At 39.5% G+C, this 72,089-nt stretch overlaps 4 protein-coding genes across 4 annotated transcripts; 2 read left to right on the top strand and 2 right to left on the bottom strand.

Moving 5' to 3' along the window:
* Positions 1-19,069: 19,069 nt before the first annotated feature.
* LOC109171505 (uncharacterized mitochondrial protein AtMg00810-like) lies at positions 19,070-20,038 on the top strand. The gene is made up of 2 exons (XM_019320535.1): positions 19,070-19,343; positions 19,533-20,038. The coding sequence occupies exons 1-2, from the start codon at positions 19,070-19,072 to the stop codon at positions 20,036-20,038; spliced, it is 780 nt and encodes a 259-aa protein (XP_019176080.1).
* A 3,498-nt stretch (positions 20,039-23,536) lies between these two features.
* LOC109171503 (putative multidrug resistance protein) lies at positions 23,537-32,446 on the top strand. Its single transcript, XM_019320534.1, has 7 exons — positions 23,537-23,710; positions 24,088-24,142; positions 25,498-25,682; positions 27,583-28,040; positions 29,362-29,902; positions 30,000-31,990; positions 32,065-32,446. The coding sequence occupies exons 1-7, from the start codon at positions 23,537-23,539 to the stop codon at positions 32,444-32,446; spliced, it is 3,786 nt and encodes a 1,261-aa protein (XP_019176079.1).
* Positions 32,447-33,464: 1,018 nt separating this feature from the next.
* Positions 33,465-37,188, bottom strand: LOC109171502 (protein SIEVE ELEMENT OCCLUSION C). The gene is made up of 7 exons (XM_019320533.1): positions 36,845-37,188; positions 35,730-35,825; positions 35,178-35,623; positions 34,896-35,008; positions 34,133-34,257; positions 33,548-34,036; positions 33,465-33,485 (listed from the first exon to the last, which is right to left on the bottom strand). The coding sequence occupies exons 1-7, from the start codon at positions 37,001-37,003 to the stop codon at positions 33,465-33,467; spliced, it is 1,449 nt and encodes a 482-aa protein (XP_019176078.1). The 5' UTR covers positions 37,004-37,188.
* Positions 37,189-52,030: 14,842 nt separating this feature from the next.
* LOC109171485 (putative multidrug resistance protein) lies at positions 52,031-65,126 on the bottom strand. Its single transcript, XM_019320515.1, has 7 exons — positions 64,953-65,126; positions 64,485-64,539; positions 58,763-58,947; positions 57,599-58,056; positions 54,706-55,246; positions 52,627-54,608; positions 52,031-52,552 (listed from the first exon to the last, which is right to left on the bottom strand). The coding sequence occupies exons 1-7, from the start codon at positions 65,124-65,126 to the stop codon at positions 52,171-52,173; spliced, it is 3,777 nt and encodes a 1,258-aa protein (XP_019176060.1). The 3' UTR covers positions 52,031-52,170.
* Between the last annotated feature and the right edge of the window lie 6,963 nt (positions 65,127-72,089).

Genomic DNA, 72,089 nt, shown 5'->3' with positions numbered 1-72,089 from the left:
TTTTAATATCCCTTTCACGCACTGATGCAGCGTGTACCCTCGGGGTCTATTTTGACTTGGTCTTCTTCGGTATTCGCCCTAAAAATTCGGTTCTTGTATCGTGTCTGAATCCCTGTTGAAGTTAGTCTCGGAGATAATTTTATTTCAATAATTTGAAATAGAAATTAACAAGGAATTTTAAATTGCAAATAAAAGTAAAAACAAAAATTAAAAACTTGGGTTGCCTCTCAAGAAACGCCCTACTTTAACGTCTTAGGCTAGACGAGCATGTGTTATGCGCCAAAACATACTAGGATGGGAACCGCACCATGCGTCCCATCCACTTTACTTTGGTGGTATACCCTTACATGTCGGGCATCCACAAATTCATTCAGACGGTTATACCCCTCTTTATCCTCATGAGATCGTTCAAGCCTTGGTTGGAGAAGTGTGGTATCTTCTTCCCTCACTCCTTCTTTGTTGTTTAAACTGGTCCCCCCTTCCTCATTCGTACACACAACATCATCTTCATTTTCTTTTTCCAGTTCTTCTTTCTCAAGCAACTCTTCGTCTCCCAGAATTATGAAATATTCCCCATGAATGATCTGTTAATCCTTATAAACTCATTCAAGTCCTTTACATATTGTGGCATTTGTTTCGGGCATTCAAAAGGTATGTGTGACACCCCGTAAATCTGAATTCCATTTAAGAATTAATTAAGTAATTAATCCTAGCTTAATTGATAGTTTAATTCTTAAAATCCTAAAAATTCAATAGTCGGGGACTAGTAATTGACTAGTCAACCCAAGTCAATGAGTTGTACTCTAAGCTTTGTGAATAGTTTCCTTGTTCCCTTACGCTTTTCCATCTTAGTAAGGGTAATGATTGTATCCCAAGCTAACCTAGAGTTACCTTTCATTCTTTCCCTCACACTCTCAAAACAAAAGCTCCTCCATCTCTCTAGAATTTAGCTAGCTTCCCCTTCAAGCTAAGTTTGGGCATTCCAAGATCTTCAAAGTTGGTCTCCAAGATTCCACCGTTCTTACTCTTGAGCATATAGGAGGGTAAGATCTTTGGTCCTTTAGTGTTTTTAGTGCTTTCTAAGGTGTCTTTTTCTAAAGATGAAATCTTTGTTGCCTTTGGTGTGTATGTGGAGTAGAAGTTGAAGGAGAACCTTGTTAGAAGCTTGTAAAGGTGTGAAAAGTGAAGTTGTAGGCTACAAGTGGTAACCCATGCTTTACAAAATCGTGCTAAGTGTTCAACTTTGTGATTCGTTGAACCATGATGAGTCTTGTATGTTCTTCGGAACTATGTTTGATTTACCCTGTTCGATAAGCATGCTGGTGTGTATGGTTTGTTCTTTCCTCTTGTGGATGATAACTTGTGTTTATCATCGTTGGAGTCGGATTGTGATCCTTTCCTTGATTGAGTATGGTTTCATATCTTTGTTGTGATCCATTGATTGATTCCTGTGATGAATGTGTGTGTTAGCTGTACCTGGATTGCAAGATTAATGGTATGGCACATTAATCACTAAGATACAGATGTGGTCCTCACGGTGGCCATGAAATGATATTATGGAGTTGTAAACTGGGCTTCAGGCTCATGTGATTTGGGTTTCAGGCTCATGAGATTGGTGGTTGTGGGATTGATATGTTCGGTGCCTTCGTGTACTTTGAGATCGGTGGTTTTGACTTGGTGGATGTTGGAGGGGAAACGACGGTTCCCGGAGGTATAAGGTTGGACTTGGAAGTACATGGTGGCACTCGGAGGTAAAGGTTGGAACTAGTAATAAGGTTGGGGGTAGCCATAAGGTTGGAACCGGGCATAAGGATGGCATATTGAACCTGGAATGTGTAATATGTGGCATGTAGTGTCACCGTGGCACGGGTTGCTAATGTGTGTGGTTGTTTATCCTCTTCTGTTGAGCATGTCGAGTGGTATTCTACTTTGTGATCAGTAAAATACACCTCGAGTTGTACTTGTTGTTGTTGTTGTCTTTGCCTTGATGTTTTCTGCTTTGTGATCAGTAGATTACATCTTGGGCGGTGTTGAGTTGTTTTATTGTGTCTTGTCTTGATGTTTTGGGATGTGATTCCCTTATTCTTTGAGAGTGGAATAGAGTCTATATTGTTGACTTCTCTCCTTATGGTTTTGAACTGATATATACGGTATCCCGTTTCGAAAATGATTTTGTATTAAACTATCTATATATATGCTATTGACGCGTATTGGTGGGTTACCAGCATTATTCGCTGACCGGGCATCGTCCCATTTCTTTATGTGGTTTACAGGTGCTGAGTAGTCGGCGAGCGCGTTAGAGATGGATAGATTAGATCCCGTGGACTGTTTTAGTTGTGTTATTGGCCTGTGTGCCCCTTATGTTGAACAACACGTTAGATTGTTGATGATGGTTTTTGCCTGTGCGTTCACAATGGTGTGAGCGTGGCATAGCACTCCCTTTTTCTGGCTTTATATATATAGACTTCCGTTGTGTTTTGCTTATGTTTGTGGTTAGATTATCTTGCATATTTAAGTTTAAAATGTCATGAAAATCTTGGGTGTTACAATTGGTATTAGAGCCTAGGTTTGAGCCTAGGATGTTAGAGTCTAGACTTTTAAGAAGTTAAGTGTGTTTGAGACCCTAAGCGACCTTAAGTATCTAAGTGATTAGGACTTAGGAATCTTAGGACGCGCGGTGAGCTGTGTGTTGTTTATAGTTTGCTTGCTTGCTTGTTGTTTTGTTTTGTAACAGTGTTGTTGTTGTAGAAGCTTTGCTATGGAACCTCCACGTCATCGTCCTCGCACACCAGAGACCCCGACAAACGAACTGTGACACCCCATAATCCAAATTCAATTATGGGATTAATTAAGTAATTAATCCTAAACCAATTGGTATTTTAATTCCTTAAATTCTTGAAAATTCAATAGTCGAGGACTAGTAATTGACTAGTCAACCCCAAAGTCAAGGTTGTACCTTAAGCTTTGTAAGGAGTTCCCTTGTTCCCTTACACCTCTTTATGTTAGTTAGGGTATTCATGACTTTTCACCTTGTGTTAGTAATGCAAGCTAACCTAGTAGACAATCCTCATTTCTCTCCTTACACTTTCCAAACTTTAGCTCTACCTTCTCTCTAAAAAGGTAGATAGCTTTTCTTCCAAGCCAAGTTGAAGCTTTGTCAAAACTTCAAGAGTTGTCTCCAAGATTCTACCTTTCATAGATTTGGGTATCTAGGAGGGTAAGATCTATGTTCATCTTGTGTTTTTAGTGTTGTCTTAGGTGTCTTTTCTTAAAGATAGAATCTTTATGATCTTTTGGTGTGTTCTTGAAGTGGGTTTGGAAGGTGAGCCTTATTAGGAGTTTGGTGAAGTGTTAAGTGAAGATTTTTGTCTACAAGAGGTAACTCATGCTCTACAAAATCTATTTTGCTTACCTATATGATGATTTCTTGGATTCTACATGTGTTTTGCTATGAAATGATGAGTGTTTATGCATTGTCTTGTGAAAATGCATATCTAGAGCTTGTTATTAGGGTTCATGTATGCCATTGCTTGGATATTCCTTTGATTCAAGTCATTTTGTTGTATTTGGTGAGATTTGGCATGTTTTGGACTTGAATTTGAGCTTGGTGTTGAAAATCCCCGAAGGGATTAGTTGGTGTACAGGTACGTACCCGCGGGCGGAACAGCGGGTAGGCGTCTACCCGCCGCCCACCCGCGGGGTACAAGTTGGACGTGGGTATGTACCCGCGGGCGGAACCACGGGTAGGGGCCTACCCGTGGGTCCACCCGCGGGGAACAATATGTGGTTGGTTGGAGATTTGTTCCCCGTGATTCTTTTGACTCGGTATTTGGTCTTTTGACTTCCCGATGTTCTTTTGTGGAACTATTTGAGCGTCTTCTTGATGTTTCGTATGTCTAGAACTATATGGTAGGAATCCATGTAGGTTTAGGTGTCTTGAATCGTGCTAAGTGTTCAACATTGTGTTTCGTTGAACCGTGATGAGTCTTGTGTGTTCTTCGGAACTACATATGGTTTACCCGTTTGATAAGCATGCTAGTTCGGTGTTTAAATGCTAGCATGTGTGTTGTTTGTACCTTCCTATCGTTGGTGATGAATTGTGTTATTCATCGTTGTTGTTGTTGGACTGTGATCCACTTCTTGATTGAGTATGGTTTCATATCTTCGTTGTGATCCGTTGATTGATTCCTGTTGTGGTGTGATGTATGTGTGGCTTTACCTGGATTGCACAATTAGTGGTATGCGACACTAGTCACCAAGGTATTGCAGTGGTCCTCGTGGTGGTCATGACGTGATTATGGAGTTTGTGACCTTTTTGTAAGGTTCACGTATTTCTTGGGGTGGCATGTTTTGCCGTGTGTGTGATCGGTACCCTCGTGTACTATGAAATCGGTGGTTCTGTTGGAGATCTGTCGGAGAGGGGACGACGGTCCTCGGAGGGAAAAGGTTGGACTTGGTGTACAGGGGTCCTGGAGGTAAAGGTTGGTACTAGACATAAGGCTGGGGGTAGCCATAAGGTTGGAACCAGGCATAAGGAAGGCATATCAATTCGTGATGGGTGATGTCACGAAGGCTTGTGTAGCTGTTGTGGTGAGTTCTCTTCTTGTGACGTGTGTTGTCACAAAGGCATGTGTTGCCTAGGCATGTGTTTCCATTGGTCGTGTCCATGTTCTTTTTTGTTATGCATGTCAGGTGTTAATCTATTGTGTGATGATAGATTATACCTTGAGCCGTCCTTGTGAGTTGTTGTTGTCCTTTGTGGTCTTGGGATGTGTTCCCTTATCTTGTTGTGAGTGCTTTGAGTCTTGTGTTGACCTTTGCTCTTGGTTTTGAACTTATATATATGTATTCCGTTTCGCAAATGACCTTACAAACGTATATCTTATCTATGTATGATATTTCACATGTATTGGTGGGTTACCAGCATTATTCGCTGACCGGGCGTCGTCCCATCTTTTATGTGTTTCTTTCAGGTGATGTGTTAGGCGAGAGTGCGGTTTAGTGCCAGCTAGTGTAGCTCCTTTCATGTGTTTTGTGGCCTGTGAGCCCAGTTTAGACTTAGTACTTGAACATGTATAGTTTTAGATGTTGAATTATGCAGATGTTAGCCTGTGTGTTCATCTCTGGATGAGCGTGGCATAGCACCCCTTTTACTCCCACCAGTTTATATATATTCCTCTTTCAGTCTTCCGCTGTGTTTGATGTTTTGTTTAGATATCTGCATATTTAAGGCTTTAATTAGCTTGGAAAATTAGGGGGTGTTACACGAACAGCTTGCCCAGAATCTGCAACAGCTCACGCAGACTATGCAGACTCTCAGCGAAGCGTTGTTGCACAACAACCACCCTGCCCCGCCACCTCAGCATGCTGGGCATAGAGATGTTGGACGCCTTGTGTCGGGCCATAGGCCTCCGACGTTCGCCAGTGAGGAAGACCCCGTTGTTCTTGAAGAGTGGGTTCGGACGTTCGACAAGATCTTCTCGGTCGTTGGGTACCCCGAGGAGCGCCGAGTGGAGCTAGCATGGTTCTACTTCAGCCATGAAGCCGATTTGTGGTGGGTGCATGAGGGACCAGCTTGCCTTGAGGAGCCTGACTTCGACTGGATGGCCTTGAAGGACCGGATGCGAGAGCGGTTCTATCCGGCGCATGTTCGAGTTGCGATGTATGAGGAGTTTCTGCACCTCCAACAAGGTTCTTCATCGGTGGTTGAGTACCACAAGAAGTTTCTAGAGCTCGCTCGCTTCGCCAGGATGCTTGTCCCCACCGAGCTTGCAAAAGTTGAGAAGTTCGTAGCAGGTTTGAACTACGAGGCTCGCAAGGCTCTAACCGTGAGCAAGCCAAGGTCTTTGAAGGAGGCTTACCTGAGTGCTGCGGACTTGTATCAGGTGCAGCAGTTGCAACGTGGATCTTTTGAGCTCGCGAGAAGGAGGACCGAGAGTGGTGGATCTTCCAACTTCAAGAAGCCAAGGCAGGATTTCTGAGCCAAGACTGCACCATCCCCACCTCATGGACCAACTCGAGTGGAGCCCGGGAGTCAAGCTAAGATGTTCGCGTGCCGAAAGTGTGAAAAAGAGCATGCGGGAAAGGATTGCCGAGGTCAAGCTCTTCGATGTTTCAGATGCGGGGAGAGAGGGCACAAGGTTGCTGTATGCCCTCAACCAGCTAATCAAAGGGCGTTGCTGCCTAGTTTGGGACCCGGGGGAGCATCGGGAGGGAGTTCAAGTCGAAGAGCAGCTGGAGCTAGACCTTCGGGTCGTGTGTTCGTGATGGGGCGATCTCAGGTTGAATCGGAGGGATTGGTTGAGGACGAGATGGCAGGTAACCCTTTTTCTAAGCCTACCCTTATCTTAAGAGGGTATCTTTTTCCTTTTTGCGTAATTCTTTTGGTTATAAGTGAGAGTCTCGTGTGTTCGTGATGGGGCGATCTCAGGTTGAATCGGAAGGGGGCGATCTCAGGCTGAATCGGAGGGGGGCGATCTCAGGCTGAATCAGAGGGATTGGTTGAGGACGAGATGACAGGATTGGTTGAGGACGAGATGGCAGAAATGGGTCGTGCTTGTGTTAATTCTTGTGGGTCACCTAAATTTAATTAAGTGTCCTTTAAATTTAGAATAGACCACCCATAGAAATTCCTTCTTGTATAGTCTAATAAGACTAAATTTAGAATAGACCACCCATAGAAATTCCTTCTTGTATAGTCTAATAAGACCAAGGAAACCTTAATTTGTAATCACCAAGATTCAAACACTGGTGTGCAAGTTACCAACCCAACCCTAAAACCACTTGAGCTAGTTATGTTTTGTGAACATTATTTCATTAAATTCCACTTAACCTATAATTTTCCCACTTTACCCAAAATCCCCAAATTAAAATCTCCCTTTTCCAAAATTTTTCCCAAAACCCTCAATTTCTTTCTTCCTACCCGTGAGCTCAGCCGAGACCAACCCCCCCATCGCCCGTTGCCTCATCGCCGGTCGCCTGAATTCCCGTCGCAGCCAAGCGCAACCGCCGACGCCGCCACCTGCTCGTAGTCACTGCCGACCGGAGCTCCGTCGCCCTGCCGTGAAGCCAGATCAGCGAGAGAGAGAGAGAGAGCAGCGAGAGAGAGAGAGAAGCAGCGAGAAAGAAGAAGAAAAAGGAAAAGAAAAACCTTGGGTCTTTTCGTTGAGCTTTGGGTCATCTTGCAACCATGCCTAGGAGAACAAGTTTGGCAAGGAAAGTGGAATGGGTGGATGCCCATTATCTCGTTTTGGAAGGTAAAGCTTTTGACCCGGAATCTTTTTCTAGTTCATTGCTAGATATGTTAAGATATCAAGGCTTGTTGGAGGGGTTTCTCATCATAAGGGTTGAGACATACCCGAGTTTGGTTAAGGAGTTTTATCGTCACATGGTTGTGACTAAAGATGGTGGGAAGCTAGAAGTTACCTCTAAAGTGAGGGGTGTAAAGGTTGTTTTATCTTAAAAGAGGCTGGCTCAGCTCTTGAGTCTGACCGCTACGGGAGTTTCACAGTACAGTGGTAACTCTTAGATTAGTACGGATACCATGGGGTACCGGGACTATTTGAGTTATCTGTTGGGTCCGACTAGTGGTTTCACTCAAGCCTCGAGACCGGAGAAGAAATGGTTGTCTGCCGAGCAAAGAATCTTGGTGATGCCTTGTGTCGGATTGTTTGTTGCCCAATAACAACAAAAGTCAGTTGTTGGGAAAGCTTGAATGTACCTTTGCCTTCTGTTTAAAGAACATGGTAAAGTTTAATCTGCCGGCCTTGATGTTGCAACACATGGTCTTTTGTCGAGACCACAATCGGAAGAGCCAACCGTACGGAATGGTTTTGAGTTGGATCTTTGCCAGGAAAGGCGTGAGCGTTGAAGGTTGTTGTAACACCCCGTGTTACGAGCCCTAAAACCAATTAATTAATTAATTAATAGCCCAAGAGAAAAGAATAAATTATAATGATTAATTAGGGAAAAAGGCCCACCGTAGCCCATGGGCCCTCCTATATAAACCCAACCCCTAATCCCAATAGGATTAGACCCTAAATAAGATCCCTAGATCTATAAATAGGGAACTTAGGAAGCACCTAGAACTCCTCCCACAAGAATAAACGCCCCACCACCCCAAAAGAGCTCCAAGAATCCCCTTAGGAGAAATCAAGAAAGTAAGGAAGCTTAAAGAAAGATCCTTCGTAGCCAAGGAATTAATTAAGGCTAAGAGGTAACCCATGTCTCAACAAAACCTATTTTCATAGTTATAATTCCCCCTTAGGGTTTCCCCATATTATTGTATATTGGCGAGTTATGATGATTATTATTGGTAATTGATGTGATGATCCCATGGGGGATCTTGATGATCTTGATATTGGGAGATTCTTGATAACTATGGTGTTCTTGATAATTATATGGAGTTCTTGATGATTATGTGTCGTTCTTGATAATTGTGTGATGCTCTTGATGTTTATGTGTTATTCTTACCGAATCTTGCAATTAGAAGACGAACCGTATTCTTGTTGATATAAAAGTGATCAGAACCCTAGGTTGTATCGTATGATCTTATTCTTGGATTATCGGGTGGGGAAATCGCATGTTTGGGTGTTGATTATATTTAGAAAAGCATGATAGGTTATGTGCCGTTCGTTTCTTGTATTTGATTCGTTAATTGTCTACGTGTTGTCGTTAATTGCGTTGTAAAGTGTCTAAGCATGGCTTCGGCTTCCACAACGGTTCCCGGGGCATAAAGTGTGTGAAAAGAGTCAGTGGGGGGTAGGTGGGGGGTAGGGGACCCGCCACCTACCCACGGCCGTGAAACACCGCCCGGCAGCGGGTGGCCGGCGGGCGGCCAGCTGCCCGCCGGCGACCCGCTGCCCGGAACAGTATTCTCCGGCGGGTGGCCCCCACCCACCGGCTACCCGCTGGAAATTCATCCCACCCGGGATCCCGGCTTCCCGGTTTGATGTTCCCCGTTCCCCGTGGTGTCCCAACGGACTCCGTTTATCGTGCCTATGTCTAGTTTGATGTTTCGGGTACCGTTCGTAGGTTTATGAGTCTATTATATTGCATGCTAGTTGAATTGGTATCCCGTTGACCTAGGTGGAAGAAGTATGAACCCCTTAGGACTATTCTTAGTAAGTGATGGATCACGCATAGGTTTTGTTATACGTTTTCCCCCCTTCCTAATGTGTAATGTGGGTTGCATGTGCTTGCTATGTGTTATGTGTGTGTTACCCCAATTCGGTTGCGATCGGATTGGTTATCCTGAGCTGCGGTTCAGAAGCTGGCTGCGGTCAGGTTGATACTCTTGGGCTGCGGTCCACCGTTTGGTTGCGATCAAACGTTTCTATACGAGCTGCGGTTCGTCCTTTTTCCTGGCTGCGATCAGATGACATTCTCTTGGGCTACGGTCCACTGTTTGGTTGCGATCAAACACTATGATGAGCTGCGGTTCATCGGTCGGTTGCGATCGACCCCTCCGTGTTGCGATACGGGGCAGGGTGCTGCGGGGCCGTGTCAGAGCTATATGCGCTGACCCTCATGTATGGGCATGCGATTGGTCCTGTGGCGCCAACAAAGTGTGTTATGTGTTGTGACCTGAACGAGTTGTGATTACGAGTGTCTTGGGGGATGTGACTATGGGATTTATATTGGGGATTGCTCATGTTGGGTTATGATCATTGTTTATGCTTTGCCTTATCTGCCTTATCTGTTGTGAACTGCATATGCTCGTTATAACTGTGCTTGTGTCTAGCCTTATCTGTCGAGTCATTCCCGGTTTTAAAGCTAGTGTTCGTAGGATATATCTTCATGCTCAAAATGGTTTTCGTATATCTATATATATCTCTATATGTATTGTATTTCAACACGTTGGAGTGGGTTACCAGCATCTCTCGCTGAACAGATATATTTGGCTTTCAGGCACAGAAGATTAAGTCACTGGAGTGCGCTAGAACTTAGAAGTAGATAGTTTCCCTTTTGGCCTGCGTGCCACGTTTACGTATTTACGCTTTGAGGATATTAGTTAGTTAGCCTGTGCACTTGGGTTCTCTAGCCCAGGTGTGGCATAGCACCCCGAATGCTTGTATTTATATCTTGGGATTTAATAAAATTCTACCTTTATTATAAGTTTTAAATGTCTTGAAAATCTGGGGTGTTACAGTTGTGTGCCGAAGCCCGTAGGAAAAATGGTGTTGGATTCCACCAATTTGCGAAGCTACAACCTGTTTCAGTTGGATGACGGTGAGTACATCACGCATGAGGAAGTTGCCAAGAAAACCCCCGATAAGAGAGATGAGTTGGTGGATGAGCATGAGATTCCTGTTGGGAAGTTGAACCTCGCCGTTCAGAGTTTGGGAGGTGATGTGGGAGATGATGAAGAAGAAGACCAAGAGGAGAATGCTGAGTTAGGAGAAGTTTCCAAAGGTTGAAGAGAGTGACTCGGAGAGTGAAGAGAACCAGAGGAGGAGAGAAGCCCGAACCAAGAGAGAGCACGATGCTATGACGCAGGAGGAGCGTGTGGTCACCCTTCTACGCCAGCAAAATTAGATGATAGAAGAGGGTTTCGCCTTTATGAAGACGCAGTTCGTTGTTGTTCATCAGAGGTTAGATCAGATAGAGGCCAGCTCGAGCCGAAGAGGAGATGACGAGGGATCCGATGAAGACACCGAGGAGTCGGAGAGCGAGTCTTTCTAGCGTGGAGTCGTGGTAAACCTGTTTCCCTTTCCCTCGTTGTTGCTGCAGTGTGCTAGTTGCTTTGTTGTTTGCCTTGTGAGTTCGTTCTTGTTTGCTTGTTGTGTTGAGTAGTTAGCTTTGTGGGTTGTACTAGGAGCTAGTTGTTTGGATCTTTGATGTTGGTTAGAAGTTTGGTGGTTGTGTTTGGCTTTAGTGTTTGTTATGCTCAAAGAACTCCGTTGGTTACTTATTTTCAACCTTTCAAAGCTGTGACCTCTCAATCATTTTTGTACCTTTTGAATCCTTTAAAGTTTTGATCAAAAGTATGTTTGACTCTCTTGTCACATTGTTGTTCCATGTTGTCGCTTTGTTTGAATTCGTCGTACCCAAGCTTCGGGGACGAAGCTTCTTTTAAGGGGGAAAGGATGTGACACCCCGTAAATCCGAATTCCATTTAAGGATTAATTAGGTAATTAATCCTAGCTTAATTGATAGTTTAATTCCTAAAATCCTAAAAATTCAATAGTCGGGGACTAGTAATTGACTAGTCAACCCAAGTCAATGAGTTGTACTCTAAACTTTGTGAACCCTTGTTCCCTTACACTTTTCCATCTTAGTAAGGGTAATGAAGACATTTCACCTCATGATTGTATCCCAAGCTAACCTAGAGTTACCTTTCATTCTTTCCCTAACACTCTCAAAACAAAAGCTCCTCCTTCTCTCTAGAATTTAGCTAGTTTCCCCTTCAAGCTAAGTTTGGGCATTCCAAGATCTTCAAAGTTGGTCTCCAAGATTCCACCTTTCTTACTCTTGAGCATATAGGAGGGTAAGATCTTTGGTCCTTTAGTGTTTTTAGTGCTTTCTAAGGTGTGTTTTTCTAAAGATGAATTCTTTGTTGCCTTTGGTGTGTTTGTAGAGTAGAAGTTAAAGGAGAACCTTGTTAGAAGCTTGTAAAGGTGTGAAAAGTGAAGTTGTAGGCTACAAGAGGTAACCCATGCTTTACAAAATCTATTTTCTTACCTATATGATGACTTCTTGACTTCTACATGTGATTTTTGCTATGAAATGTGAGTGTTGATGCATTGTCTTGTGAAAATGCATATCTAGAGCTTGTTATTAGGGTTCTTGTATGTCATTGCTTGGCTATTCCTTTGATTCAAGTCATATTGTTGTATTTTGTGAGATTTTGGGTGTTTTGGACTTGAATTTGAGCTTGGTGTTGAAAATCCCCGAAGGGATTATTTTTGGTACATGCATGTACCCACGGGCGGAACGGTGGGTAGGGGTCCACCCGCCGCCCCACCCGCGGGGTACAGGTGTTGGGAAAGGTGGTTCTCGCGGGCAGAACCACAGGTGGGTGTCCACCCGTGGCCCCACCCGCAGGGTACATAATGTTGGTTGTTGGGGATTTGTTCCCCGTGATTTTTTTGACTCAGTAATTGATGTTTTGACTTCCCGGTGTTCTTTTGTTGGACTATTTGAGTGTCTTCTTGATGTTTCGTATGTCTATAACGGTATGTTAGGAATCCATGTAGGATTTGGTGTCTTGAACCGTGCTAAGTGTTCAACTTTGTGATTCGTTGAACCATGATGAGTCTTGTATGTTCTTCGGAACTATGTTTGGTTTACCCGTTTGATAAGCATTCTAGTTTGATGTTGAAATGCTAGTGTGTGTGGTTTGTTCTTTCCTCTTGTGGATGATAACTGGTGTTGATCATCGTTGGATTCGGATTGTGATCATTTCATTGATTGAATATGGTTTCATATCTTTGTTGTGATCCATTGATTGATTCCTATGATGAATGTGTGTGTTGGCTGTACCTGGATTGCACGATTAATGGTATGAGACATTAGTCACCAAGGTACAGATGTGGTCTTTGTGGTGGCCATGAAATGATATTATGGAGTTGTAAACTGGGCTTCAGGCTCATGTGATTTAGGCTTCAGGCTCATGAGATTGGTGGTTTTGTGATTGATATGTTCGGTGCCCTCGTGTACTTTGAGATTGGTGGTTTTTACTTGGTGGATGTTGGAGGGGGAATGACAGTTCCCGGAGGTATAAGGTTGGACTTGGAAGTACATGGTGGCACTCGGAGGTAAAGGTTGGAACTAGTAATAAGGTTGGGGGTAGCCATAAGGTTGGAACCGGGCATAAGGATGGCATATTGAACCTGGAATGTGTAATATGTGGCATGTAGTGTCACCGTGGCACGGGTTGCTAATGTGTGTGGTTGTTTATCCTCTTCTGTTGAGCATGTCGAGTGGTATTCTACTTTGTGATCAGTAAAATACACCTCGAGTTGTACTTGTTGTTGTTGTTGTCTTTGCCTTGATGTTTTCTGCTTTGTGATCAGTAGATTACATCTTGGGCGGTGTTGAGTTGTTTTATTGTGTCTTGTCTTGATGTTTTGGGATGTGATTCCCTTATTCTTTGAGAGTGGAATAGAGTCAGTATTGTTGACTTATCTCCTTATGGTTTTGAACGGATATATACGGTATCCAGTTTCGAAAATGATTTTGTATTAAACTATCTATATATATGCTATTGACGCGTATTGATTGGTTACCAGCATTATTCGCTGACCGGGCGTCGTCCCATTTCTTTATGTGCTTTACATGTGCTGAGTAGTCGGCGAGCGCGTTAGAGATGGATAGATTAGATCCCGTGGACTGTTTTAGTTGTGTTTTGGGCCTGTGTGCCCCTTATGTTGAACAATACGTTAGATTGTTGATGATGGTTTTTGCATGTGCGTTCACAATGGTGTGAGCGTGGCATAGCACTCCCTTTTTCTGGCTTTATATATATAGACTTCCGCTGTGTTTTGCTTATGTTTGTGGTTAGATTATCTTGCATATTTAAGTTTAAAATGGCATGAAAATCGGGGGTGTTACAGTATGTTGAGGTACCATTGTTTCACGGATTGGGAGAACACGTCCCTCGATATACATCCTTTCTTTCCCATTTGGTACTTAAAGAATTGGGGTCGAGGTTCGGATGTTGGTTTATTAAGTTGCACCTTGGCTCGAGTTCCAACCATTCCGACCTCGTTAGTTTGTGATACATCCTCCACATAATTATCTGAACTGGCCTCATTAATTGTCATCGGAAAAATTCTCGTTTTCCAACGTGACGGCTTGCGCATCCATTTGATTCCTCCTTGTGACTTCTTCGATAAGATTGGCTAGTGTAGCTTCCATCCTTTTAAATGGTTCAAGAGTTTCTTCTCGAAAGGTAGCCAGTTCTTCCTTCATTTCTTTTCTAATAGAATTTCCAAGGTATTCCATATCTCGCTTAGCTTCGTGTATCAACTCGTCAATTCTTCTATTGAAGCCATCATACTCTTCTTGATTCACAAATGACAGTTGCATGACAAATCTTGTTTCATGCCACCCATAATCATTTGGTGGGCTATAGCCTTGGTGCTCATATAAGTATGAAGGTGGTGGGGTGTATTGATAATCTTGATAATAGTAATCATAGGAAAAATTGCTTTGGGGATATGTTTGAGAAGGTGGTGGGGTGTATTGATGTGAAAAGGGTACATTGTAAGCTTGGTAGGAGTAATGGGAAAGATATTCAAAATTGTGATATTGAGAGTTCATCGTTTCAAGTCTCCTGAAATCACAAGATTGGGAAAAGCTTTTGGTGGACACAAGATAAACAATTGATATTAAAACAATAAAACAAAAGAAGACTCAGCTCAAGATTCAAAATATCAAATTTCCTTACTATATTAGAAACTCAACAAGACACCCGTTTACCACTCCCCGGCAACGGCGCCATTTTGACTGAGATGCTTTTCGTTTACGGTTCTCATTTAGAAGCGTCGTCAAAAGATTAGATGATATGGGGGTTGTGTAAGGGGCATGAGATGTAAAGAGTTAAAACGAGGTGAGTAAGAACCACCCCGAGTGTCGTACTCAATGAGTGATAACTTGGAAGTGTTGAGAGAGTGTTATGGTAAGGGTATTTGAGCTTGAGGTCCTGGGTTAAGGGATTGCTTTAACAGGTTGTGGTAGAAGAATCGCACGATGTGAAAGAGAAACAAAAGAGGTAAAATAGATGAAAGGAAAACGGGTTCGAATTGTGCTTCGATTGCATTTCGTGGTTGGCCATACCGAAGGTTAAGTGATTCAAACGTGTTGAAACTCTAATCAAGAGGGATGGCAATGCTAATGCGTAGCCGATTCGGTCTAAACGCCACTTGAAGGAACTCTTGTTCTCTAAGAGGCTAACAAACATCTCGCCTACATCCCTTTCCGGACCTTATCCTCTCGGATCTGAGGGCGGGAAATGCAAGTGATAAGCCTAGAGTGCATCACAATCTCTTGCCAATGCACTGATGCACTCATCCTAGATCTAATGGGCGAGTTGCGCACCTCACACACTAGTCTATATGAAAACTCACTTCCAACAAGACAAATAAGCCAACAACAATCAAGAATCACAAATCGCAATACAAATCAATCAAATGCAATCTCAACAACAATCTAAGCCCCTAGAACTTTAGCCAAACATGATAATGAGCAAGATCTAGAACCTATGAAATGGATGAACAAGATTTAAACAATAAATATCAAAGATTAGATTTCACCCAATATGAGGCTAGATCCCTTCCGATGTTCGCAGAAGATGAAGATCCAAGCTTCGAGCTCTCCAATTCTTCAAGCTTCCTTGCCAAACATCTAGATCTTGACTAAAATCCTAGAAGAGAAAATAAAATCTAACCCTAATCTAGAGCTTCTCTCTAAAAATGTGAACTCTAAGTTTAAAATTGTCTCTCCCCCTTCCAAATGCTGAATTTCCCCTTTAAATATTCGCCACCCTATTCACGCACGACCCCACACCGTGAGGCCGGCGTGAATAGGGTATAACCCTTCAATTTTTGCCGCTTCGCTTGGCCTCCCGTTCACGCGGCCCTCACGCCGTGAGGAGGGGCGTGAATGGGAAATACTTCCCATTCCGTCCTTCTTCTCGTGCGTAGTCCCGGTGTGTTCGGTCCTCGTTCGCGCGTTTGTCTCAGCCTTGACCTTTTTGCCGTGCTTTCTGTCCAAAAATACCTGAAAACAAATAAAATGTAAGCGAGAAGGTATTTATGTGCTAAGCTGTTCTTTTAGGATATTTTGCTCTAAAAACATGACTTCTAAGCCAAAACTAGTGCACAACTCATTAGAAAAACTACTGGAAACTTAGTATATTTTGAGGCTTATCATGTCTTAATGGCATCATCAACTTGGTCATCCATCAAATAAAACATTGCATCTTATTTTAATGTTCCTATTAACATGTCATTGTTAAAACAGTTTCACTGTTCATCTTGCAGCATACACAAAAGTCACACATTGTCTTTTTAAAAAATACTCATGTTAGTATTTAGTAATAAGCCACTGCAATTGCTTTATACTGACGTATGGGGCACGTCGGACAAATCTGTTAATGGGTGTCTCTACTATGTTATTTTCGTTGACCACTTTACAAAATATATTTAGTTGTATTCATTAAAACAGAAATCCGATGTGTTTACAATTTTTTCCTCAATTTAAACGCTTGGTTGAGAAATACTTTGGTCACACTATTGTTTCTTTCTACTCAGATAGCAGCGGTGAGTTCATTAAACTCATTCCGTTGTTCAATGCTCATGTTATTTCCCACTTTATTACCCCGCCTCACACATCAGAACATAATGGCACTGCCGAGCGACGACACAGACATATTGTCGAAACTAGGTTGTCATTACTTCATAATACATTGAGTTTAGAACATTATTCATCATTTTGTATCAGCCTATAAATAGTCCTATGGCCAATCAAAATGACCTTACCCTTCCAACAGCTGCCGATAGCACTCCAGTCGACTCCTCCAATAGGTCGACCGCCGTTGTTCCTCAATCCGACCACCGGACCTCCACCATGTTACAGCAAGCACATCATTATGTGCTGATTAAGCTGACAGCCACGAACGATTTGTTCTAGAGAGCGCAGCTAGTACCATTTTTGCGAGGCCAGAACCTGTACGGTTTTGTGGACGGCACCATTGCACCAATGCCTGTCCGCCGGAGTTCCTTGATTCCTCGACATCTTCGACATCCCCGATAGCCAACCATGGGGTCTGCCTCTCGTTCACGGACGTAGAGTCGTTTGATGCAGTTGCAGAGTTTTCGCCAAGGGGACACCTCTCCGTCTGAATACCTCGGCCGCGCCCAAATTCTTGTGGAGCAGCTTGCCTAGGTTGAACGGCCAATAAGGCTAGATGAGCAAAATCTTCATGTCTTCAGAGGGCTAAGGCCGGAGTACCTTTCATTGGTGGCGTCTCTAACGACCAAAAGCGCACCACTGACAATCCTCGAGGTGGCAGACCTCCTCAATACTCATCATTATCGATTCCCAGAAGAGACTGCACTGACTATCCATCCTCCACCGGTTGCCCTGGTAGCACACCAGGCTCTGTTGCAGCCCAGGAACCATCAAGATAGAGGGCGTGGACGCGGTCGAAACCATAGAGGACAGCGTGAGAGAGGTCAGTGAGGGCTCGGCGGTATTCGGTGCTAGATCTGCGATATACCCGGACACACAGCCCTAACATGCTACCGACGATTTGATGATATCGGCAGCCAACGACTTGCTTCTTCGCAATCTGGAGTCCATGTTGCCAACCCACCTCAAGCACAAGTCGCGTTTCAACCATATCAAAATGACCACAATACCGCGCCTTTCTCCAACATGTGGCTTCTTGACACAGGCGCCGACGCCCACGCAACTCTTAATATTGATGGCTTGACTAGGGTAGAACCGTACTCGGGCAGTGAGGCGTTACAAGTCGGGGATGGCTCAGGTTTGGTTATACAAAACATCGGTACTGTTTCTTTAAATTCTAAGTCCCGGTCTCTGTTTTTAAATCGAGTCTTACATGTTCCAAAATTACGTGCATTTCTTTTATTTGTACAAAAATTTACGCAAGACAATGACGTATATTTTGAATTTCACCCAAATTACTTTGTTGTGAAGGATCGTGCCACCAAGCAAACTCTACTTAGAGGTCCTAGCACGGGCGAGATGTACTCGTTAAATTTTTCCAATCCAATTGCTTTTCTATCAGCTAGAACTTCTCCAAAAATTTGGCATGAACGTCTTGGTCACCCGCATTCCCGTGTTCTACATCAGGTTTTGCTGTCCGGTCGTAGGATTGTTAAATTCTTTAAATAATTTATGTACTGCGTGTCAGATGGGCTAGTTTGCGTGCTTCCCATTGGAACGAATTAAAAATTGAGTCAATCACTATTAGATTTAATTTTTTCAGAAATTTGGGGACCCTGTCATGTCCTGTCAATTGATGGACATAAATATTTTGTGCTATTCGTTGACGATTTCTCTAGGTTTATGTGGATTTGCCCAATGAAACTAAAGTCTGATATTCATTCCATATTTACCAGGTTTCATACGTTAGTGGAAAAATAATTTTTCCATCCGATTAAGAGTATTCAGTCGGACATGGGGGGGCGAGTACCTAAAATTAAAATCGGTTTTTGCCGCCACAGGTATATTACACAGACGATCCTTCCCCCACACGCACGAACAAAATAGTCATGTGGAGCGCAGGAACCGTCACGTGGTCAAAACTGATTTATCCTTATTAGCCCATAGTCAAGTTCCAAAGAAATATTGGTCCTATGCTTTTGAGTCAGCAGTTCATCTAATAAACCGCATGCCTTCGTCCGTTTCTGAGGGTACTAGTCCATATTTTCGTATCTTTAATAAACACCCCTACTATAAAATGTTGCGTGTTTTTGGGTGTGAGTGTTTTCCCTATCTACGACCTTACAACACTCACAAGATGGACTACCGCTCCATGTCGTGTGTCTTTCTTGGATATCCGGATTCATTTTGTAGCTATAGTTGTTTAGGCAGGAATTTTGGCCGTATCTACATTGCACGCCATGTCCGCTTAAATGAGTCAGTATTCCCATTTTCAAAGTCGGCCACTTCTTCTACAGTTACTCAGACAACTTGGCTGCCTTGGGCGTATTCCCAAATTCGACCACCCGTTGCTGCACCATTGCCCCAAAGTTTCGCGCACTCCCCTAGTGGCCATCAAAATACACAAGCCATACACACATCATCGTCTACGGCAGGTGCGGCGTCATCTTCATTTCAACCGTCAACCTCCTCTAAGACGAAAACCCGATGGCGACGCCAGCGTCCCACCGTGCGCACACATACTATGCGACTGCGTGTCACCATAGATGCTCAGCGTCGACAACTGAAGACCATGGTTTCATCCGTGGATGATGATGAGCCAACATGCCACTCACAGGTAATCTGATTGCCACATTGGCGTAATGCCATGAACGTCGAATTCAACGCTTTACTACACAACCAAACTTGGCGACTTGTTCCACCCCGGCCTAAAATGAACATCATTGGTTGCAAGTGGGTATTCCGCATCAAAAGGAAGTCTGACGGCACCGTTGAATGTTTTAAAGCCCGTCTGGTCGCCAAAGGGTTCAACCAGATTCTAGGCGAGGACTACCTTGAAACATACAGCCCTGTGGTCAAACCGACAACCATTCGGCTCCTGTTAGCGTTTGCAGTTTCCAACGGCTGGACTATGCGCCAACTTGACGTGCACAACGCCTTTCTGAATGGGCGTGTCAGTGAAGACATCTACATGCGTCAGCCTCCGGGTTATATTAACCCGAATTATCCAAATCATGTGTGCAAGCTCCAACGGCCGTTGTATGGCCTAAAGTAGGCCCCACGAGCCTGGTTCACGAGGTTGCATGATTTTTTGGTTCAAATTGGGTTTCGTCCGTCCAAAACGGATGTTTCTTTATTTATTTATGATTCCGGTGACATTCATGCTTATTTACTAGTATATGTCAACGATATTCTCCTGATTGGTAAAAAACCAGATATGATCCAGGATATAATCTCGAAACTATCCACAGTGTTTCGAATTCGTGATCTCGGCAAGCCTCGTTTCTTTTTAGGTATTGAGGCTATTGATGTTACAGGCTCTATGGTGTTGTCCCAGAAAAGGTACATGACTGAGCTTCTTCGTAAGGCAGGTATGGAGTCATGCAAGTCATTATCCACACCTATTGTTGCAAATACCAACCTCGCACATAGTGATTCGGCTCAACTAGATGATCCAACACCGTATCGCCAGCTTGTTGGCTCATTAATGTACCTGTTGATCACTCGTCCGGGCTTAGCCTTTGCTGTTAACAAGCTGTGTCAATTTATGCACTCCCCGACACAGGATCACTGGGCAGCACTCAAAAGGGTGCTACGGTATGTCAAAGGCAGGTTAGACCTCGATCTCCGCCTTGCACCGACTTCTACTCCGGTGCTCTATGCATTCTCTGACTCTGACTGAGCCGGTTGCTCTGTTGACAAGAGGTCAACAGGTGGTTATGCGGTCTTTCTAGGTCCCAATCTGCTTTCTTGGGTTTCTAGATAATAACACACTGTGGCTTGGTCCTCCACTGAAGCCGAGTATAAAGCATTGGCAGACGTGGCTGCAGAGGTTACTTGGATACATTCGCTTCTACGAGAGCTTGGATTATTACCATCAACTGTGTCGGTGCTGTGGTGCGACAACCTGTGGGCCACCTGTTTATGCTCTAATCTTGTATTTCACGCACGGACGAAACATGTCGAAGTGGACTATCACTTTGTCCGCGACAAGTTCGCGTCTGGTGCTCTCAAAGTAAACTTCGTCTCAACACACGACCAATTGGTGGACATCTTCACTAAACCACTTTCCGTTGTTCGCTTCAACGAACTTCGCTTCAAGCTGGGCGTTGTCCCTCGTCCCTTGTCAGCTTGAGGGGAAGTATTGGAGTAGTTAGATGATATAGGTTTGTTAGAGTCTCTAGCCTAGTCTTTACTACTCTAGCTATTATTGTGTAGAGCTTTAGTATATAAACCACTGTAATCATTTCCATAATACATTGAGTTCATAACATTATTTCATCATTTACGGAGGCTGAGTATCGTGCATTGGCGAATGCAGCGGCAGAGGTTCTATGGGTTAAACATTTGTTACACGAACTGCGTTTGAGTTTACCTCAACCACCACTATTGTTCTGCGACAATCTCAGTGCTACATATGTATGTAAGAACCCAGTGTTCCACTCCCGCATGAAATACCTGGCTTTGGATTACTTCTTCATCCGAGATTTGGTGTCCAATGGTTAGTTGGTTGTGCGTTATATTCCATCTTCAGGGCAACTAGCCGACTTACTTACAAAGCCACTTGGGCGTCACCTATTCCTCCTCTTTCGGTCTAAGATTGGCGTCTCTGACAGATCCTCCATCCTGCGGGGGCATGTCAAGCCTATATGCACTAGTTAACATATTCTAATGTCTATTTCCTATTTGTATTCTTGTAGCTTAGGATTGTTGTAACTCACTGCTACTTCCTCCCATCTATACTCTATTTAATTTATACTTGGTTCATTTCATTCATCAATATATGAGCTTTGTATTATCATAATAGAATGTTCAGTGGGAGATGTCGAGACGATGTCCCTAAGAGCAGGGTTTAGCTTTTTGCTACAAAACTGGTTGTATCCCAATGTGTCGCCGCTGGCTTTCTTCACCTCCACAACCAGAAACGAAGGAGTCGTCATGAAAATGTCTGCGGAGATTTCCAGTTTCCATTTTCTTCTGCTCTCTTGTCCCTGCAATCTCACACTGGAATCGCTCTTCTTCACGCTGAAATTATTTAATAGAACACAATTCATTGCAACCAGGCAAAAAGACTAATCTTTGTCTCCATGTCCGGAAACAGAGACGGGGAGCTGAAGCTTTTTATTATTTTATTTTAAATAATTATTTTTAAATAATATTTTAAATTCGAAGTGACATGTTAGAAACATAAAAATCATGCAAATTGGACTAATTACATTAAATTTGTTAGTTTAGGGATTCAATTGTAATTTTTTTTTTAAAGTTCAGTGGCCTAATTGCATTATCGTGTGCTGTTCGATGGCCTATTTGACCCTTATTCACATATATGTATATATGTTCAGGTGAGAACCTACCTTATTTTTTGAATTTGAGAACCTGTGCACACACTTGATGTTGCATCATCCAATGGCCCAAAACATGGTGCACGGGAAAAGTCAACCTAGGAAGCGATGCGCAACGTGTGTGCATTGTGTTTGCAGTGCATTACGTGTGTGAATTGTGTTATAGATGACATGCACCGTCTACTAATATAGATAAATGGCCCAGATTGGTTCTCAGGTTCACATTATATATAGGTTAACATATGAACTCCTATGCACCGTTATATTTGAAATTGGACGACCGAGATATAAGGAGTGGTGCAGTGGTGCACTCGGTGGAGTTGTGCAATGGTGTAGTGATGTGGTGTAGTGGTGCAATGTTTGTATATTTACCAGGTCAAAATCATTATAAACCACAAAATTGAGCAAGATCAACGATACACTACAATGGTACACATGTTCACATGTTAACAAGAGGTTCTCATTTCAACCTTTTATATATATATATATATATATATATATATATATATATATATATATATATATATGAATTTGGATTAGTTGATACTTTGCTTATGTTATAGATAGATTTGTGCTTTTATATTTGTAGTGTTGTTATTGTATTGTTTTTGTATATTTTCTTATAGGTTTATTATTATAGGTATTGAATTGGTAATGCTATTTTTTATTTATAATTTTAAAGATTTTAAAATTTAGCTAAAAAGCTTTGGTTAATCGGTTAACCGATCGATTAACCAAATAAAATTCGATTCGGTTAATTCAGTAATAAAAAATTATTTTGTTAATGATTAAAACTTTAAAAATTTTGATTAATTTAGTTCGATTAACCGGATGCACACCCCTAATCCCTCATGTCTAGGGGTGAACTTTTTTTTTTGTTAGCACAGTCTAAGGGTGAACATTAATGTCACTATTATTGTCTCTATATATATATATATATATATATATATATATATATATATATATATATTGGCCCTGTTTGGTAAAAAATTGGCCTATAGGTCAATTTTGCCTTATTTGACCACTATTAATTGTTTGGTTTAGTTAAAATATTAATATAAATGTTTGGTTAATTAGCTTTTTGCAACTCCAAAAGGCTAAAATTCAAAAAGCTACTCCAAGCAACTTTTTCAATTTAGCTTTTTGAGTAAAGAAATTATACCAAACAACTATCAGCTAACAGCTAATTTACCAAACACTTTTCTACAATCAGCTAATGTTATCAATTATTTATACCCTCTAATTAACACAATCAGCTAACAACTAACAGCTATCAGCTAACAACTAACAGCTATCAGCTAACAACCATTTTACCAAACAGGACCATTATCTTTAACTTTGATCTGCAGTTGCTTATGTAGGGTGATTAAGACCTTCTACAAGAGTCCAATTGAAGAGTGCATGTATATAATACACGCATGAAGTGATTTGATTCTTTGTTTTCTTTGTTCTCTCACACCCAGAAACCATAGTATCCTAACATACAGATTGACATTGAAAAATACCATGAGGAATCCTGACTTCTTCAGCAGCTGGATGGTAGCAAATGGTTGTATTTAATTTGTCCAATGTATGTTATTGTTTTTTATGTAATCAAAGATTCCAACAAAAGTGTCCCACTAGCCGGCTTGGAATATATATATATATATATATGAGAGGTAGCTATCCTAGCAACTAGCAAGAGACAAATAAATGACCTGTTTAGCTAAGGTTTACATGAATGCTTAAATTTGAGCATATATATATAGTATATATCTATAATTTATCAACTTAGAGAAATCTTGTACTATTAAGTAGAAAAGTAGGAGTTGGGAGAGTTTAACATTAAGGGGCACTAAATGGGGGGTATTTTTAGGTATGCAGACAACATAGACAAGTTGGTGATGTTTGTTGGTAGTTTAGGATGCATTGGAGATGGGCTGATGATTCCTCTCAACATGTACATACTTAGTGGAATCATTGATGACTTTGGTTCTGCAGGCATTTCTATCTCCAATCAAGTTGTTGACAAGGTATGTATCTATGTATTTTAGAGTTAATACCATATGGGGTCCTACGAGTATAGTTGTTTAGTCCTATGATCCTTCAACTATTAAATTTTAATCACCCATAGTTCTTCCAGGAGGACCCCGATGGGTTAAATTTTTAAAAGTGAAGAATCATGAGTGGTTAACTTGAACCACGGATAGTAGCAATTTGAAAATCGAAAGATCACGAGTGATCAATTTAAAAGTTCAAAATTAAACACGATAAAATCATTATATTCGGAGGATCTCAAATGACATTAACTCATATATTTACTATTTCTAGACTAGAAGATTGATTTATGTGACAACATAGAAAACAGTAACTAACTAGATTATGTCTGTTCTGTGTATGTTATAAACAGTACTCACTCAAGCTTCTCTATGTTGCAATTGGAGTTGGAGTTTCTGCTTTCATCGGTATGCATTCACGTTTACCATATATATATATATATATATATATATATATATATATATCTTAAAACACCTTTGCTGTTTGATTATCTTGTTTGTTTGAAAATAGCCTTGGCCCATTTGTTGGGTAGAGACCGGTAAGGCAAATTATGTTGTGCATCTGTGTGTACCATGCATGGTGCACAGGGTCTAAATTCATAATTTCTATACGGTAAATTCATCATTTTTATACGGTAAATTCATAAAATCTATACTGTAGATTCATAATTTTATAAATATATGTTCATAATTATAGAGCTATATGTTCATAATTTTTGTTGTTCATATTTCCAATTGTTGAACTCTGTATTCACAAATTACATAACTATATGTTCAGAATTTCATAACTATACAGTTTAGAAATTATGAATCTACAGTACAGATATTATGAATCTGCAGTATAGAAATTATGAATCTACTGTATTTAAATTATGAATCTACGGTTTAGAAATTATGAATTTACAGTATAGAGTTTATGAATCTACAGTATAAAAATTATGAATCTAGACCCGTGTGCACCATGCATGGTGCACACAGTTGCACAGCATAACAATCTGACCGGCATGGTGCACACGATTGCACAACATAACAATCTGACCGGTAAAGGGTCAAGTCTATCAATTGGGACAAATAATATACTATAGACCAAGGTCTACCATGCATTGTGGACCCTAATCAAAAAATAAGTTTCAGGAATTATGTACTTGCAGTTGACACATTGTGTACCTGCAATTAACTGTTTTTGTACATGTAAACAAATTGAAGGCATATCACATGATATTACAAATACAAAACATGATAACTACAAATACATAAACCGTTAACTACAGTCTGTAGGTGATGAATATGTTAACTGCAGACGCATCATGTTAACCCACAATCTTATGTGTATGTAGTTAACATATTTTATACCTACAGTTAACAATTCGTGTCTGTAGTTATCATTATGTGTCTGTAATTACCATGTTATGCGCCTTCAATTTGTTTACAAGTACAGAAATTGTTAACTGCATGTACAAAATTAACTATAAGCTAGCACATAATTTTTGAACTAGGGTTCACAATGTAATATAAACCCTGATCCACGTTATACAATTGATTAATTGGTGGCTAAGAGAATTGTTGTGCGGAAAATCGTGAATGGCCAAGTCCAATATATTGCCTCTCGATAATGTGATGATGGTCTATAAAGAAATAAAATTGCGCCTTCGCTATACCCAGGTCACTAGTTCAAGTCGCAGTAAAAACAAAATTTGTGCAGTTTAACCGGTGGCTAGGCCAGGGCGCTTGATCTTAACACCATTTATTTCTTGCTTTCGTAGAGGGAGTTTGTTGGACAATAACTGCAGAGAGACAAACATCTCGTATGAGGAAAGAATACTTAAAATCAGTTATGAGACAAGAAGTCAGCTTCTTTGACAACCAAGATGCATCATGTTCTACTTTCCAAGTTGTCTCAACTATTTCAGCTGATGCCCATGTAATCCAAGATGTTATTGCAGAGAAGGTGATACTTTGTATTATTATTATTATTATTATTATTAGGAATAAGGTTCAAATTGACCACTGAACATAACCTGAAAATACAATTAGGCCATTGGACGGAAAAAAAAAAAAAGTGCAATTAGGCCACTGAACAATACAAATGTATGCAATTTCACCTAATAGCAGGTTACCATCAATTTTAACAGGTTACCTGCTTATGTGGCAGCTGAGTTAACATTTTAAATAAATTTTAATAATAAATTTTTTTAAAAAAAAAAAACTACGGGTGGCCGCCGGCCACCCCCTCTTCCTTGACGAAGGAGGGGGGAAGGGGGTTGCCGGCGCCCACCCCGTCATTTTATTTTTTTTTTTTTATTTTTTTCAATTTTTTAAAAAATTTATTATTAAAATTAATTAAAAATTATTTAAAAACTATTAAAAATGCAAACTCAGCTCCCACGTAAGTAGGTAACCTACTAAAATTGATGATAACCTGCTATCCGGTGAAATTGCTAAAATTTGATGATAACCTGCTATCCGGTCAACCGATTAACCGAACTTTTTTAAACTAAAGTTTAAAATCCTAAAAATAATACCTATAATAATAAATCTAATTAAAATCATAAATATAATAATAAATCCATAAGAAAATATACAAAAACAATATCATAACAACATTACAAAATTATAGGTGTTTTTCATATTAGATTATATATTTATTTCCGTTAACCGAAATTTAAAAAATCTTTAACCATTAACTGAACCGAAAAAGTTCAGTTAAAAACGGTTAACCGAACTTTGTCGGTTCGATAGGTTAACCGAAAATTTACCGAAGTTTGCACATCCCTAGGTTGTTCTAAAGTCATTTCAAACCCAAAACACCAAATTATACACCAAATTTTATCTCAAAATAAATATTCCCAGCATATTCTTACAACAATTTTTTTCATCACCAATCCAAATTTTATTTCATCTCTAATCCATTTACACCAAATTATATTCATACACTAAAATAATTTGTATTCTTATAATTTAAAACTTTAATTTTGTTTACTTTAATTACTTTAATAGAAAATATAATTTTGATATAAATAATAATATTTAAAATGAAATTTATGTTTTTATGTATTTTAATTTTTATTTATTATTTTATAGTCAATATTGATCTCATTTTAAACGTCTCTATGAGATCTTTAAATATTTATAATTTATTTTTAATAACACAAATTTTTAAAACGAAACAATTGGCAAGAAGATTTTTAAAAGTTATACACCAAAATGGTGTAAATGAATAGTGTTATACCATATTTGGTGACTTGATGTAACACTATTCATTTTCACCATTTTGGTATAGAATGGGGATGGCAATTTGCCCCGCCCTCGACGGAGATGAGTATTGAAAAATTTTTCGAGGAACGGGAACGGAGACGGGATACCCATCCCCGAAAAATTATTATAATTAATTAATTAATTAATATATATATATATATATATATATATATATATATATATATATATATATATATAATTTTAAATTAAAATTTAAGTTTTTAATTTTTAAAATTAAAAAATTACAATAATTTAAGATTTTCACTAAAAGTTGATCGGGGACGGAGATTCCCAGTCATTACCAAATTCCCCGCGGGACTAGGGATGGGGACTATTTTCGATTCTCCGTTGAGGATGGGGATGGAGTCGGGGTTTCGGGGACGAGGACAGGGAGTATACTTCCCGCCCCGTTGTCATCCCTAGTGTAGAATTTGGTGTTTTTTTTGGAGGAATGTTGCACTAATTTTTTACACTAAAATGGTGTTTTGGTGTCTTCATTTTAAAATGTCTAAAGGCACCTATCGCTTAAAAGGTGTCTAGGCTGATTTTTATAATACTGATATCTTCATTTGTGTTTCTCTCTATTTTTTCAGATCCCGAATACCTTGGCAAACCTTTGTACATTCATATCATGCATCATAGTGGCTGCCATCCTTTCTTGGAGACTAGCAGTGGCTGCTATCCCATTCCAGCTTGGGTTTATGGTTCCAGGCGTGGCATTTGGGAAGCTACTAATGAAATCCGGGATGAAGATGAGTGGTGCATATGGAGTTGCGGGTAGTATAGCAGAACAGACAATCTCATCGATAAGAACAGTTTATTCATATGTAGCAGAGATCCAGACAGTAAAGAGATTCAGCAGTGCTCTTGAAGAGAGCAAGAATCTTGGAATAAAGCAAGGGTTTATGAAGGGGAACCTGATAGGAAGTATGGGAATGGTTTTTGTGGCTTGGGGGTTTGAATCTTGGGTTGGGAGTGTGCTTGTAGCTGATAAAGGAGAGAGTGGTGGCCGTGTTTTCATATCAGCTGTTTCTATCAATCTTGGAGGCTTGTAAGTCACTCACTTCACTCTCTCAATCCATTATTGTCATCTTGAGAAAAAACAAAATCATAGATTTTCTTCTTCTTTTTTTTTTTTAAAAAAAAAGGGAAAAATGGTCAAATAAATTTCTAAATTTTATTCAAAAAGTTAATTAGACTTTTAAATTTTTAAAAGTTACAATTAAATACATACACGTGTTATTTTAGAGCATTGAAACTCAAAAACCGATTGACCTGTAATAACAGGTCATTAGGGTTCCCGTGATTCTCCGGTGAACTTCGACAATCCTCTAACACCTTCGACCAAGCTCCGAAATTTTTTTGATGAGATTCCAGGCCTAGCGACCGATGACCATCAAACGATGTCGTGTTTGGAGAAGGCGACATATTGGTCTGCCTTCTTCAATTAACTGGAGAAGGTGATCAACTTGGTCGCCTTCTCCAAACGCGACCGGCGACCGTTGGCCATTATTGTTTATCCCGGAATCTCGCCAAAAATTCGTCATAGGCTGGCCGAAGTCGCTGGAACCCTAGTGACCTGCAATCAATGTTACAAAAATCCTTCCTAGGCACTAGGCGTTGGTCGGACGCCTAGCGTATCACCATAATCGGTGGTCTAGGCAATCGCCTAGGTGCTGACAGCCTAGGCCGCCTAGGCACCAACTAGGTTGCCTAGTCGGCCGAGTAGCTATTGTTCCTTTCTTTTAATTTTTAAATAAGTTACAGAGTATTTCATTCAAAACGACATCGTTTTGAGCAAAATAACCCTAAATTGTTCAAGCTTTACATGTTTTTAGGTTAATATTTAATATTTTAGTATTAACTATTAAAGGATTAAATATTTTATAATTATCAAGTCTTAAAAATTAAAAAAAAAAAAAAACAAACAAACAAAAAACACACGGCGCCTTATGCACTAGGCGCCCCCCGAGCGCCCGGAAGGCCTAACGATTTTTTCAACATGGTTGTAATTGTATCAATTATTATTGTGTGGACCATACTATCAAATAATGTACATTCAGGACAAAAATAATATACTTTTAGTATATTAAAAATGTACATTGAAACTACATTATTCTATAATGTATATTCAGAACACGACTTTTAATATATTAAAAATGTACTTTTTGTTATGGTCCACACAACACTGTGTGGACCAGGATCCATACAATAGTTTGCCCAATGACAGGTCATCAACTGATTTTTGGACTTATATGGGACTATGCTCCAAAATAATATGTTTATGGATTTAATTACAACTCTTAAAAATTTAAAGGCCTAATTGACTTTTCAAATAAAGTTTAGTATCTTTTTCCTTTTTGTTATTATAGATCATGCATGGGTGTATTGCCTAATTTCTCATTCATCACTGAGGCAAGAGTTGCTGCTGTCAAGATTTTTGAGCTGATAAACCGCGTTCCTGAGATAGACTCCGAGGATGGGAAAGGGAAAGCTCTATCATATGTAAGAGGGGAGATTGAATTCAGAGATGTGAGTTTTAGGTACCCATCAAGGCCAGATATCACAGTTCTTCAAAACTTCAGTCTGAGAGTAAAAGCTGGGAAGACAATGGGCGTGGTGGGAGGGAGTGGTTCTGGGAAATCCACACTCGTCTCTTTGCTCGAAAGGTTTTATGATCCAACTGGAGGCGATATCTTGCTCGATGGCTACAAAATAAAACGACTCAAGCTTAAGTGGTTGAGATCTCAGATAGGCCTTGTGAATCAAGAACCAGTTCTCTTTGCAACTTCAATAAAAGAAAATATACTGTTTGGTAATGAAAGGGCTTCAATGGAGGATGTGATTGATGCTGCTAAGGCTGCAAATGCACATAGTTTCATTGAAAAGTTACCCCAAGGATATGAAACTCATGTAAGAGATTATTATGAAATCAGATTTACCTGTTTTTCTAAAACAATTGGAATATCTCTGATAAGGCTTCTTCTGTTACATTTGGACCTTATTACAGGTTGGGCAGTTTGGTTTTCAGCTGTCTGGAGGCCAAAAACAAAGGATTGCAATAGCGAGGGCGTTGTTGAAAGACCCGAAAATCCTGTTGCTTGATGAAGCTACAAGTGCTCTAGATGCGCAATCTGAGAGAGTAGTGCAAGAGGCATTAGACCAGGCTTCAGAAGGAAGGACAACCATTGTCATTGCGCATCGCCTCACCACGATTCGCAAGGCTGACAAAATCATTGTCCTCCAGTCGGGGAGAATAGTCGAGTCGGGGTCTCATCATCAGCTGATGCAAATGAATGAAGAAGGTGGTGGTCCTGGTGGAGTGTACTTCAAGATGGTACAACTGCAACAATCAGTAGAAGAAACAGAAACCGAAGCCCCTTCACGTTCTTATTATCACCTGAATGATTCAAGGAACTCGAGAAGAGGGATCCATATGAATACCCCAAACTCGGCTTATAGTGCAAGATCAAGCGGGTTAAACACCCCTACTTCTCCCTTTGTCAGCCCCTCGATAATAAGTCCTAGCATTGTCCCTTCGGTCCACTTGTACTCTTACTGTGACAGTGACGACACTGATAAGGACATTTCTGAGAAGTTGTATCAGAAGAGTCCTTCGATATGGCGTTTGCTCAAACTAAACGGACCAGAGTGGAAGAGAGCATTGTTGGGATGCCTTGGAGCTTTCGCTTTTGGTGCAGTTCAACCAGTTCAGGCCTATTGCTTGGGAACCGTCGTCTCATTGTATGTATCAAATTCTTCAAAGATAAAATCAGAGACCAAGGATTACAGCATTGCTTTTCTGTGCTTTGGTGTCATTACCTATTTTAGCAGCATAATACAACATTACAACTTTGCAATCATGGGAGAGATGTTAACTAAGAGAGTGAGGGAAAAAATGCTTCAAAGCTTGCTTACATTCGAAGTGGGATGGTACGATGAGGACGAGAACACGAGTGCAGCAATCTGTGCAAGGCTAGCCTCAGAAGCAAACATGGTTAGAGCTCTGGTTGGGGACCGAATCTCGTTGCTGCTTCAAATCTTCGCCAGTGCTTCTCTCGCTTTCCTCTTGGGATTGATCGTCACTTGGAAAGTCGCAAGTGTGATGATTGCCATACAGCCTTTAGCCGTTATGAGCTTCTACTCGAGAAGTGTTTTGATGAAGAGCATGTCCAAAAGAGCTAAAAAGGCACAAAGCGAAGGAAGCCAGCTAGCAAGCGAAGCGGTAATCAATCACAGGACTATCACTGCCTTCTCATCTCAGCAAAGAATCATGAAGCTCTTCATGGAAACACAGAGAGGCCCCAGGAAAGAGAGCCTTAGACAGTCATGGGTTTCTGGGGCAGGCCTTTTTTGTTCTCAGTTTATCACCACAGGAAATGTGGCCATAACGTTTTGGTATGGCGGGAGGCTAATGAACAAAGGGGAAGTGTCTGCAAAACATCTGTTCCAAGCTTTCTTCATTTTATTGAGTACTGGTAAGAACATTGCTGATGCTGGAAGCATGACTTCCGATTTAGCCCGAGGTAGTAGTGCTGTTGCATCTGTTCTTGCAATTCTGGACAGGAAATCGGAAATCGAGCCTGATGATAATCTGCAAGGACTTGAAGTTAAAAATCCACTACGAGGAAAGATAGAACTCAAAAATGTTTTCTTCTCCTACCCATCCCGGCCTGATCAGATGGTTTTTCAAGGCATGAACCTCAAGATTGAACCGGGAAGAACCATGGCGCTCGTTGGACAAAGTGGCTCGGGAAAATCCACCATCATTGGACTGATCAAAAGATTCTATGATCCCGCGAGAGGATCAGTACTGATAGATGACAGAGACATCAAAGCATACAACCTAAGGAGCCTCAGATCACACATAGCTCTGGTGAGTCAAGAACCCACATTTTTTGCAGGCACAATTCAAGAAAACATTACTTATGGCAAAGAAAACGCTACCCGATCTGAAATCAAGAAAGCTGCAATTCTCGCTAATGCACACGAATTCATAAGGTACAACACGCTACAACCATCTAACTTATATATTATATATATATGCTGAACTTAGCTAGTTTAAATGCTTGCAGCTCGATGAAAGATGGGTACGAAACATATTGTGGAGAGCGAGGAGTGCAGCTTTCAGGAGGGCAGAGGCAACGAATAGCGCTTGCTCGAGCCATACTAAAGAATCCAGCTATCCTGCTCTTGGATGAGGCCACAAGTGCACTTGACAGCATCTCGGAAAACTTGGTTCAGGAAGCACTGGAGAAGATGATGAAGGGAAGAACATGTGTAATCGTCGCCCACAGGCTCTCCACAATACAGAAATCAGACACCATCAGTGTAATCAAGAACGGGAAAGTGGTAGAGCAGGGATCACACTCTGACTTGCTTCGCCTCGGGACTCATGGCTCCTATTACTCCCTTATTAAGTTGCAATATGGCCAGTCTCCCTCTATCAGGCCATAAACAAGAAAAAAAAAATGATGTTTTTCTTCCACAGTACTCCCAAGTCCCAACCTGGTTAGAGTTTTTAAAAAAATTATGTATATATATTTCTCAATCTTTAAATGCACTTCACTTTCACTGAAAATAGCAATGCTTTATAAATGTTGGTATCTTTATTGTAAAATAGGCCTCACAACACTTGGTTCATCACCAAAGAAAGAAAAAAAAAAAAATTAGTGGTCGTAAAGGACAACCTATTCAACTGTAGAATCTATAACATCACATTTGTAAACAACATATTTCCCCATGGGGCGCTTACACTGACTGCAAATTACGGTTTCTTGGCTCACTTCTTTCTGATATGGAAGTGTTACCGAGTGATAGCAGGGTTTGGAAGGCAGAGGAGACTCCATGGCAGTTCTAATAGCACCTACTAATCCAAACTTCCCCACACTTTCACCCCATTCCGGGAAGAGATCAAAGCATTCCTCGAGTTTACTGCCTTCAAGTGTTATTATCTCGGGTGATGATGATCCCTTCCCGATCACCCCCCATTGCTTCCGATTTTCTACAGCTTCCAACAACCCCATCACCTCGTCTTTCACATTACTATCAACGCCTAGCCGCATAACTGAGCTTCTGATACTATCCATCCGAAGCCAAAAAAGCTGCATTTTCGCGAAACTGAGGAACACCACACTTGAGTTTTCTTGACGGATGGCGTCTATGATGTTTTCGGTTGGATTTCTCCACCCAACATAAACCACCTCGAGCTGAACTCCTGTACGCTTAATTTTGTTCATCCTACTGTTGAAGTTTCTTATCCAGTCTATGTCATCACTTCCATAAATGCAGATATATTTTTCACCTTCCTCGACCTGATATACATACAGACCAACAATGTAAACACTTGTACAGAAACCATTACTTTCTATAAAAGTAGTACTAGTAGTAATGGCCAACTACACAACCATTCCAAATGGGTGGTCATATGATCGAACCCCGATGGTGGGGCATTGATTCTTTGTGCTGAAAAGATTCAGAAAGTATAGAACAGATACTACCTTGTAAAGAATCATAACTGTTTCAAAAAAAAAAAAAGAAGTAGAAGAGGCTCCTTACCCATTGGGACAACAAAGGATCAATACCATCAGTTATGAATTGCAGGCTCCACTTCTGGTGTTCCCACAGCTCCTTTTCCTTTGAAGTTGAAAAGGGAAATGCTTTGGCCCCCCATATCCACACCATATCCAATGCATTAGAGTTTGTAATTACTCCATCAGTGTTTAAGATGACCATTATCGGTTCCTCGTTATAATTCCATTCTCGCCTAATGAATTGCACAACATCTGAGTTTAGTAACCTAGGTTGCCTGATAGAGAACCATGGAAAGGAATTTGACCAAAACTGGAAAGTTATCTCATCGGCGTGACTCCAAACATCGGAGGTGGCAATTGGGACCCATAAAATTACATAGCTTCCCTGTAAGCTTTTGCGATGGGGATGATCATATGTCTGTTGCATCAGAAAGAAGACTTTCTCCATTGAGAAAATCTCTGGCTTTGATATCAAGAACATAACCTCCTTGCCTTTCAATTCAAGGATGCCACACTGTTGAGTACAAGGCCAATGTTACAAATTTTTCTCTATGATGTTCTTCAATTGCAGGTATACAGTTGAGAGAGGGAAAGGAAAGAAGGAAATTACCATTTCTTTTGAATAGTTTTTCAAAGGCAAGTTATCTCTCAAGGCAAAAAGCATCTGAAGCACCTCTTGGTTATCTAGATGGTTTAACTTAAAAACATTCAACAGCTCTTCAGGAAACCTTGTCTCTGCAAGCCATCAAAAAATTATTCACTAGAAAGGTTGTTGAGTATGTCTCATATAAGGAATAGGATACCACTTGTTAGGATCAAGCGATTGTCATATGCCAAAAACTATAACTACCAGCAACTTTATTTCTTTGTACCGCCACATTTTTTAGCGGCAGGGTGTTAGACTTGGCCCTTCAGGCCTCTTCCGCCCAACAATTCCCCAAGCCACCTGTTGTTGGACTTGGCCCTTCACTAGCCTCCGTCCAACAATGGCTTCAAAGAAGCTTTATTATTAAAGACATTTACCTAGGCAACTTTATTTCCTTATACCTCCACATTTTCGAGAGGCAGGGTGTTGGTCTTGCCCTTCATGCCTCTTTCACCCAACAATTCTCCTAGTCACCTGGTGTAGGACTTGGCCCTTCAGCGGCCTCCGCCCAAGAATAGTTTCAAAAAAGCTTTATTATTAAAGACATTTACCTACGCAACTTTATTTCCTTATACTGCCACATTTTCAAGAGGCTGGGTGCTGAGCTGGCCTGGCCCTTCAAGCCTCCGCCCAACAATCGCCCTAGCCACCTGGTGCTGGACTTGGCCCTTCACGGGCCTCCAACCAACAATGGTTTCAAAGATGCTTTATTATTGAAGACATTTACCTATTTGCTGACAGCACACATCCACTTGCTCTCTAAGCTCATGGTATAACCCACTTAACTTGTATACCAGACTGAAGAGAGCCCATGATGCAATTGCTGTTCTATTTGAATGCCTGGATGAATAAGAGTTCACACCCTTCTTTAGGTAATCCTTAGTATCACTTAACATGATAAAGCATTAAAGGAATCTCACTTAACATAAGTCCAAAAGAACTATCACTATTCCTCAAAGAAAAGGATAAAACAAGGGGAAGAAATTGTAAGTGAAGGGAAAGAACATGCACTTGCTCATCTTTTATAGTCCTCAAGTCAGCAAGAAGAGCGAAGCACGATAACGAGCTTCTCAAAATCCAGTAAGTTGCAATGCAGATTTTAGACTTGGTAGCAGCGATTGCCTTGTGATCCAAAAGTACTAGTTGCAAAGGCAGTCCTTCAAACCGGACAACAGTTTTTGCCAATTCCACCATTGTGTTAATCAACAAATTCAAAGCCTTGAATTGCATGTTCAAAGCGGTTAAGCTGCGAGGCAATTGCTTGAGTGCCGCAAGCAGAGCAGCCAAAGGACTATGAGGGAGTTGCTGTAGCACAAGCGATAGCTCTCCGTAGGTAGATGTCAATGCCGAAAGTGCCAAGACTACTTTAGCATCCCATCTTAAATGGCTTAGAAGTTCAAAGAGCAGCATTGTTTTTGCATGTTCATCAATGCCATTAGAACATATGCTAAAAATCTGCAATAAAAACTGTTAAATCTAGGCACCTGAATGAGAATATATAGACTAAGAGGTGCATATATGCAGGCAGCCTTGAGAGGATAAGATGTTAGCAATTAAGTACCTCATGTGAGATCTTATAGATGGTCTGCCCTAGAGTTTCTTCTAGTCCAGCAACTCCAACATTACATGGAGTGATGCTATCAGTTGGATCAGAATCCTGAAAATATAAATTCAAATAATCATATTATGCTAGCCAGCCAGCCTTATGGCCGAAAACTTCCTGGGCACCGTTGCAAAAACGGGTCTAGGCGTCCTTAGGACAAGGACATTTGACCCTTAGTCGCCTGGATAATTAGGTGGCCTAAGTGCCCGAGTTGGTCAATTCGGCACTTGAATTGGTCAAATTAGGCGTCCGAGTCGGTCAACTCGGCGGTGAGTCGGTCAAACTAGGTGCCCAGTCAGTCAACTTGGCGCCCAACTCGGGGCCGGGTGTTTTTTTTTTTTTTTTTTTTGGAGTATGCTAGTTTTCTTATTATTACTACTCGGCCTCTTAGGCGGCCTAGCCGCCGCCTAGGCGTCCGAGTTGGTCAATTCGGAGCCTGAATCGGTCAAACTAGGCGCGAGTTGGCCAACTTGGCGGTGAGTCGGTCAAACTAGGTGCCCAAGTTAGCCAACTCGGGGCCGCGTGTTATTTTCTTTTGAGTGTGCTAGTTTTCTTATTATTACTACTTGGCCTCTTAGGCGCCTTAGGCGGCCTAGGCGTCCAAGTTGGTCAATTTGGAACCTGAATCGGTCAAACTAGGCGCGAGTTGGCCAACTTGGCGGTGAGTCGTTCAAACTAGCTAGGTGTCCAAGTCAGCCAACTCGGGGCCGGGTGTTTTTTTTTTTTTAGTGTGCTATTTTTCTTATTATTATCACTACTCGCCCACTTAAGCAGTGCTAGAGGCACCCGGACGCTCGACTAACGCCTAGCGCCTTAGCGCCTTCTACAACATTGCTTCCAGGGACATAAATCTATCACAAAAGCAATATATATATATATATATATATATATATATATATATATATATGGAATAACATTTTGCCCAAAAACATTTTGAAGTGTTTGCATCAACTTGAATGTAATACATACACGGTATTAACAAATTTTATTAAAAAATAAAAATAAAATCAAACTCATAGCTCTAGGGACCAATTCTTATGGAACTTTGGAAAAGATAACAGTAAAATCATTACCTTTGACATAATGTGACAAACGATATTCTGAACAGCATGAAGTAACAATGCAGAATCCAGGTGAGTGGCATTAGGATCATGAGTGAGAAGGATCTTTTTTATGAGTAGATCTTCTTCTAAGGAGGAAAAATAAGGTTGTTTGGCTCTAGGCAAGCTCATAGTCTTGGTGAAAGAAAGTAGTTAATAAGTTGAGAAATTACATGACTTTGATGCTCGATCACATCTCTGCAAGCTAAGGCCACAGTCCACAGATAGATAACCAAAGGCCAAAACACCACCCTACTACTTAAGCAAATCAAACTTAAAACAGACTGAACACTTTTCTCTCTCTCTCTATCTCTCTAGGTCTTGTGCTATGTTCACAAGACACGTTACACTGTTACAAGATTGCATGTGGAGACCACCAACACAAGAGATTATTCTTGCAGTAGGTCTCAAGAATTGCGTGCCATAACAGTATATATAAAACATCCTTTTATCCACTTTAATTTATGCAAGCATAAAAGAGAGAGCCCGCCAAGGACGGTTCAAGTCTTAGTGATAGAATTAATAGAGTTAGCTAATACTTTTAGCTGGTTAGATGTAAAATGACTTAATTATAAGAGCATAAATATGTTGTGCTAAATTTTTTGAGTACATATTATATTAATTTATTAACTCTTAAATTACTTTTACAAATTTTATTAATTATTGATATTATTATTATTATTATTATTATTATTATTATTATTATTATTATTACTACTAGTAATTCACCCGCGCGATGCACGAAAAAAATTATGTTATTATAAATATAAATAAAAAATAAAAAAAAAAACTAAAATATTTTAAATTGTTTAATATAATAATATTTTTGAGCTTCCATTGGTCAAGTATTTATTATTTTTATAGAATATAAAATTACAATTAAAATTAAAATTTTGTATGGTTAATATAATCTCTAATTATGTGCATATTCAAATAAACTTATAGAGAGAATTTATATAATTACATTGATTTATTCTTAATTGTATTTCATCTATATTATAATTTTCACAATACGAATAATAACTAAGATAATTACATTTGGTAAGCAAATTTCAAATTTTGTATGAGTAAATTTTTTTTTTTTTGAAAGTTACTGGCTCTATTACATTGTAGTATCTGTTCATATACTTTCTCAACCACTGAAACACAAAGAACCAATAACGCCTCCACTGAAGCTCGAACTTATAATTTTCCAAATGGAAGTCCAACCCGGATACCATTGGACCACATAGTCCTGGTTGTATGAGTAAATTTAAACTCTAATTGAACACACTTTTTATATGATTATATAATATATAGCTATTTTATTTTTGGGAAAATGGCACTTTTTCCCCCTAAGTTATATACTTATAGCACTTTTTCCCCCTCAATTATTTATGTAAGCACATTAGCCCCCTCAATTATTTTAAAAGTGGTGGTTTTTCCCCCTTGATATATTAAATTGACATTTCTACCCTTAAAGTAAACATTTTATTTATTTTATTTCTCCAACAAATTATTGTGTATATGTAGCAATGACCACGGTTCGGTTCGAACTGAACCGGACACTATAGCAATCGAATTAAAAGTTTTCGGATATGATTCAGATCTAGAATTCAATATTTAGATTTCAATTTATTAAATTTATGAACCAAAAAAACTGGATCATGAACCGTGAACCGGCGGTTCCGGATCCGGTTCGCGATTTTGAACCGTCTTTATTTTAAATTTTATTTTAAAATAGTCTAAATTCAACAATAAATGTATTTTATTTTTTCAGTTCGGAACATGAACCGGCCATTTCGATTTGCGATTTTAATAAACTCTAAATATCGCGTTTTGATTCTAAATTGTAATTGGAATATTTTGGTTTGGTTGCTATAGTATCTGTTTGGTTTGAACCAAATTATAGTAATAATTTGTTGGAAAAGAAAAATAAATGAAATATTTATTTTAAATATTTATTTTAAGGGTAAATATGTCCATTTAACATTTTAGGGGGGAAAAGAGCCACTTAAATAATTGAGGGGGAAAAAGTACTATAAGTATATAACTCAGGGGGAAAAAGTGTCATTTTCCCTTTATTTTTCAAATGTTGTGCTTTTTTTTTTTTATATAATAAAGGATGTTGTGCCATTAATTGTAACATTAATTACTTCCCAAACCATATAGCTTTATTATAGTTAAAATTACGAAAACAGAAAGAAAAATGGCAAGTTAGATGAACAACTACAAGAGAGATATAAATATTAGGAATGACAAGGGTAAAATGGCCATTTCATAATTAAGGCCAATCACCTAATTGAAAACTTTACTCTTTTTAACTTTCCATATTTTGACTCATTGTCCAAATAAACTAATGCAATAAACCATTTTATGGATGTCAATTTCAATCTGCCCCACTGATACATATATGTATGTATATATAATAGTAAAATAAGTACTAGTTTGTAATTAATTATAAAAGTTTATATACCTTTGGTAACTTTGTACTATTTATATATATAAACTATTAAGTTTATTTTTAAAAATTAACAATTTAGTTATTATATTTAAATATTTCTATTATTTTATATTTTAGTATAACTAATGAATTTTATTATTTTACTATGTATAAGTAATTTAAATATTATTTGTTGAAAAAAATTAAAATTAATAAAATAATAAGTGGTGGGTATTTGTAGTGGATATCTGTACCCGGTGGGGTGATGGTGAATTTTTAAAAAGTACACCCAATGCGGGTTGAGGGTGGGGTGGTGGAGAAAATATAAGATGGGTCGGGTGGTGGATGACTGGATGTAGTCCTCACAAACCCATCTCGACCAATTGTCATCTCTAATTTTATCAAACTTAGGCCTTGTTTAGTAACATAGTTAGCTTATCAGCCAATTTTGACTTATTTGACCACTATTAGCTGTTTGATTTTGGTTAAACAATCAATATGAGTGCTTGGTTTATTAGCTTTTTGTAATATCTTATTGTTCCAAAATGTTAAAATTAAAAAAACTGCTCAAAACAGTTGTTTCGATTAGCTTTTTGAGAGAGTCATTTTGCATGTAATCGGCTATTAGCTAACAGCTAATTTACCAAACACTTTTCTACAATCAGCTAATACTATCGACTAGTCAAACCCACTAACTCAATCAGCTAACAATTATTTACCAAACACTCCTTTAGTCAAACCATTCAAAATTGACTTATCAACCCAACATGGCAACATGGCAACTAATTAAAGGAAAACTTTCGTGAAATTATAAACTCAGCAACCAATCTCAGAATATATAAGCTGCATTTAAGCAATATAATTATAAAATCAGTGATTATGCATCCATGAAGGATCAGTATCAGTTTATTACTTCTAATTAGTAATGACCACAACAATAATTACCAGATTACTAAGGGTAAAGGGAAAAGTTAAATCTTCTACAACCTTCTTAGCATTGCCATTCAACCACAAGCTCCAAGACAAAACATAAAGCAAAGCTAGAATATTAATACAAGAGGAAAGAATAAAGCTTAATCTGAAAATGATCGTTGTCGTTGTGTTACTTTAAAGATCCTTTCACCAATAACAAGAAATTGCATACTCAAAGAGTCAAAGGCAAATCATATGGAGGCACCATAAAAAGAAATATTTTCAATATTAAGACCACTACGCTAAAAACTATAATTCACAGCGAATTTGTAATTTTATTTTCTTAAATACCGTCACTATATCTTCGAAAGGCAAAGCTCTAGACTGGCCCTTCACCATCCTCCGCCAAACAATTCTCTAACTATCAATTGCTGGACTTGACCCCACCCAAAAACCACAATGTTTCAATTAACAGCATAACATTATTTCCTGTTTGTTAACAGTAACACAGATAAATCAAAGATTCTTCTTTTCGTGCTTGTCCCTAAAATATCCTCAATCAAGATTTGATACCCAAAACCAAAGAGATTTCCTAGCATAATTTGCACTAAATAGATTTGCAGAAATAGTTTTCATAGCCAAGCACTTGTGCTCAGATGGTATGTAATGACCTCTCCCATATGGGATAGGTCCTGAGATCGAGCCTAAGTGGAGATGTTGTTAACTCTTTGTGTTGGAATATATTGGCAACGTCAACGCGGGGGCCGGCAACCTTTCAGGGAATAAGGAAAAAATGGGCCGGGGTGTATAACGGTAAGGGAGTCTGTGCCGTGTTATATAACAATACCTTAAAAGCGTTATTTGACTGGTGACGGTGCAGTCAAGATATTCGGTACGCTTTTGACGTGCAACACAGAATAACCTGACTAATTGCTCAGACTCAGGGATCTCTAGTAGAATGCAGAAAAGGAGGGAATATGTGATTAACGTATTTTTGTTGTCTTTCTACCCAAAGTGGGACTATATATTTATATAGTTAATCTCCAACAAACCCCTTCATGTAGTCCACATGATTAGCTCCTATTAAGGAGAAATGGGGGCAGTCAACTTTGACTGATCCTAAAATGAAGGAAGAAGCCTTCTGGCTTGAATGTTTCCCAACAATCCCCCACACATTCCCAATAATCCCCCACACTTGATGTCATTCGCCCAGTTTGCATCACAAAACCCTTCTATCACTGTTGGGAACGCTACATTGTCTAGTCCCCAGTCTATGGTACCTCTCAGGTACCGAAGCACTCATCTCAGTGCACTCCAGTGAGTATCAGTTGGGTTGTGTGTATATCGACTGAGGCGGTTAGCCATTTTTCACTCAAGTCAGGGATCTCATTAGGTCTACCTCAAAATAGACCTCCCAATTGTATATATAACTCATTAAGAACACTTTTGTACTCAAGCATTATGCGGTGAATTCATTAGGTCTGTCTCAACAAAACCACCATTCTCATAGGGTTATGAATTCATTAAGAGTTGTAGCTCAACCTCACAAGTACACACATTGTAGGAATGACCAATTAGTGTACTACTTTGTGATTCTTTTCATGGCTTCGTTTGACCACAAAAGTGGGACTCACCATAAATTTATCACCTATTGGGCTTTAAGTCATTCCAATAATTCAACGATTAACCTCATAATTAGTCATTTCTATTAAAGTAAGTTGATCATCTCGATCAAACTTACGACGAGTACTTTATTTACTCACAAATAATTCCCTTAAAATTTTGATGTTCAACATGAAATATTCTCTTTTACCATTATTGTTGGTACCACAGAGAGACTTTTAAGAAAGAAATATATTAAGAGTTAATTACCCCTACAATGCAACACTTACAAATATTTTTTCTCAAAAGTATTTGATCGCTTATCCAGATTGATTTTGGTGCCCACCATTAGCTCCCTTGTAGACTGAGTTTTGCAAATTCGCTTTGTGAAGCATTATAGTAGCTCCGCACTTTATCTGATACATACTCAATTGAATATATTTCAACAAACTTAGTTATCTTGACTGTAACACCCCCGATTTTTACCACATTTTTAAAACTTAAATGCATAAGAAAACATCTAATCATCAAGACATTAAACAACGGAAGCTGTAGTAAACCGAGATATGTTATGCCACACCTATCTCAGATATAGGTGCACAGGCGGGAAAACTAATCAATTTACACAAGTCATAAAGTATCTAGGCACACAGGCCGCTAAAACAGGCTCACAGGCCAACAAAACCAAACGTCTAAACAAGGTAGCTAAGCTATCTATCGATCCACGTCTAGCGCTCTCAAAATCTGTAGAACAAGAAAAATATAACATGAGGATAACACCCGGTCAGCGAATATTGCTGGTAACCCATCAATACGCGTTAAATAGCATATATAGATAAGTATAAATCAAAACCATTTTGAAACGGAATACAGTATATATCATTTCAAAAGCCATAGAGAGAAGTCAACTTCAAGGACTCATTAAACACTCTCAAAAGGAAAAGGAATCACCATCCTTACAACAACAACAAAACAAGAAACATGAAAGACAATACAACTCAAGATGCATTCTATTGATCACAAAGTAGAATACATCAAGACATGCTCATAAGCAAGGAATACACATTCATACATTGGCAACTACATGCCATAGTGACAACTACATGTCACAAGTATCATAGTTCCAACCTTATGCCCAGTTCCAACCTTATGCCCTGTTCCAACCTTATGGCTACCCCCGTCCTTATTTCGGTTCCAACCATTACCTCCTAGTGTCACCCTGTACTTCTGAGTCCAACCTTATGCCTCCGAGGACCGTCGTCCCCCCTCCAACTCTCCTATTCACCGCCGAACTCTCAGTACACGAGGGTACCATTAATTTCAATCATGCAGCCTCCAACATGTGAGCCAAGCTCATGTAACACCACCAATTTCAATCATAGTCACACAAGATCATCATCATTACCAAGAGGACTAAGGTACAACGATTACATACGTTCACATCACAGGAATCAATCAAAGATTACAACAAAGACATGAGACTATACTCAACAACAAAGGATCACAATCCAACACCAAATGATTGTCAACACAAGTTGTCAATCCCAATAGGGAGGAACAAACCACACACACTAGCATTTCAACAGCAAACTAGCATGCTTATCAAACAAGTAAACCAAAAGTAGTTCCAAAGAACATTCAAGACTCACAATTATCCAACGAATCACAAAGTCGGACACTTAACACGATTCAAGACACCAAATCCTACATGGATTCCTAACATACCGTTCTAGACATACGAAACATCAAGAAGACTCACGAATAGCCCAATAAAACAACATCGGGAGGTCAAAACATCAATACCGAGTCAAAAGAATCACGGGGAACAAATCCCCGCACATCGCCAACAACGTTCCCCGCGGGTGGGGCCACGGGTGGACAACCACCCGCGGTTCCGCCCGCGGGTACACAGTCCACGAGTCATCTGTTCCCCGCGGGTGGGGCGGCGGGTAGGCCTCTGCCCGCCGTTCCGCCCACGGGTACCATCCTGTACACCAAAATATCCCTTCGAGGATTTTCAACAACAAGTCCAAATTTAAGTCCAAAACACCCAAAATCTCACACAAAACAACAATATGACTTGAATCCAAGACATAGCCAAGCAATGGCATTCAAGAACCCTAAGAACAAGCTCTAAACATGCATCACCACAAGACAATGCACCAAATCTCAGAAATCAACACAAGAATCACAAGTAGAAGCCAAGAATCATCATATAAGTAAGAAAATGGGTTTTGTAAAGCATGGGTTACCTTTGTAGCCTAAGAACTTCCTCTTATCACCCTTAGGAAGCCTTTCCTAAAGCTCATCTTCCACACCAACTTCATTCACAAATCAAAAGACAACAAATATTCTATCTTTAGAAAAAGACACCTAAAAGGAAGTTAAAAACACCAAAAGACCAAGGATCTTACCCTCCCCTATGCTCAAGATGAAGAAAGTAGGAATCTTGGAAGCCAAACTTTGCAAGACTTGGATGCTCAAATCCTAGCTTGGAGAAAAAGCTAACTCTTTTTAGAGAGAGGCTAGAGGTTTTTGTGTTTAGATTGTAGGGTGAATGAAATGAAAGGGTGTTGCTAGGTTAGCTTGAACCACAAACCTTAGGTAGAAAGACATCCCTACCCTTACTAATGTTGGAAAGACAAGGGAACAAGGGCACAACTCAAGAAGCACAAGGTACAACCCTTTGACTTAAGTGACTAGTCAAAATCTAGTCCCTAGACTATTGAATTTTAGGATTTTTAGGAATAAATTAACAAAGAGACTAGGATTAAGTCTCTAATTAATCCTTGATTAGAGTTTGGATTTACGAGGTGTCACATTGACTCATCATAATTACCCTTTAAACATGAATTATAGGTCTTTCAAGATGATTCAACCAAGAATTTAAATAATATATATAAATACTCATTGTTTGTAAGCCATAGAGATAATGTTGTCTGTATGCTACTTCAAGTTGGACAAAATAATCACAAATTTCACATAATATTCTTAAAAGAGGTTAATCTCATACGCAAAGAATATGTTCAAACTGACATTTATTAGGGAATATATTTCAACACGGTGAATTCAACAAGTATAACTTTAATACTGAAAGTTATTCCACCTGCACAACTTTTCCTTCAGTTGAGGAAATTAAAAACTCATATAAAGCATTCATATGATGCAGATCAATATTACTACTGCAGTACTTCAACAATTTCTATTGCAAGGCTTTGATTGTTTAACAACATATGAAAGTCAACCTCATTTCAGGTGAAGATCAAGTGGCGCTCTAACTAGCCTTCATGATCAACACCCTACTTCTTAAAAACTCTCAGGTCGAGTGGTGAAATCGAAGTTTACTTAAAAATCATCTTCCTAGACAGAGTATTCAAGAAGGATGACTGTTGCGAATACATGAGCCATCCATGATTGAGTTGTTAATAAATTATGCTGCTATTATAATTTTAAATTAATTAGTTTTTAGAAAACTATTATATTAATTATTTAGTTAGTTAATTTAGAATTTAAATATACTGTTTATTGTTAGTTAGTATTAAATTAGATTTAGGAGTTTTTTTAATCTTAGGTTTCTTTATTATTTGTTATTCATGTTTATCATGATTAATTTGTTTGTAGTTTGTTAGAATTTCTAATTATCTTGGGAAGTGTCCAACGAAACTAGGATTCTACAACTATAAATACAATTGTCTTATATGAATAAAAACAGAGTTGAGAATTTTTGAGATAGGAAACTGAGTGTTTTCTAGAACTCGGGAGAGTTCAACCATGATCAAGTCATGGTGATCCTGACTTATCAAGTGTGAAACCTCACTTGTGGCGTCATCCCAAATCCTACGTATCACCATATATCCTGGTGTGGCCGAGGACTTATCAAAACCCAAAAATTAACCCTTTTCCCAAACTAAATTAAACCTTTTAATCAGATTTCACCTAGCCTAATAAACTGTTCTAAAATATTATTTTAGTCAGAGTGTGAAGAGAAGATTGGGCCAACCAGGTTCGCATCATTTGATATCAAAGCCTAGGTTTTTCTCACGCTCCAAGAAGTTATAATCCATCTCGAAACATTATTTTGAGTAGAAAAAATATAGTCTGTCAAAAAATTCGCAGTTTTGCGCAGTCAACTTTGAAAATACGAAACAAATAGTTTCTTGTGTCTTTTTTGTCTGAATTTTTTTTTCTGCATTTCATACTCTTGTTGAACTTCAAATCTGAAAAAAATTTAGTGAAAATTCGTTACCATCTGTTCCCAGAAAATTCTCAAAGTTTCGTCAAATTTTTCTGAAATTTGCATTTTTGCGTGATCGACTTTGAAAAATTAGAAAAAAAATAGTTTCTTTCATTGTTTTGCTCTGAACTTTTTTGTGCCTGTCGTAATCATGTTAAAGTTGATATCTGGAAAATTTTGTCTCAAAATTCAATACCAATATTTTCCAGAAAATTCAACAAGTTGGGTCAGTTTCTGGTTGTTGTTAATTGTTGTTTCTGATGTGATTTAAATTTCTGGATACTTTGCATCAAATTTCTTGTGTATTCATGTTGAATTGAAGTGAGTTGTGCAAAAACAAAGAACAAAAAACAAAAAACAAAAAAAAAAAACAAAAACAAAAACAAAAACAAAACAAAAAAAGTACGAAAAAGTGACAATATTGAAAGATTTGTTTACATTGCATGCACGGGAAGATTGTAGGAAAAACAACCCCATTGACGACAACCCATATTTTCAAGAAAGCTCAATAGAAAATATTCACTTTGTAGCAAACTTCAACGGCACTTGGATCGTAGATTCGAGGTCGAATCTCTCTAAAGATGGAGGGAATGTTGCGAATACATGAGTCATCAATGATTGAGTTGTTAATAAATTATGCTGCTATTATAATTTTAAATTAATTAATTTTTAGAAAATTATTATATTAATTATTTAGTTAGTTAATTTGGAATTTAAATATACTGTTTATTGTTAGTTAGTATTAAATTAGATTTAGGAGTTTTTTTAATCTTAGGTTTCTTTATTATTTGTTATTCATGTTTATCATGATTAATTTGTTTGTAGTTTGTTAGAATTTCTAGTTATCTTGGGAAATGTCTAACGAAACTAGGATTCTACAACTATAAATACAGTTGTCTTATATGAATAAAAACAGAGTTGAGAATTTTTGAGATAGGAAACTGAGTGTTTTCTAGAACTCAGGAGAGTTCAACCATGTTCAAGTCATGGTGATCCTGACTTATCAAGTGTGAAACCTCACTTGTAGCGTCATCCCAAATCCTACGTATCCTACGTATCACCTTATATCCCGGTGTGGCCGAGGACTTATCAAAACCCAAAAATTAACCCTTTTCCCAACCTAAATTAAACCTTTTAATCAGATTTCACCTAGCCTAATAAACTGTTCTAAAATATTATTTTAGTCAGAGTGTGAAGAGAAGATCGGGCCAACCAGGTTCGCATCAATGACTTTTCTATGCCACCACCACAATGTGAGTAAAGCCTTGGAATTTAGTCTCGGTACACAATTCAGATATTTAAGATTAAGTGACGGTAAAACATATATGTATCTTATCAAATGGTCCAATGTTTGTAACATATCCACAATATAACACATAATGTTATAAATTCGATATGTGCATAATTACACAAATTATACGCTTTAAATCATATTGATGATTTAATCACTTAGTAGTGGTGTTAAATCAACACTTCTAATAAAACAAAATCATAAAGCTCATACATGTGATAATAACAATTCACTTATCCTTATGTACACCGCTGTTAATTTTCTCTATAATATTCAAAGCACTCACCATTTAGAATATGAAATTGTGATTTTTAAAATGCTTGTCACAAAATATATTTCACGTTTCAAATGCTCTCAAAACATAATAATCAATTGGATGCAAAGATATAGGCAAACCATCTTCTAAATTATGTCATTATTATAGTTTTAAGGAAATATGGTCAATGCCCAATAATATATGACTACTTGTGCTCAAAATAACCATTTCCATATGATAGTCTATTATAATATAAATATGCATGTGGCTTATTAAAATATGAGGAGACAAACCTCGTCGGAGTATGCTCAAAGCTCCGATATAAACCCAATAATTATTTCTGTTGTACTCCATTGCTTAAAGGTTACACATAAGTCGAAGCAGTGTGATTCACCAGTATTGTTCTGTATGAAGTTGCTGCCTTCCACTGCTAATCTCTGTTGTTGCTACACCATCATGTCGCCAAAAAATTATTATAATCTGCTCCATGATTCGAGTAGTTGACTGTTGAGAAAGTATGTTTAAACAAATACTACAATATAATAGAGTCAGTAGCATAACTAGAGGTGTCCAACCAATGGGGATTAATCTGAGTATCAATCGTTATGCTATGGACCCGTGTCCAGCACGCATGCTGGACACGGTAACGGTGCCGTTAGTGGCACCGTTCTCTTCCACTTTTTTAAAAAAAAAAAAAAAAAATTCAGATCACTTTGTTATAGGACTATATGTTCATAATTTTATCACTATATGTTCATAATTGTAAGTTCATAATGTCAGAGCTCTGTGTTCATAATTGCATAACTGTACATTCATAATTGCATAACTGTACATTCATAATTCCGTAACTGTACATTCATAATTCAACAACTGTAAATTCATAATTTTCGAAACTCTATGTTCACAATTTTAGAGCTCTATGTTCATAATTTTATCACTATATGTTCATATTGTAAGTTCATAATGTCAGAGCTCTGTGTTCATAATTCCATAACTGTACATTCATAATTCCATAACTGTACACTCATAATTGCATAACTGTACATTCATAATTCCATAATTGTACATTCATAATTCAATAATTGTAAATTCATAATTTTCGAAGCTCCATGTTCACAATTTTAGAGCTCTATGTTAATAATTTTATCACTATATGTTCATAATGTCAGAGCTCTGTGTTCATAATTTTATAACTTACATTCATAATTTCATAACTGTACATTCATAATTCCATAACTGTACATTCATAATCTCATAATTGTACATTCATAATGGCACAAACGAATAACGCCGTTAACGGCGTGACAAAATCGATTTTTTTTTTTAACTAGAATGATGCGTTTTCCCTGAAAACGACGTCGTTTTAGACTCGTGCCCACAATGCATTGTGGACACGGGTCCAAGGCATAATTTGCGTCAGAGTATGGTATGAACTTAAAAAATGCCTCATACAGTTAAGATCTGCTCGGGACACCTCGTGGTCTAACAAAAAAAAAAAAAAAAAAAAACTAGAGGGCTTTAACGAGCCGAGCCGATCCGATTCGCTATGGGCCTGTTTATTTTTTGGAATGGCCCAATTCAATTCGATTAGATTTCGGATCGGACTTGGCCCACTCGAAAAATAAAATTAAAGTCCGGTTAATCTATAGCTCAAAAAATAAATAAATTAAAAAGTATATATCGACACATTTAAGTTCTGTTTTATTGTTAAATTAGCTTTACATGTTTACATATTTATTTTCAAATATTTAACTTAAGAATTATTTCCTTTCAAAAAAATTTAAGAATTATTACAAGAGAATTATGAAATGAATAATCAATATTCAATAATGTAATAACATTAATAAAGATAAGTTTACATATTGCAACTACTAACTTATATGGAGAGCACGGAATGCAGCGGTTTGGGATGTCTGCCTACCTTACCCAGGAAAATTGTTGCCAGTGCGAAAGCTACTATGCACGCATGGAATGCTGTACATCACGTCATGGCTACCAATGGTGGAGCTGCTGCCGCCCCCACGCCCGGGCTGCCGTCCACGCCACTGTCACCTGGAGAAGCTGCCGTGCCGAACGCTGCCTACGCCGTGGCCTCACGAAAATGCTATATGGATGCCGCCTACCAACATGCTACGAACGCGACCTCGGTAAGAGCGGTTCTGCTAGAACTCGATGGAAGGTTCGTTGCGGCATACAATGCCCCCTTGCCGGATTGTTTTTCCCCACTTATGGTTGAGGCCTTTGCATGCAAGGAAGCCCTATCTTGGTTACGCACCCGGGACGAGCGCACCGTCCAGATTTACATGGATTGTCAGATGCTACACTGTTATCTGACCTCAAGAGGACCCCCACTCAGATCATACATCAGCTATGCTGTTGATGCTTGCAAAATTTGCATATCTACTTTTGTTTTCTGTTCAGTTAATTTTATTCCTAGATCTCAGAATTTATTAGCTCATACTTTAGCTTCTACAGTTTCAGAATAGTCTACAGCTTTGTATTGGGATGAAGTTCCCTTGACTCTATTTTGGTTTATCTATAAAATGAGTACGCATGGTTGCCTTCAAAAAAACTTGGCAGAAGTGTCAAATAGGCCCATCTACTACTGCGAAGTGCTCAATTCCTACCACGAACTAAATTAAGTGTCAAATAGGCCCATCTATCAACTAAATTTGTTTGATTAGCTTTTTTTACAGGTTGCTAACAAGTTGTCTATTTAATCATTAAAAAATATAAAAAATATATTATATATAACAAATCTGGACCTCAAATGGCCTGAAACGAGGGCGGCGGCGACCATAGCTGCCACCCCCTAGTTCCAAACGGCCATGGCCGTCCCCAGATAGCCATTGCCGTATAAAAAAAAATCGAAATCCTTAATCAAACTATTGAATGTTTGATACTGACAATAAAGATTGACCATCCAATGGTGCTGATTCTCTAGATTCCTCAATGCCTTGCCCTTAAAATTGTCTACAACTATGCCTACCCATTGTTGAACACTGTTGCCACAAATGTCTGTGATAGTGTCCCATAAAACATCCTCTGCATACTTAGAAGGCACAAATCCACCAGCACCGCCGACTTGCTATTCGCCTCCACCATAATTCCAAAAAAAACAATTTCAACAAAGTCAATAATTAAGGCACGGTAGCAATCTGGGTAATTTTATTTTCAGCCGGGAAATGTTGGCGGAGGAGCCTGTGGACGGCAGTGGTCCATGGAGGTGAAAAACGGCGCGGATAGCCGGTGGGAATTTTTTTTTTTTTTTTTTTTTTGGTTATATATATATTTTTTATATTTTTTAATAATTGAATAGGCAACCTGTTAGCAACATGTAAAAAAAAGTCAATCGAACAAATTTAGCTGGTAGATGGACCTATTTGACACTTAATTTAGTTCGTGGTGAAAATTGAGCACTTTGCAGTAGTAGATGGACCTATTTGACACTTCTGCCAAAAAACTTCTATGTAGTAAGAGTAATTTTGAATTTAAAACAAATAAAATTTTACAACTTTAAAATATTTTAAGGTAGTAATTATTAATTAGTATGCTAGTTAAATAGTAAATAGGCAACAATTTAATAGACATAAAATTAATTTCATAATTTTTAATATGATAATTTCATGTGTCATTAATCCTTTAGATTATATATACATATTATATATTTTACGAATAAAGATCAAATAAGTCATTGAAATAATGCAATTAGGTCATTAAATCTTTAAAAAAAATTACAATTGAATATCTAAACTAACCCATTTTATGCAATTCGTCAAATTTGATGATTTTTTCAGTTTCTAAATTCTAACTGGTCACCTAAATTTAAAATATTATTAAAAAATAATTATTTAATTTTTTTTTAAATAGCGTCTCCGCCGGAGGCAAGAAAGTTTATTTGTCTCCATGGCCGGAGAAATCCAACTGAAAACATCATAGACGCCATCCGTCAAGAAAACTCAAGTGTGGTGTTCCTCAGTTTCTCGAAAATGCAGCTTTTTTGGCTTCGGATGGATAGCATAAAAAACTCGGTTATGCGACTAGGAATTGATAGTAATGTGAAAGACGAGGTGATAGGGTTGTTGGATGCTGTAGAAAATCGGAAGCAATGGGGGGGTGATCGGGAAGGGATCATCATCACCCGAGATAATAACACTTGAAGGCAGTACACTCCAGGAATGCTTTGATCTCTTCCCAGAATGGGGTGAAAGTGTGGGGAAGTTTGGAATGTAGGTGCTATTAGAACTGCCATGGAGTCTCCTCCGCCTTCCAAGCCCTGCTATCACTCGGTAACACTTCCATATCAGAAAGAAGTGAGCCAAGAAACCGTATTTTGCAGTCAGTGTAGGCGCCCCATGGGGAAATATGTTGTTTACAAATGTGATGTTACAGATTCTACAGTTCAATAGGCTGTCCTTTACGACGACTAATTTTTATTTTTATTTTCTCTTTGGTGATGAACCAAGTGTTGTGAGGCCTATTTTACAATAAAGATACCGACATTTATAAAGCATTGCTAATTTCAGTGAAAGTGAAGTGCATTTAAAGATTGAGAATTATATATATACATGTTTTTTCTTGTTTATGGCCTGATAGGGGGAGATTGGCCATATTGCAACTTAATAAGGGAGTAATAGGAGCCATGTGTCCCGAGGCGAAGCAAGTCAGAGTGTGATCCTTGCTCGACCACCTTCCCGTTCTTGATCACACTGATGGTGTCCGATTTCTGTATCGTGGAGAGCCTGTGGGCGACGATTACACATGTCCTTCCGTTCATCATCTTCTCGAGTGCCTCCTGAACCAAGTTTTCCGAGACGCTGTCGAGTGCACTTGTGGCCTCATCCAAGAGCAGGATAGCTGGATTCTTTAGTATGGCTCGAGCAAGCGCTATTCGTTGCTTCTGCCCTCCTGAAAGCTGCACTCCTCGCTCTCCACAGTATGTTTCGTACCCATCTTTCATCGAGCTACATGCATTTAAACTAGCTAAGTTCAGCATATATACATAATATATAAGTTAGATGGTTGTAGCGTGTTGTACCTTATGAATTCGTGTGCATTAGCAAGAATTGCAGCTTTCTTGATTTCGGATTGGGTAGCGTTTTCTTTGCCATAAGTAATGTTTTCTTGAATTGTGCCTGCAAAAAGGGTAGGCTCTTGACTCACCAGAGCTATGTGTGATCTGAGGCTCCTTAGGTTGTATGCTTTGATGTCTCTGTCATCTATCAGTACTGATCCTCTCGTGGGATCATAGAATCTTTCGATCAGTCCAATGATGGTGGATTTTCCCGAGCCACTTTGTCCAACGAGCGCCATGGTTCTTCCCGGTTCGATCTTGAGGTTCATGCCTTGAAAAACCATCTGATCAGGCCTGGATGGGTAGGAGAAGAAAACATTCTTGAGTTCTATCTTTCCTTGTAATGGATTTTTAACTTCAAGTCCTTGCAGATTATCGTCAGGCTCGATTTCTGATTTCCTGTCCAGAATCGCGAGAACAGATGCAACAGCACTGCTACCTCGGGCTAAATCGGAAGTCATGCTTCCAGCATCAGCAATGTTCTTACCAGTACTCAATAAAATGAAGAAAGCTTGGAACAGATGTTTTGCAGACACTTCCCCTTTGTTCATTAGCCTACCGCCATACCAAAACGTTATGGCGATATTCGCTGTGGTGATAAACTGAGAACAAAAAAGGCCTGCCCCAGAAACCCATGACTGTCTAAGGCTCTCTTTCCTGGGGCCTCTCTGTGTTTCCATGAAGAGCTTCATGATTCTTTGTTGAGATGAGAAGGCAGTGATAGTCCTGTGATTGATCACCGCTTCGCTTGCTAGCTGGCTTCCTTCGCTTTGCGCCTTTTTAGCTCTTCTGGACATGCTCTTCATCAAAACACTTCTCGAGTAGAAACTCATAACGGCTAAAGGCTGTATGGCAATCAGCACAATTGCGACTTTCCAAGTGACGATCAATCCCAAGAGGAAAGCGAGAGAAGCACTGGTGAAGATTTGAAGCAGCAACGAGATTCGGTCCCCAACCAGGGCTCGAACCATGTTTGCTTCTGAGGCTAGCCTGGCACAGATTGCTGCACTCGTGTTCTCGTCCTCATCGTACCATCCCACTTCGAATGTAAGCAAGCTTTGAAGCATTTTTTCCCTCACTCTCTTAGTTAACATCTCTCCCATGATTGCAAAGTTGTAATGTTGTATTATGCTGCTAAAATAGGTAATCACACCAAAGCACACAAAAGCAATGCTGTAATCCTTGGTCTCTGATTTTATGTTTGAAGAATTTGATACATACACTGAGACGACGGTTCCCAAGCAATAGGCATGAGCTGGTTGAACTGCACCAAAAGTGAAACCTCCAAGGCATCCCAACAAAGCTCTCTTCCACTCTGGTCCGTTTAGTTTGAGCAAACGCCACATCGAGGGACTCTTCTGATACAACTTCTCAGAAATGTCCTCATCAGTGTTGTCGCTGTCACAGTAAGAGTACAAGTGGACCGAAGGGACAATGCTAGGACTTATTACCGAGGGGCTGACAAAGGGAGAAGCAGGGGTGTTTAGCCCGCTTGATCTTGCACTATAAGGTGAGTTTGGGGTATTCATATGGATCCCTCTTCTCGAGTTCCTTGAATAATTCGGGTGATAATAAGAATGTGAAGGGGCTTCGGTTTCTGTTTCTTCTACTGATTGTTGCAGTTGTACCATCTTGAAGTAGACTCCACCACCTTCTTCATTCATTTGCATCAGCTGATGATGAGACCCCGACTCGACTATTCTCCCCGACTGGAGGACAACGATTTTGTCTGCCTTGCGAATCGTGGTGAGGCGATGCGCAATGACAATGGTTGTCCTTCCTTCTGAAGCCTGGTCTAATGCCTCTTGCACTACTCTCTCAGATTGCGCATCTAGAGCACTTGTAGCTTCATCAAGCAACAGGATTTTCGGGTCTTTCAACAACGCCCTCGCTATTGCAATCCTTTGTTTTTGGCCTCCAGACAGCTGAAAACCAAACTGCCCAACCTGTAATAAGGTCCAAATGTAACAGAAGAAGCCTTATCAGAGATATTCCAATTGTTTTAGAAAAACAGGTAAATCTGATTTCATAATAATCTCTTACATGAGTTTCATATCCTTGGGGTAACTTTTCAATGAAACTATGAGCATTTGCAGCCTTAGCAGCATCAATCACATCCTCCATTGAAGCCTCTTCATTCCCAAACAATATATTTTCTTTTATTGAAGTTGCAAAGAGAACTGGTTCTTGATTCACAAGGCCTATCTGAGATCTCAACCACTTAAGCTTGAGTCGTTTTATTTTGTAGCCATCGAGCAAGATATCGCCTCCGGTTGGATCATAAAACCTTTCGAGCAAAGAGACGAGTGTGGATTTCCCAGAACCACTCCCTCCCACCACGCCCATTGTCTTCCCAGCTTTTACTCTCAGACTGAAGTTTTGAAGAACTGTGATATCTGGCCTTGATGGGTACCTAAAACTCACATCTCTGAATTCAATCTCCCCTCTTACATATGATAGAGCTTTCCCTTTCCCATCCTCGGAGTCTATCTCAGGAACGCGGTTTATCAGCTCAAAAATCTTGACAGCAGCAACTCTTGCCTCAGTGATGAATGAGAAATTAGGCAATACACCCATGCATGATCTATAATAACAAAAGGGGAAAAGAGTCAAATAAGACCATAAACTTTACTCCAAGAGTAATTAGAGAGTCATTATTCTATGGATCATGGTTCACACAACTGTGTAGACCGCAAATAAGATTTACACATTATTTGAGTACTAAAAGTATATTATTTTATATACTATCAAATAATATATATTCAGTATACAAAGAATGTATTTTTAGTATATTAAAAATGTACTTTGTATTAATGGAAAGTACATTATTTTGTATACTATCAAATAATGTAGTGTAGTGTTGCAAAAATCCCGCCTAGGCACCGATTAATCGGCGCCTAGGCGTTAGGCGCTGGCCGGCCGCCTAGCGTATCACCGTAATCGGTGGTCTAGGCGGCTGACCGGCTAGGCCGCCTAAGCGCCGTCTAAGCCGCTTAGGCGCCGACCGCCTAGGCCGCCTAAGCGCCGTCTAAGCCGCTTAGGCACCGACCGCCTAGGCCTCCGAGGCACCAACTAGGTCGCCTAGTCATCCGATTAGCTATTGTTCATTTTTTTAAAATGGGTTATTTCACTCAAAATGAAATCGTTTTGAACAAAATAACCCTAAATTGTTCAAACTCTAGATTTTTTAGGTTAATATTTAATATTTTAGTATTAACTATTAAAGTATTAAATACTTTATAATTATCAAGTCTTAAAAAATTAAAAAAATTAAACATATTTTTAAAAAATAAAATAAAAAATACACGGGCGCCTAGGCGCCGATTAATCCCCACCTAGGCGCTAGGCTCCCCTCGAGCGCCTAGCGATTTTTTCAACCATGATGTACTATGTGTTTGGTCACTAGGAATGAGAATCAAAAGTATAGTTAATGTTTGGTTGTCAACTTCTTAAAACATGCACATGGGATTTGATTACCCTTTTAAATTAAAAACCTTATTTCCTAATTAAAAATATGTACCATTCCATCTTATTGGTAATTTGATTTTTAAGTTTGGATTAGTATTTTTAGATTATTGTTTTGATATTTTTTCTTCATATTGGTGCTTTGGAATTTGGATGTTATTATGTTAGAATCATTCCTTGATTTTTTGTTTTTAATTTGTATTGTTAAAACTTTTATTCCTATTGTAGGGTCATACATAACCAAAACATCAATTTTGGTAATCATTCCAATTTCACCCTACTACCAAACATGTAATATACTTTCTCCAAAACTTATTAGCATTACCAAGTATTTGATTTTCATTCCGATTATGATTCCCATGTGCGAACCAAACACACCTTTAGTATATTAAACTTTCAAAAGTTGCAATTGAACCCATAAACATATTTTTTGGAGCATTGAAGCCCAAAAAACGGTTGTTGACCTGTTACTAAGGTTCCCGCAACTCTCTGGCTAACTTCGATAACCCTCCAACAAGTCTGCCAACCTTCGACGAATTTTCAACGAGATTTCAGGACAAACACTAGCGGCCGACGACCATCAAACGGTCCCCAGTCGCATTTGTAGAAGGCGAAGGACGGAAGGACCAGTTTGTCTGCCTTCTTTGGCGACCAACTTGGTCACCTTCTCTAAACATGACCGTTAGACGATCGCCGGTCGTTGGTGTTTGTCCTAGAATCTCGTCAAAAATTCTTTGAAGGTCAACTGGAGGTGTCGGAGGATCATCGAAGTTGGCCGGGAACCTATTGACCTGCAATTACAGGTCCCTAAACACTGACGTAGCCTTTTGTGTTGAGAATAATGTCATGGGCCTGGGATGGGTATCTGAGATGAAGATGGTCGGTTCTTGGTTGCACGCAACATTTGTGTTACTGGGATGCATACGGTTGTGGAGGCGGAGATACTTTGCCTACGTGAAGCTCTTATTTGGCTGCGTGGAACAAGGATGGACAACGTAGACTGCGAGACTGATTCACAACTATGCTTTCATACATTAAATTCTGATTCTTTTTGTTCTGCATTTGGTTTTTTGGTAGATGATATAAAGCACGTAGCCTCTATGATAGATGGGGTTAGCTTTCAGTGTGTTAAACGATCTGCGAATCGTGTGGCTCATGCTGTAGCTCGGGAAGTCGTTTCTTTGTCAGGTCCTGGAGAATGGTTTGATACACCACCTCGTTACCTTGTTGCGATTATCACCAGTGATTTAATGAATTAAGAAGCCGTTTTCAAAAATAAGTTTTTAAGCTTCAATGCTCCAAAATAACATTTTATAAATTTAATTGCAACTTTTGAAAGTTTAAGGGTCTAATTAATTTTTCTAGTAAAATTTAGGAATTTATTTGACCATTTTTCCTAAAAAAAAATATGGAATTTTGTTTGTTCTCAAGATGACAATAATGAATTGAGAGAGTGAAGTGAGTGACTTACAAGCCTCCAAGGTTGATGCAAACAGCTGATATGAAAACACGGCCACCACTCTCTCCTTTATCAGCTACAAGCAAACTCCCAATCCAAGATTCAAACCCCCAAGCCACATAAACCATTCCCATACTTCCTATCAGGTTCCCCTTCACAAACCCTTGCTTTATTCCAAGAATCTTGCTCTCTTCAAGACCACTGCTGAATCTCTTTACTGTCTGGATCTCTGCTACATATGAATAAACTGTTCTTATCGATGAGATTGCCTGTTCTGCTATGCTACCTGCAACTCCATATGCACCCCTCATCTTCATCCCGGATTTCATTAGTAGCTTCCCAAATGCCACACCTGGAACCATAAACCCAAGCTGGAATGGGATAGCAGCCACTGCTAGTCTCCAGGAAAGGATGGCAGCCACTATGAAGCCTGATATGAATGTACAAAGGTTTGCCAAGGTATTCGGGATCTGAAAAAATAGAGAGAAACACAAATGAACGATACCAGTGTTGTAAAAATTAGTCTAGGCTGCCGCCTAAGAGCCGATTAGGTGATAGACGACCTTAGAGCAACTTCAATAGTAGTAGTTTTTTTAAAATTTTTGAGGTGTTACTGAGAACGGAGATGAGAGGGAGCGAAAATAGAAAAAAAAAAAAAAAGTAAAAACAAAAGTTGAAAAGTAACTTTAAAAAAAATGCAGATAAACGCACCCAGTCTAGAGCGTGCACGTACTACATGCACCTGGGCGCTAAATGTGCGCCATACGCACACTAAGGTAATAGACTTCTGGCATCTCTCTTCTGCGGGACCCACTAAAAATTTGGGTGTTGCAAAAGAAAAAACCTCAAAAAAAAAAAAAAAGCAAAAAAAAAAAAAAACCAAGTTCCCCATTTGTTTAAAAACTTATACCTTAGTTTTTTCTTCATCACTTAAAACTCCTATTGAGGATAAGTCAAGGGGATTTTACGTTTAAGCGGGCATTAGTCAACCGCTCGACTAAGCGGCATAGACGCCCAACTTGATTCAGTGTTTTTTTTATTTTTTTTTTGTGTAATGTGTTTTGATATTATTATTATTACTCGCTCATTTAGGTGCTAATGGTTAGCGCCTTATACAAGATTAGAAGATACTATAAACTAGAAAGATAATAACAATACAAAGAAACACCGTACTACCTTCTCTGCAATAACATCTTGGATTACATGAGCATCAGCTGAAATAGTTGAGACAACTTGGAAAGTAGAGCATGATGCATCTTGGTTGTCAAAGAAGCTGACTTCTTGTCTCATAACTGATTTTAAGTATTCTTTCCTCATACGAGATGTTTGTCTCTCTGCAGTTATTGTCCAACAAACTCCCTCTACGAGAGCAAGAAAATGAATGGTGTTAGGATCAAGCGCCTTAGCCACGGGCCAAATTGCACGGGTTTTTACTCTTACTGAGGCTCAAATCCATGACCTAGCTATAGCGAATGCGTAATTTTATTTCTTTATAGACCGCCATCATATTTTCGAGAGGCAATGCGCTGGACTTGGCCCTTCACCAGCCTCCGCCCAACAATCCTCCTAGCCACCAATTGATCAATTGTTATACTACTACTGGAAATTATGAAATTTCCGACCACTTGAAAGTGATCTTAAATCAAGTTGATACCAAAAAGTAGTTGGAAATAGCAACAAAGGTTTTTCTGGATACCAAAAGTGGTCGGAACAAGGCTTTCGACTTGATTTAAGATCACTTTCAGGTGGTCGAAAATTCCATAATTTCCAGTAGTGTACCGTGGACTGTATCAGGGTTCATATTGCATTATTGTGAACCCTAGTCGAAAAATTATGTGCTTGCATTAACATATTTTGTACTGCAGTTAACAATTTGTGTATTTGTAAACAAATTGAAGGCACATAACATGGTAATTACAGACACATAATGATAACTACAAACATATAAATTGTTAACTGTAGATATAAAATATATTAATTACAGACATATGAGATGTTGGTTAACATGACGTGTTTGCAATTAACATATTCTGCACCTGTAGTTAACAATTTATATATGTATTTATAGTTATCATGGTTTGTGTTTGTAATTATCATGTGATGTGCTTTCTATTAGGACTCTATTATTATTAGTATTCGTTACCTATTGTTACTAGTATTAGTCTTGTATTAGGTTTGCTATTCGCTACTATATATATTCCTGTACAGACTTATTATTTGATTCATTCAGAAATATTATATCCTCATCTGGTATCAGCAGGTTCTTTTTCTCTCTCTCTCTCTATGACGCACCTCGGTTCTGATGGCGGTTCTGTTGGAAGTTCTGAACGGACTGTTTCTGAGGCTGCGCTTGTGGCACCCCTGCAGTCCGGGGTGTCGTTCTCTTCGGCTCATCACTTCGTTTCCATCAAATTGACATCCCGTAATTTTTTGTTTTGGCGCACTCAGCTTCTTCCGTTCTTGGATGGCCAAGGATTATTGGGTTTTGTCGATGGAACGTCTGTGTGTCCCCCGTTTACTGTGATTACGGTACCTTCTGCCGAGGAGGCTGCTGCTGTCGTGTCTTCGTCGGCCGTATCGTCCGCCGCTCGGAGTGCATGGCTTCGTCAAGATAAGGTCGTGCTCTCCTTGTTGATCTCGTCCTTGTCCGACGAGATGATGCATCTTGCCATCGGTAAAACCTCCTCTCGGCATTTGTGGGTGGCGATCGAACATGTTCTTGGTTCGACGACTCGGGCCCGTGCTCTTCGGTTGGTGGGCGAACTGCAAGGATTGCGGCAGGGGGATGCTTCGATCCCGGATTATCTTGGGCGTGCTCAGGTGCTTATTGAGGATTTGGCACTTGCCGGCCGTCCGGTGACACTAGAAGATCAGAATATGTATATATTCCGGGGCTTGCGGTCCGAATATCGCCCTTTGGTGGCGTCGCTGACGAGGGGTGCTCCGGTGTCTTTACCCGAGTTATCCGATTTTCTTGTTTCGCAGGCCTTTATATGTGCTGATGATGGTAGTGACGTTGCTACTGCTCCGGTCGCCATGGTGGCTCAGCGAGGTGGAGGTCGCTCGGGCGGGCAGAAGCGTGGCGGCGGCAATCGAGGCCGAGGTCGTGGCAAGGGCCAAGGCCGCGGTCGAGGTAGCGCCGGGGCTGTCCAGTGCCAGATCTGCTCCGGCGAAGGCCACTCAGCCGCTTCGTGCTATCGTCGTTATGATGGCGCTCCGGGGCCGCGGGCACATGTTGCATATTCTGTTGATGATTTGGCTTCGGTTAATCCTCAGCAGTGGTTTCCTGACACTGGTGCGTCGAATCATGCCACTCCGGATCCGTCTTTAATGTCCTCGGCGGTTCCTTATAGTGGTCCGGATCATCTTCGTGTTGGTGACGGTAAGTGTTTACCTATTGTTAGTACTGGTTCATCTTCGTTAGCCGCATCTAAAACACTGTTTCGATTGTCTGATGTTCTTCATGTTCCTGGGCTTTCTGCGTCTTTATTGTCCGTGCAACGGTTTGCTCGTGATAATAATGTCTTTTTTGAGTTTCACCCTGATTGTTTCTTTGTGAAGGATCGTTCAACCAGGGAAGTTCTATATAAAGGGCCGGCTTCGGGGGGTCTCTATTCTTGGCCCGTCTCTCGTTCAAGTCCCGCTGCGTTTGTGGCCTCTCGAGTCTCCTCTGACGTGTGGCATAGCCGGTTGGGTCATCCTCACCCGCGTGTCTTGCGGCAGATTTTAAATTCATGTTCTATTCAGTCTAGTTTTAGTGATACTTCGGAATTGTGTCGTGCTTGTATGCTTGGGAAATCCTCACGGTTTCCCTTGCCTCGTGTCAATACTACTACGTCTCATGTTTTAGAACTTATATATACTGATATTTGGGGCCCAGCGCCTTTTCTTTCCGTCAATGGCTTTCGTTATTTTGTTTTGTTTGTTGATGACTATACGCGCTATGTATGGTTTTATCCTATGCGTTTGAAAACTGATGTGTATGCTATCTTCGAGCAGTTTCGGTCACTAGTTGAGCGTTCATATGGTCGTAAGATTGTCTCTATTCAATCTGATTTAGGGGGAGAGTATAAACGGTTGCACCGTACTTTTGTCTCTTTGGGTATTAATCATAGGCAGTCTTGTGCCTATACCCATGAGCAGAATGGTAGAGTTGAGCGTCGGCATCGTCACGTTGTGGAAACGGGTTTGGCTCTCTTGGCCCAGGCTTCGGTTCCACAACGATATTGGGATTATGCCTTTGAGACTGCGGTCTATCTCATCAATAAGATGCCGACTCGGGTTTTGGATAATGATAGTCCTCATTCTCGGTTGCATCGTTCTAGTCCTTCTTACTCTTTCTTGCGTGTGTTTGGCTGTCTCTGTTATCCTCTGTTACGCCCGTATAATCGTAACAAGTTGCAGTATCGGTCTTCTCCGTGTGTGTCTCTTGGTTATCCGTCTTCGTTTCGTGGCTATCGTTGTTTTGATCCTGCTACTAACAAGGTATTCATTTGCCGTCATGTGCGGTTTGATGAAACCATATTTTCATTTGCTTCTTCTGTCCCCTCTCAGGTCTCTAGCTCTCGCCCGATTGAGCCGTGGGGTGTTGGCGCCGTTCAGGTTGGCGCGAGCTCCGGTGTTTGTTCTGCTGGGCCGGATCCTCGTCCAGAGATGGACATGGATTCCGGGGCTGCTGGTGCTGCTTCTGATTCCCGCACCGAGACTGCCGTGGCTCCAGATGTGGCAGTCTCGGGTGCTCCTAAGGCGCCCAAGCGAGGTCGGCACGCGGTAAAACCGGTTCCACCTCGGTCTCATGTTATGGCGACTCATTCTTTGCGGCCGACGCAGCATGTGGCTCTTATGACTGTTTCTGAGCCGACCTGTTATTCTCAAGCAGTTCGGTATCCGGAATGGCGTGAGGCCATGGATCTTGAGTTTAATGCTTTGCTCCAGAATCACACTTGGCGTCTGGTTAGTCGCACACCTGGTATGAATGTTGTAGGCTGCAAATGGGTGTTCAGGACGAAGCGCAAGGCTGATGGCACGATTGAGCGGCACAAGGCTCGGTTGGTGGCTAAGGGGTTCAATCAAGTCGCAGGACAGGACTTTTTTGAGACCTTCAGTCCTGTTGTAAAACCCACAACCGTGCGGCTTCTTCTCTCTTTGGCTGTTTCTCGCGGTTGGGTAATTCGGCAGTTGGATGTTCACAACGCCTTTCTGAATGGTAATCTTGCAGAGACAGTCTACATGCGACAGCCGCCTGGCTATGAGGACTCGTCACGACCGGATGATGTATGCTTACTACAGAGGTCACTCTATGGTCTTAAGCAGGCTCCTCGCGCATGGTTTAACAGGTTACATGCTTTCTTGGTGTCGGTTGGTTTTTCACCTTCAAAGACTGATGTCTCTTTATTCATATACACTCGTGACTCTGTATCTTTATATGTGCTTGTTTATGTGGATGATATCCTTGTTATGGGATCTGATGCTTCGCGTGTTACTCGGCTTCTGACTGACTTAGCCTCGGAGTTCAAGATTCGTGACATGGGTGCTCCATCTTTTTTTCTGGGCATTGAGACGGTCTCTCGTGGTGATGGTTTGTTTCTTTCTCACCAGCGATACATGCGAGATATCTTGAGCCGTGCAGGTATGGTGGACTGCAAGCCGTTGGCTACTCCGGTGCCTGTGACTCGACCCGTTTCTGAATCTGTGGTTCCTTATGCCGATCCCACGCAGTATCGCAGTCTTGCTGGGGCTCTGCAGTATCTTACTGTCACTCGCCCGGATTTATCTTTTGCTGTGAATCGGGTCTGTCAGCATATGCACTCCCCGACTACTGAGCATTGGGCAATGCTCAAACGTGTTCTGCGGTACGTTAAAGGCACTTTGCATTTTGGTCTGTTTATTCGCCCATCCTCCTCTGTTGCAGTGCATGCTTTTTCGGATTCGGACTGGGCTGGGGACCCCGCTGACAGAAAGTCTACTAGCGGCTTTGCGGTTTTTCTTGGTGACAATCTGATCTCTTGGTCTTGCCGGAAGCAACGTACGGTTGCTCGTTCGTCTACAGAGGCCGAGTACAAGGCACTAGCTGACGTGTCTGCTGAGGTCACCTGGTTGGTTTCTCTATTGCATGAACTTCGGTTGCCGTTGGCAGCTCCTCCCACTCTCTGGTGTGATAATCTGGGTGCAACTTATCTCTGTTCCAACCCGGTGTTCCATGCTCGTACGAAACATGTGGAAATTGACTATCACTTTGTTCGTGACAAAGTGGCAAAGAAAGAGTTGCAGGTTAGCTTCATTTCTACTAAGGATCAGCTGGCTGACGTGTTCACTAAAGCTCTCCCTGGTTTGCGTTTCTCTACTCTGTGTGGCAAGCTCAATGTTGTAGCTAGTCCACCTTGTGCTTGAGGGGGAGTATTAGGACTCTATTATTATTAGTATTCATTACCTATTGTTACTAGTATTAGTCTTGTATTAGGTTTGCTATTCGCTACTATATATATTCCTGTGTACAGACTTATTATTTGATTCATTCAGAAATATTATATCCTCATCCTTTCAAATTGTTTACATGTACAAAAACGGTTAACTGCAGGTATAAAATTTGAAGGTTATTTTTGGACCAAGATCCACAATACAAGATAGATCCTGTTCTATGATATAATTTACCACAATTGACGAACTTGACCCTTTACCGATCTCTGCCCAACAAATGGGGCAGGGTTATTTTATTTTATTTTTTTTGAAAGGAAAGGATATCATTAAAATCAAGAGATTAAGTGTTTAATACAAGAAGGAATAGTAGAAAACCAATTAAAATGATCAGTATGAGAACTAGCAGCTCTAGCCAACACATGAGCAAACTTATTCACTGATCGATTAACATAATGAATATATGGTAGACGTGAATGCATACCGATGAAAGCAGAAACTCCAACTCCAATTGCAACATAGAGAAGCCTGAGTGAGTACTATTTATAACATATGCAGACCAGACATAATCTAGTTAGTAATAGTAAATATACGAGTTAACGTCATTTGGGATCTTCTGAGTATAGTGATTTTACCACATTTAGTTTTAAACTTTCAAATTAATCACCCGTGGTCCTTCGACTTTTGAATTGTTACCATCCGTGGTTCAAGTTAACCATTTATAGTCCTTCAACTTTCAAAATTTAACCAGTCATGATCTTTCTGAAAAAATCATGGGTGGTTAAAATTTGATAGTTGAAGGACCATAGGTGGTTAACTTGGACCACGGATGGTAACAATTTGAAAGTCGAAGGACCACGAGTGATTAATTTAAAAATTTAATACTAAACTTGACAAAATCACTATACTCGTAAGATCCGATATGGTATTAATTCTAAATATACATACATACCTTGTCAACAACTTGATTGGAGATAGAAATGCCTGCAGAACCAAAGTCATCAATGATTCCACTAAGTATGTACATGTTGAGAGGAATCATCAGCCCATCTCCAATGCATCCTAAACTACCAACAAACATCAGCAACTTGTCTATGTTGTCTGCATACCTAAAAATACCCCCCATTTAGTGCCCCTTAATGTTAAACTCTCCCAACTCCTACTTTACTACTTAACACAAGATTTCTAAGTTTATATATATATATACCCCTATGCTCAAATTTAATCATTCATGTATCAGTCACAACCTTGCTAAACAGGTCATTTATTTGTCTCTTGCTAGTTAGTTGCTAGGATAGCTACCTCTCATATATTCCAAGCCGGCTAGTGGGACACTTTTGTAGGAATCTTTGATTACATCAAAACATTGGACAAATCTAAATTAAACACAACAAAATTTTCATGGTATTTTTCTTTGAGAATCTGGAATCATTCCATTTGCTACCATCCAGCTGTTGAAGAAGTCAGGATTCCTGATGGTATTTTTCAATGTGAATCTGTATGTTAGGATAGTATGGGTTTTGGGTGTGAGAAAACAAAGAAAACAAAGAATCGAATCACTTCATGAGTGTATTATATACATGCACTCTTCAATTGGATTCTTGTAGAAGGTCTTAATCACCTACATAAGCAACTGCAGATCAAAGTTAAGATAATAGACAATAATAATGACATTAAAGTTCACCCTTAGACATGAGGGATTAGGGGTGTGCCAAGTGCATCCGGTTAATCGAACTAAATTAATCAAAATTTTTAAAATTTTAACCATTAACCGAACCAAAATTTTTATTACCAAATTAACTGAACCAAATTTTATTTGATAACTGATTAACCAAAGCTTTTTAACTAAATTTTAAAATCCTTAATATTATGAATAAAAATTAGCATAACCAATTACATCAATACCTATAATAATACAACTATAAAAAAAAATACAAAAACAATACAATAACAACACTACAAATATAAAAGAACAAATCTATAGCATAAGCAATGTAGCAACTAATCCAAAAGTCCAAATTATATATATATATATATATATATATATATATATATATATATATATATATATATATTTGTATTCAAATGACGACATCCTTTCATATGAGAACGTAAGGATTAATATGGACCATTTATTTCCCTTGACCCAATGACTGATTTTTTTTTTTTTTAATTGTTTTCTTTTCCTAATCTCTCATTTATTTAATAAGGGTATATAAGCGTATTTCTGGCAATCTATATAAAATTTTTAATATATATATATATATATATATATATATATATATATATATATATATATATATATATATATATAATCGCACTCAGGTGCGAATGCTTCGCCCAGGCGCGAAATAGGAATGGATTCTGTTCGTCCACGTGTCCAGATCTAATGGATGAGAAACACTGATTTTTTTAAAAAATGCGGTGGCATTTTCGTAAATAATTGAACATCGAAGTGCAAGTAAAATGTATTACAAGTGCATGTAAAATGTATTATAGGTGCAAGTAAAAATTTACACTAAGCATCAATACTTAGTTGCACCTATAGTTCTAAGTAGTTGCACACATAGTTAATAAGTAGTTGCACCTAGGTGTATGAATGTTTGCGAGTGGTTTTCAGGGGTATTACTACCCGCTGAACTCAGATCAATGAATGTTAACAAGGCAAAATTACATGCACTTATAGGTGAAAGTAGGTGAACCTATAGTTATAAGTAGTTACACCTATAGTTATAAATAGTTGCACATATAGTTATAAGCACACCCAGGTGCATGAATGTTTGCGGAAAGTGAATGCTAACAAGGCAAAATTACATGCACTTATAGGTGAAAGTAGGTGCACCTATATTTATAAGTAGTTGCACCTATAGTTATAAATAGTTGCACATATAATTATAAGCACACCCAGGTGCATGAATGTTTGCGGAAAGTGAATGCTAACAAGGCAAAATTACATGCACTTATAGGTGAAAGTAGGTGCACTTGTAAGTGATTTTACTTGCACTTCGATGTTCAATTATTTACGAAATCTCACCGCATTTTTTTAAGTTATTAGATCTGGACACGTGTCGTGCGCTGATTCGTTCGCATTTCCCTCCTGAGCACTTATTCGCACCTGAGTGCATCCCTATATATATACATATATATATATATATATATATATATATATATATATATATATATATATATATATATATATATATATATATATATATATATATATATATATATATATATATATATGTTGAAAACTAAAGAGTTAGGTTTATCTATAGGGTTGTGTCTGTTTATGAATAGGTGTCAGTTATGGGTAGTTACTTGCAGTTATGTATTTGTGTATATATATGTACAGTGTTTCTGTATTAGAAACAGAGAGAATATACTAATATAATTTCAGTTTTATACACATTTCCTATTCCTAGATTCTTCATATTGCTTCCGCCTAACTGGCAGGTGGTGTTATTCTCCACCCGCCACGCACATTAAGAACACAAACAAAACATCTTAATTAAGAACACGAATCACGCACCTTAAGAACACCAACCACGCACATAACAAAGCACTTTAAAAACACAAATCACGCACCTAAGGTTTTAAAAATGGTTCACTTTAACAGCTCGTTTGGTTCGCTGGAAAATATTTGAAGGGAAATGGAATTGAAATTCCATGGAAAATAAATTACAAGAAAACAGATTCCATTGTTTGGTTGGTGGAAAAGAAATTACTAGGAATATGAATTCCATTGTTTGGTTGAGTTTGGAATGGTAAGGAATAATGAGCATAATGACAAATATAACCCTACACAATAATAATAATATAATAACAATAAGAGTAATTAATAAAGAATGGTGAGGATAAAATTGTCATATTAGTTTTCCATGGAAAAGGTTTTCCATGGAAAACAAAATACCTAGCATAAGCTAGGAATTTGTTTTCCTTGTTCTTAAGAAAAACTTTTTCCAATGGAAAATGTTTTCCATCCAACCAAACAACATAAAACATTATTTTCCTTCACTTTTTGGAAAACATTTTCTATGTTTTCCATCCAACCAAACACCCCCTAAGTTTCGCATAACTGACGCACCTTAAGCATACAAATCACGCACCTTAAGATGAAAAAAAAAGATGAAAACAACGCACATTAAATTTCAACAACTACTACTACCATTAAGTACACAACACCACGCACCTTAAACACAAATCTCACGCACCTTAAGCACAAACTCACGCACCTTATATACAAAACTCACGCACCTTACTCACAAAAATCATGCACCTTACATTTTATCTAAATGTAAAAAATTACCAAAATGTAATCGCAATTTTTTTTATTTAATTTTGGTAATCTAAACATTGATTTAAGCAAAATCAATGGTTCTCCTTTCACCGCACAACCGCACCTGGCACCCCCAACCACACAGGAACCCCTTTATATATATATATATATATATATATATATATATATATATATATATATATATATATATATATATATATATATATATATAATTTCGATTAACTAATATTTTTGAACCGAATTAACCGTTTAACTGAAATTCTATAAAACCTCTAAGCATTAATCGAAACGAAGTATTTCAATTAAAAAATGGTTAATTGGAACCATTACACACCTTATGAGGGATAAGTTATAGAACTTCTTCTACCACTATTCCCATAATTTTTTTTTTAATAAAACAATAACTTAAATTTTATATTCAAATTATTCACAAATATCTATATAATTGATAAGGAAAAATATTTATTATATAAATATAATAAACTATTATAAGGATAGATACCAATCCTTTGGTCTCTTCTGATTTTTGTAACTCATGGGGAAAATATGATATTAGAACTCAAAAAAAAAAAAAAAAAACTCAAGATATATAAGTATAGAGTAAATACCAGTCAAGGTTCCTCGAGTTTGATAGTTTCACCACCTATAGTCTCTAACTTCCGTAATTACCATCCTTGGTCCTCTGAGTTGCGAAATGCGACCTGCTGCCATCTTTCTGTTAGTTCCCTCCGTTTAAGTCGTTAAAAGTGAGGGCAAATATGTCATTTGTTACGATTGTTATTTTTGTTGTCTCTGTTCCGAGCTCTGAAACTTTGGGATCCGTTTTCCAGTAGTGTGACGAGGTCGACGCGGAAGAGGCTCCAGAGGGTGGAATTGCTGGAGTAGTTATTGGCGTGTGGAACCTTCGAGAATCAAAGCTGCGGCGTCGGGCTAGGCTGAGAGTATTGGAACTGATTCCAAATTTAGCGGTGGGTGGTGGTAATCGACGAGGAGGCGGCGCCGCTGTCGGAGCTGATGGAGAATGCCGGAGGGGCAAAATCTGTCCCCGAAAAAACACTTCATCTGCAGCGCACATCTCTGATTCCTTCAACGACCCACCCCACGAGCAGAAATCAAACTCCTCTTCCCCGCTGCTAGTCAGAGATTCTTTCTTGAACTGATTCTCCTGTTTGTTGGGAAGATCACACAGCGATAATGCCTCATCTTCGTTGTCTCCGTTTTAATTTCCTATTCTTTCTCCGCTCTTTGTACCAAATTACACGTGCACTGCAATTAGCACACAAAATTAGACGTTGATTGGTTTTTAAAGCCCAATCCCAGAAAAATCCAAATATACGAAACAGCCATGAAAGGTGACGAAATTAAACTTAGCTTGAAACACAATTTAGATCTGCCAATTTCTTCAACCCAAGGCTAAAGCATTAGTGGATAGGATGAAGCTTCATGTAACAACCCGAAATTTTTGAACTTTTAAAACTTATATAATAAAGGTGAATTCTCATTAAATCCCAAAATCAAACATAAGAGTGCGGGGTGCTATGCCACATCTGAGCTGGAGAACTCAGATGCACAGGCTAACTAACTAAAATCCTCAATACAAAAGTCAATACATAATCATGGCACGCAGGCCGAAGGGAAACTAACTAATCTACACTTCGGATCTCTAGCGCGCTCCAGGTCTACTCATCGGTGCCTGAAAGCCAAATATATCTGTTCAGCGAATGATGCTGGTAACCCACTCCAACGCGTTGAAATACAATATAGATAGATATATATAGATATATGAAAACCATTTTGAAGCAGAAAGATATATACTTAAGAGACTCTAGCTTTAAAACCAGGAATAGTCTCAGCAATTAGGGGCAAGCATAATAATCAATGATAACAGTTAAGTAGAGACAACCATCGTAAAGAATATGCATCTAAGGTCACAGATTACTTTCAAATCAATCATATCATCATCCAATCATCATTTGTATCACACAATCACACTTTAGTGGCGCCACGGGACCAATCGCATGCCCCGAACATGAGGGTTAGTGCATATAGTACTAACACGGCCCCGCAGCACCCTACCTCATACCGCAGCATGAAGGGAGTTGATCGCAACCAACCCTATAGACCGCTGACGAACTCCGCGGCGGATCATAGTCCTACACACCGCTGATGCGCTTAGTCGGTGGACTGTGATCCACTTTACAAGGGGGACTTACAATCCTACACACCGTTGACGGGCACAGTCGGTGGATCGTAGCGGATCAAGCCCTACACACCACTGGGGGACTCAGTCGGTGGGCGATGATCCTCGGAGACTACGACCCTACACACCGCTGGCCCATCACTCGGTGGATCGCAGCCAGCCGTAGCCCTACACACCGCCTGATTACTCAGGTCGGTGGACTACAGCCTTCCTCGGGCTTATTGGCCCTACACACCGTCTGGCGCGTCTAGGTCGGTGGGTCATAGCACACGAGGCCCATGTGGACCGCATCCCAAGAAGTGAATTACTGACCGCAGCCAGGAGAATGAACCGCAGCTCATAAGTAACCAAACAGTGGACCGCAGCCCTATATAATATTTATATACCTTACCGATCACAACCGGCCTGGCTAACAGTTGGGATGGTTCTCAACCCATCCAACTGCCCGTATAGCCAATTTGATCGCAACCAAATTGGGGAATCATGCATCACATAACACATAATAGCACATAATAGCACATTGGGAGGGGGAGGCACATAAATAAGCTTACGTGTGATCATTTACATACTAAGAATAGTCCTAAGGGGTTCATACGACTTCCACCTAGGTCAACGGGTTAACGATTCCACTAGCATGCAATTCCTAAGACTCTTTTATCCTACGAACGGTACCCGAAACATCAAACTAGACTCAAGTACGACAAACGGGTTCCGTTGGGACGCCAAGGAGAATGGGGAACATCAAACGGGAAAGCCAAAGACCCGGGATGGGTGACAAACCAGTGGGTAGCCGATGGGTGGAGGGCCACCAGCCGGCGACAACTTCCGGGCAGCGGGTGCCCGGCGGGTAGATGGCTGCCCGCCGGCTGCCCGCTGCTTGGCGGTCTCACTTTGGGCAGCGGGTAGGTGGCAGGTACCCCTACCCCCACTTACCCCCCACTGACTCTTTTATCAAATACGCGTCCCGGGATCCTTTGTGGAACCCGGGACCATGCTTAGACACTTTTAAACGTAATTAACGACACCACATAGGCATTTAATGGATCGAAAGCAAGAATCATATTGAACATATACTAACATGACTTCTAGATACGAACAACACCCGAACATGCAAATTCCCACCCAAATATAAACCAAGAAAATCACAATACCAATTCCCAATCCAACCTAGGGCTCTAATCCCACCCAAATCATCAAAATCATATTTTATTTTCATTATCAAGAACCATCAAGATCTATCAAGAATCATCACATAAATATCAAGAACCTCTTTTTAACATCAAGATCATCAAGATCCCTCATAAAATCATCACATCAATCAATCAAGATTATATCGCAAATATCATAAAGAAATTCATCAAGACACAAGTATAGAAGAGGAGCCAAAGAAGAAGATTATAGCAAGGAAAATAGGTTTTGTTGAGACATGGGTTACCTCTTAGCCTTAATTAATTTCCTTGGCTATGAAGGGTTTTTCTTTAAGATTTATTCTTTCTTGATTTCTCCTATGGGAATTCTTGGGGAATTCTTGTGTGGTGAAAGTTATTGTGGTGTGAGTTCTAGGTGCCTCTTATGTCTCTTTATATATATAT

Source organism: Ipomoea nil, unplaced genomic scaffold (assembly GCF_001879475.1).
Source record: "Ipomoea nil cultivar Tokyo-kokei standard unplaced genomic scaffold, Asagao_1.1 scaffold0319, whole genome shotgun sequence".
In the NCBI taxonomy this organism is placed as follows: Eukaryota; Viridiplantae; Streptophyta; class Magnoliopsida; order Solanales; family Convolvulaceae; genus Ipomoea; species Ipomoea nil.
This window is presented reverse-complemented; position numbering and strand designations above follow the sequence as displayed.

Coding starts and splice junctions, on each gene's coding strand:
- LOC109171505 (XM_019320535.1), top strand. CDS start 19,070: ATGAACATCATTGGTTGCAAGTGGGTATTCCGCATCAAAAGGAAGTCT. Junction 19,344..19,532: donor CTACATGCGTCAGCCTCCGG/GTTATATTAACC, acceptor CTTATTTACTAG/TATATGTCAACGATATTCTC.
- LOC109171503 (XM_019320534.1), top strand. CDS start 23,537: ATGGGGGGTATTTTTAGGTATGCAGACAACATAGACAAGTTGGTGATG. Junction 25,683..27,582: donor AAGATGTTATTGCAGAGAAG/GTGATACTTTGT, acceptor CTATTTTTTCAG/ATCCCGAATACCTTGGCAAA. Junction 29,903..29,999: donor CCCAAGGATATGAAACTCAT/GTAAGAGATTAT, acceptor ACCTTATTACAG/GTTGGGCAGTTTGGTTTTCA.
- LOC109171502 (XM_019320533.1), bottom strand. CDS start 37,003: ATGAGCTTGCCTAGAGCCAAACAACCTTATTTTTCCTCCTTAGAAGAA. Junction 34,258..34,895: donor TGTGTGCTGTCAGCAAATAG/GTAAATGTCTTC, acceptor GATGGCTTGCAG/AGACAAGGTTTCCTGAAGAG. Junction 34,037..34,132: donor AAAACTATTCAAAAGAAATG/GTAATTTCCTTC, acceptor TGTACTCAACAG/TGTGGCATCCTTGAATTGAA.
- LOC109171485 (XM_019320515.1), bottom strand. CDS start 65,126: ATGGGGGGTATTTTTAGGTATGCAGACAACATAGACAAGTTGCTGATG. Junction 54,609..54,705: donor CCCAAGGATATGAAACTCAT/GTAAGAGATTAT, acceptor ACCTTATTACAG/GTTGGGCAGTTTGGTTTTCA. Junction 52,553..52,626: donor AATGCACACGAATTCATAAG/GTACAACACGCT, acceptor AAATGCATGTAG/CTCGATGAAAGATGGGTACG.